The 72,089-nt window shown below is 42.1% G+C and overlaps 2 long non-coding RNA genes across 2 annotated transcripts; both read right to left on the reverse strand.

Annotated features, from left to right (window-relative positions):
* Positions 1-4,432: 4,432 nt before the first annotated feature.
* On the reverse strand, positions 4,433-45,747 carry LOC112547256 (uncharacterized). The gene is made up of 3 exons (XR_003090993.3): positions 45,406-45,747; positions 23,194-23,313; positions 4,433-5,137 (listed from the first exon to the last, which is right to left on the reverse strand). It is a non-coding gene; the product is annotated as an uncharacterized LOC112547256 (long non-coding RNA).
* A 607-nt stretch (positions 45,748-46,354) lies between these two features.
* LOC142827625 (uncharacterized) lies at positions 46,355-56,225 on the reverse strand. The gene is made up of 3 exons (XR_012902321.2): positions 55,789-56,225; positions 55,047-55,110; positions 46,355-47,409 (listed from the first exon to the last, which is right to left on the reverse strand). It is a non-coding gene; the product is annotated as an uncharacterized LOC142827625 (long non-coding RNA).
* Between the last annotated feature and the right edge of the window lie 15,864 nt (positions 56,226-72,089).

Below are 72,089 nucleotides of genomic sequence, written 5' to 3' on the forward strand. Positions count from 1 at the left end.
TATTTAGCCACAGCCCAGAATAGGGATTGGTACAGAACTTTCTCATCCCAAAGGAGTTGTGCATTTGAGGCATGAATGACTCAAATGTTCCCTAGTGAGCAGATGAACTCGTAGAATGATCTGGAAGCTTACACTGCTGGTCTCCAGTGCTCATCATGCTTTTGCAGGAAAGTTGCCCCATGCCTTCTTTAAGACATCTGTGGATACCTCAGTCTGTCTCTTGCAAACATAAAATCTAAGAAGAGGAGTCCTCAGATTAATGGTTTCTAATGTTCAAATTCCTTGTCTTGATTGGCATCCAGTGTCCATTAATTATTTATGTGCAAGAGTGTGCTGAGGTGCTAGGTTTAGAAGCCAAATGAGCTACAGTGGAAATCTATCAACTTCCAGCTACCCCCTGAAACTTCTTCACAAAGTTGACCATTCTTAAGAATCTTTGTCATCTGGTATAGCATGCATGTGATTGCCATAACTCAATTAGGATATATTTGGATTCCATGTTCTTTCTATCTTTCTCCCAACTATGATACCTCAGACATGAAAGTTACATTTCTGCTTATTTAATTTTAATCCAACTTCTCTAGCCCTTTCCTGTGTTCTCTGTAACCTATAGTCATGTTCTTCTTTTGTTTTTCCCTAAATCAGAATGCCACCAATTTATACGTTAGCAATTTCCATACCTTTAACATTAAGTAAGATTTGCGTCAGAAGCAGTTAAATTCTTTATAGTCTAAGCATAATCCCAGGCAGGGGTGGGGAACCTTTTTTGGGTTGGGGCTGCTGACCCACAGAAAAATCAGTTGGGCCCAGGCTAGTAGATTTTGTGTTCTCCAGCCCTATGGGGGGGAACAGCGAGGGGACTGGAGTGCCAACACAGGCTTCCCAATGTTGAGGGAGCGCCCCGAGTCTCAGGAGCCAAATGCAAGCACACTTTAGGTTCCCCACCCCAATCTAAGGTGTTTCCATCTTTCTTGTCTACAATTACTAATGAATGAAATTCATTCTATAGGCTCTTCTACTTTCTTGGTTATCTCTAGTGCCAATAATCTGTCTAGTTCCTCTTTGATTTTTTTTTCCTCCAGGGCAGGAGGAATATTCTTAGGGGAATATATGATAGGAAAATAAGGCTCTGTTAATTCAATCTGAAAACCTATTGGCAATTTTCCTTAGCTCTTAAAGACATCTTGAAACTGATCCTCAATACCTGAATCCCTTTATTCCTCTAATGAGTATAGTCTCTGTCCTAACACTAGAGCTTGACATGTTTTCAAGCCCAGGATAGGCACTTTTTTTTTTTTGCACATACGTTTTATTATTTCCATCTTATTTTTTTAACCTCATCTCTATGTCATATTTGCCCAGAGTAGGAAGGTCTCCAATGTAAGCCCTTAACTGTACTCATCTATTGTCAATATCCCCCATTTTTTCTCTATGTCCTTTGCTTAAGCATTTGCTTAAGCAAATGTCTAGTTTAAAATTCACAGAAGTTCCATTCATTCCCAAGGTAATAGTCCAAACGCTTGGTGAAGTTACTTCATTCAAAGCTCCCCAAAAAAACTCTTGCATTGCTAGCACTGTTCTCCTCTTGGTACACAGGATGCTTACATTGTTTCTTTCTTTTTCTCCTTTTGTTCCTGCTTGTACTCTATTGCAAAATGATTGACTTCGTTGCACTGGTTGCAAAATATTGTCCAAAGGCAGGAAATTGCTCATGTCTCTATTTGCACCACACTTTGGGCATTTCTTTATGTTGTCCTCAACACATCCATTTCTTGCAAACTCACTTTTTGCAAGCTTGTTGTACTGCCTTTCTCCTTTCTCTTTTCATTGAGGGTTTGTGATTCTGTCCATCAAAGCCATATCTTGTTTTCCCTCCGAAACTGATAAATTGTTCTTGTTCACCTTGGCATATTCTGACATCTTTGCCCAGGTTCAAATCTGGATCTTCCAACTGTCTTTTTCCAATCTTTAAATCTCAAGTACCCATTGCTATTTGACCTCTGATTATTGAACCTGCAAGCTGTCCCTAACTATGTTTGGCTCAATAGTTTGAAATGTAATTATAATCTTTTCAGACGGTTCTCCTCACTGAGTTTTCGTGTGAAATGTATATCTTTCAAAAATGTAATTTGTCTTGGTGGCACAGTAGTCTTCCAACTTCTGCATAACTGTCTTACAGCAGGTTTGCTCTGCCTGACTTAATTATAACAAAATACAGAACTATGTAGCACTTTAAAGACTAACAAGATGGTTTATTAGGTGATGAGCTTTCATGGGCCAGACCCACTTCCTCAGATCAATATATGGAGGAAAATTGGCACAACCATATATACCAAAGTGATACAATCAAAAAAAGAACGCGTGTGAAATTGACAAATCAAATTTGAGAACAGAGTGGGGGTGAGGGCAGAAGGTTAGTGTCTGTGAGGTAATGACATTAGGGGTGATAATTGGGGAAGCTATCTTTGTAATGGGTAAGATAATTAGCATCTTTGTTAAGGCCCATTCGTAAAGTGTCAAATGCTTAAATTTGGGTGCACATTGGAAAAGAAACAAATCATGAATGTTTATCCTATGAGTGAAGATGAGGGTGCGAGGGTATAGCTTGAAGGCAAAGAAGACACCTGGCAAGAAAGTAAGCAGACAGCATTCATGAAAATGAGATCTCAACCAACCTTGATTGAAAATACAAAAGAGAACTTTGGGTGAGATAAACATTTTTAGACAAGAGTTAATTTGCTTGAGTTTTGTCTCCATGAAGCATATTATGTGTTTGTTTTATATGCAGTTATTGTTTCCAATATCCTCACTATCTCTTAAATGTCAAGACTTTAATAGTAAACGTACTCTTGTTTTCACTATAAACAGATCTCAGAGCTATGGTATTATGCAAAGAGAGCTGATTCTTACAAGCTCTTGTGCAGAGTTCATACAGGAACTGCAGGCCTGGCATTTCTGTAACTGTTGAATGGATAGGAGGCCAGACACCATAGGGAATGCTTGGAGAAGATTTGTGGTATGTTAGGTGCCATTCTGTAATCTGTACAGAGGAACAAAGGCTGCAGAGGCCTGGAAGGCAATGCTTGGTTTGCCAGAGGCTGGTGGTTTCAGGGAGCTGAGCTACAGAGAAGAGACAAGATTGCTACACAGGAAGGTCAAGGCCTCACAGCTCTGGGTACCCCTGGGGAGCATCACAGGAATTACTGAAAAGATATCCCATCTGTAAGTCATGGGAACAAGCCATGGGGACTAATACTTTGGTACAGACAAAAAATACCTCATGATGTTGTCAGTAGTGACAAAGCAAAAGAAAAACAGAGAGAAGGAAGAAAACGAAATTCCTTGCCATTTTGGTAAAGTTAAGAAAGTTTCACTACATGTCTTAGCTATTTCTAATTCCTGGGGATGTAATTTTCTGTTGAATGGGGGGGGGGGGCAATCTCCCCCCCCCCCCCACACACACACACACTCACACATTTTAGTTTGTCTCCAAAACTTTTCATATGTGCTCTCTAGCCAGTGCTGCGGTGTCTCCCCCAGGGCCACTGTGGAACTGGACAAGTCAGGTCTCACCTGCCAGACAAAAAGCAGCAGCAGCAGCCTGAGCCAGGGCTGCCCCAGGTTGGCCACTGGTGAGACTCAGCCCTCGCACAGCTCCTGGGCACCTGAATGACTGCAGAAGTGGGTTGGTCACATCAGGTTGCAACACCCCTCAGTGAAATTTGGTCTGGCCATCCCATTATAATGATCATGGGGGGTGGCTGGACCAAATTTGAGTGATGCCAGAACCCTGCAGATCTGGTTGCCGTGTCTCACAAATATATTTGGCACACCACATAACACCACTCAAATTTTGCCCAGACACCCATCTGTCAGGCAGATAAAGAGCTCTACTAGGGGGCCTATTCAGAAAATGGAAGTTATGGCTGTTCCCCTCCCCCCATCACCACTCCAGGCTTGTATCCACAATCTCCTCCCCCCTCCCCTCTGCCTCTCTCCATCTAAGATAGGACAGACATCCCACCTGTCTATCCCCCTCCAGGATGGAACCAATCCCCTGCCTCCCCCTCCTCCAAGAACAGCTATGGCCTCAGTGGAGAGGCAGAAGTGGAGACACTGACAGAACCTTGCTGCCTGTTCTCCTACTTTATTTCTGAAATGATGCCACTTTCTATCAATACTGGATGAAATGTTAATAATTGCACAAAGTTACTCTATATTTGGTCTATGCTAGTAAGCTCTGTAAGTCTGTACTTAGTCTGTGCTTTGTGTAGTGCTTTGAGATGTACGGAGGAGTATACTGGCAGAGTATACTAGCAGAAATAGGGAGAAATCAAAGAGGATGTGATCAAAAATCACGGACAGATGAGATTTATTTCAAGGTACTCGCAAGTCTATGAATTTTACATTTGACTCCTTTTTTACAGGACCAACTCTCAGTTCCAGTGAAAAAATTAGTTGAAGTCAGACTTCAGTATTTCTGAAGTCAGCAACACCCTTACTTACAATGTGGCAAACAGTAAGCCCAACCGGCCAATAAATTTGTTAAAGAAATTATTTAATCTCCATTTACAGGTCACTCAGTCGTCTGTGAAAGTGCATGACATAGACCAAAGGCAAAGGAATGAAAAACAGCAGGATTAAAGTGTCACTTTCCCATGCTACTGTGCCCAGGTGATTTTTTTACACCCAGGAAAAGAGGCAGTCCAAGGTCACTTGGTATTAAACCTGCACACTAATGACCTTATTGATTGCTCCAAGGAGCCCAATGATTGGGCAAAAGGCCAGGGCACTTCAGCGAGCAAAGCATCTCAATTAGGTACAAGCTCTTTGCCAAGTTCTTCAGGCTGCTACACATGATGTGACTCCTTCTTACTTTTGATCTCATTCCCTCAAATCCTCTCGAAATCTTAACAAATGGGACCAGGCACAGAGTGGGTTAGAGCAGAAACTGAAGGAAACAGATTACATCATACAGCAGTTCTTCTCTAACAAAGCACCAGTCATTCTGTTGGAGTTGGAGCTTTTTCTTCTCCAGTCAACTTGCAGGAGAGAGAAATTTTCACAGAAGTTTAATTAATGGCATCAGGTGATAGACCTCCAAGGACAGCATGTGTTTATGAAATCAGGTACTGTACTGTTAAAAAAAAGCACAAGAAATGAGTAAAGAATTACAATGTATCAGATGTATGAACATTTGGGAAAGCGAATGTCACTTAGAGTAAAAGGTAGCACTTTTAATAACAAAATGTTAACAACTAAAACTAAATTATACAGTCTCTGTCTTTTATGTCCAGCTTTTGGGTGGGTAGGTGTTCAGGTCTTGCCTTTTCTCCAATAGCTCCATATCTGCTCAAAAGCCCCACAATGAGCTACACAAACTTTATCACCAAGGAGGAATAAATTATTTTTTAACTTTTGAACAGCATAAGACATTTGCACAGCTCTTTATAACACCCTCCCCCCCTCAAAATCAAACACATGGGTCCCTGGCCCAAGGAGCTTACAGTCTAATCATGCAGCTCACCCATTGACCCACAATAATACTCCCATCTTGATTAGATAGTGTCACTATAGAGTCATGCTTTGCTACCACAGATCTCCTTATCCAGAAAACAAAGAACTAAGGTTAAAATTCAGCCCACATGAAGACAGCCAGATTAAGCATTCCTTCCCACTTAAGCCCCCTGTGAAGGGTCAGAACTACTAGTTGAGCAGACACGAGAGATGACTAATCCCCATATGTGCTGGTTTCTATGCAGGCCTATGTGGGACTGGTACAAAAGGGTGCTCTGCAATCTAGTGTTACCTGCTTTATATATACTGGGCTTGATTCCAATTTTCTGTAGTAATGCCACTGAAGTTAGTGGAGTTATAATGGTATAAGAAAGGGGAGACTGCTGGTGACATTTTTCAGTCATATAAAAAGCACATGGGGCCTACCATCTATGATTCCTTGAGCTGTAAAAATGCAGCAGAAGCTGCTTATTATGAACTCAGATACATCAGCTTCTTTACCTAGTAAAGCTGGGCCAAAACCAGACTTTGTATCAAAATCTAGATTCTGCTTTTTCCCTCCATTTTGCTACCTAAAGTTTGGGGGGTATTCAAGATTATGGTGCGGCCCCATTGCAATTTACAATGAAGTAAAGTTAAAGATCCAAATAGTTACTAGATTTGCAAAATTGAAATGCACTGTGAAAGCAAGTTTCTGCTCACAATAAATATCTTGCATGGAAAAAAGTTATTTCACTTTAAGTAGGTTCCTCTGTACACTAAAACTGTAAACACTGTTGCTTGTTACTAAGTAGAATTAAGAGAATATATACATGAAGCAACTAGTGTTCACAAAATAGTCCATACTAGGTAAATCTATTAGAGATGAGTAGTGTCTTGACTTGTTTTGACATGAGATTGATTTTTGTTCACTGTTTTAAGTGGGCTCCCATAAGTCAACATAATGTACTAGTTTATCCAATTCCAAAGGACATCAAGAGATGAAAAAAGACAGGCTGCTTAGTAATACAAAATACATGTTACCATTTCTAGCCAGCATACAATTAGAAGACCTTTTCAAATATTTTGCAGTTGGTTTATGTCTTTACATGCCCAAATTTGGCCATCAGTTAAGTGTGTGTACGTAACAGAAATTGTGTTAATGCTGAAATATTAAGGACAAAATTTTCAGCCAGATGTCTTTTGGCCATCAATTGTGTTTGTGCACAAACATTTTCTCTTACATACCTGAACTTAGACAGAGGCAAAGTTTAAAGTTCTAACACCTGCAAATGTGTATGTCCTGTGTATCAGTATACATAAAATCCTTGTACTACATTTTATAATGAAAATTCTAGCACAGATACTAAACAGCAGTTTGAGTGTGCATGCAAATGTTTATACCTCCAGAGAGTAATCACATATATGTGACTGTACAATTCTGCATATGCACATGTGAAGAGTAAGAGCCGGAAAATTATGTCCCATATATTTGAGTGACACGAACAGTTAATAATGTTAATTAAACAATCAAGAGACTGGTTGGAGGGAAAGAAGTTTCAGCTCTTTTATTTAGCACACTGACTAACCTGACTGTGCTCAGGCTTCTGGAAACATCCAGCTTACATTGGACATGCTCAGACCATAGCTATTAGCGTAGTCACATGCGTACCACTAATGCATAATCTCATCTCTATAATTTGCCCTATACTAAATCATACATATTTTACAAGAGTCAGCAACTCACACAAATTGCATCAGTGGAGGTTGAGGTCTCTTGTTGGAGAGCAGGAGGCCTAGGGAATTCAACCAATAAAGACAACAACATGAAAAAAGAGAGGCTTCAACAAATATAAAAAAGAGAGGGGTCTCTGGGAAAGAGAGGTGGAAAAATGGGGAAGGAGATGTCCTGAAGGCTAAATTGAACTAGTTCAACAGCTGAGATGGGGGCAAGTCTACACCACAGTGCTCTCTCTACATTGGTGCTGCTACATTGTAGCTCAGCTGGGGAAGATGCCTTGTGTCAACAGGACAGAGCTTTCCCATTGACATAATTACTCCAGCTCTGCGAGAGGCTGGAGTTATGTCAGCAAGAGAGCATGCCCCACTGAAATAGTGCCAGAGTGAACAGCCCTCAGGTCGATGTAACTTATGTTGCTCAGGGGAGTGTAGGCCAGCCTGGAGAAAGCTTAGGAGCTGGAATCAAAAAAATGGAAAATTGGAAAATGAGAGAGAAAGGCCCTGTCACCTGGAAGAAATAGTGAGACAGCAGAGAGGGAGAGACATGACTTTGACAATGGAAATTTGTTTCATGTACCATATGTTGGATAAGAGCATGAAAGAACTCCATGCCTGCAAGCAGAGCCGGTCTTAGGAGTAGGCTGAGACTGCATTTCAGTCCAAACTCCCTACTCCTCCCCCCAGGTTTCCCCAACCCTTTTTTTTTTGGTCCGGTATTTTTTTAAACCATCTGGCAACCCTACGGGCAAGCCGAGTGGTCACCCAGGGCTGCCAATTGGTTAGGACTGGCACTGCTTGCAAAACTAAACTAGCTCTTTATGAAGACAATTGTTTGCAGAAGTGTTGGAACTACAAATAGCCATGTGTATTATAGAATTAGATTCCAGCCATCTCCTTTCATCTGCCTGCTGATTCTGTATGGTTTTATGAGAACAATTCCATTCCAGGTACAATCAAATCCTTACCTTGCTTTAAGTTATGATAAGAGGAAGCTGCACATCAAATTTGGTGGTCCTAGCTAGCTCTTACCATTTAGGAGGAGTTCTTGAACAAACAGACACACAGAGAGATGCACAAACACTCTCAAATATATACAGGCAGTACCCGGGTTACGTACAAGATAGGGACTGTAGGTTTGTTCTTAAGTTGAATCTGTATGTAAGTCGGAACTGGCATCCAGATTCAGCCGCTGAATCTGGACACCAGTTCTGACTTACATACAGATTCAACTTAAGAACCCCAGGCGTCCCCAAGTCAGCTGCTGCTGAAACTGATCAGCAGCTGATTCCAGGAAGCCCGGGGCAGAGCAACTCTGCCTCGGGCTTCCTGTAGTCAGCCGCTGGTCAGTTTCAGCAGCGGCTAACTTGGGGACGCCTGGGGCAGAGCAGCTCGGGTGCTGCTGGGTTGCTCCAGTAGCGCGGCTGCTCCTTGGCGCTACTGGACCAACCCAGCAGCACCCCAGCTGCTCTGCCCCAGGGGTCCTGATTGAGCCACTGCTGAAACTGATCAGCAGCGGCTGAATCAGGACTCCTGGGGAAGAGTAGCTGGGGTGCTGCCGGGTTGGTCCAGTAGCGCCAAGGAGCGGTGCTGCGGGACCAACCGGCAGCGCCCTACCTGCTCTACCACAGGCCCTGGGCTTTGCTCCACATCTCTCTGGTCTGCTGAGGGGGGCACTAGCTGCGTCCCCCCCAGCAGACCAGAGAGACGCGGAGCAAAGCAGCGGAGGACCTAGGCCGGACCCGCGGCGCTTCCAGATCAGCTGGAAGCGCCAGGTCCACCGGGTCCTCCGCGGCTTTGCTCAGCGTCTCCCTGCTCTGCAGACCAGGGAGACGCTGAGCAAAGCCGTGGAGGACCCAGGGCCGGACCCACGGCCGCTTCCAGATCAGCTGGAAGTGCCGCGGGTCCGGCCGGGTCCTGCGCGGCTTTTCTCAGCATCTCCCTGGTCTGCAGACCAGAGAGACGTGGAGCAAAGCGGCGCAGGACCCAGGGCCGGACCCGCGGCGCTTCCAGCTGATCTGGAAGCGGCCGGAGGTCCGGCCCCGGGTCCTGCGCGGCTTTGCTCCCCGTCTCCCTGGTCTGCTGGCTCCCGGAGCAGACCAGGGAGACGGGGACCAGCTTTTCTTGCCCCGGAGGAGGCGGGCGGCGGGACCAGGCGTTCGTATCTGCGGATTCGACATAAGTCGGATCCACGTAACTCAGGGACTGCCTGTAGCAGATAATCTGTATCATATCCAACATTAAAAGTCTGTTAATTAACTGAAGGTCATCCATATAATATTTTATAGTTAACATTTAGCCAATAAGAGAAATAATAAATATAAAAATGTATAAAAACTCAGAGATATGCTGATTATATTATTTTACTTAAGAATGAGAATAAAATGAAGGCAGGGTAAGGAAATCCCTTTTTTAATTTGGTTAGGAACAGACATGTACAATTTGAGCAGAAAGATCTCTCACCATAAGGCTTCCCTAAACCAGGGTATGTCTACACTACCCTCCTAGTTCGAACTAGGAGGGTAATGTATGCATACCGCACTTGCTAATGAAGCCCGGGATTTGAATTTCCCGGGCTTCATTAGCATAAGCGGGGAGCCGCCATTTTTAAATCCCCGCTGCTTCGAACCCCGTGTAGCGCGGCTACACGGGGCTCGAACTAGGTAGTTCGGACTAGGGTGCCTATTCCGAACTACCGGTACACCTCGTTTCACGAGGAGTACCGGTAGTTCGGAATAGGACCCTAGTCCGAACTACCTAGTTCGAGCCCCGTGTAGCCGCGCTACACGGGGTTCGAAGCAGCGGGGATTTAAAAATGGCGGCTCCCCGCTTATGCTAATGAAGCCCGGGAAATTCAAATCAGATATGCATACATTACCCCGCTAGTTCGAACTAGCGGGGTAGTGTAGACATACCCCCAGGTATTTAAGTGAATTTTCAGATAATGTATTTTAATCTGAAAATGTTTCAAGCAATTCATCACTTACACATGAAAAGACCCTTGATTTTGTATGGCAGATTTTATTCAAGACCCTAAACTGAATTAGCTGTAAATCTGGTAGTTATCTGACAAGAATGGCTTTCTGCCGAAGATTATGCAAGTTGGTGACATCAACAGAGGTTCAGACTCCTCTAACTATACAATCTCTGTCTCTCTTAAATCCTTGCAGAAGTCACAACAACCATTGGCAGCACTCATTTAGCTTGATCCTTAAAATTTGAACAACAGTAAAAACCACAATAGAAAAAAAAAATGTGCATTTCATTCAGATTTATAATGTTAAGCCTCAATTTATTGTATTTTTGCTTCCAAACTTTCTACAAATGAAGCAAATATTTGTGGAACTATAATTCTTTCTAGAACAAATTTAATTATTTGCCTGTAAAGAGTTATGATCTGCTTTAATTTTTTTATTAGCTTTTTTTAAATAAAGAATTGCAAAAGGAATGTATATTGCATTTCAGATTAGATGGATTCTGTGGTGCATTTAGATTTTGTGGATTATCCCTTCTGATTAATTTTACCAAGACAAAATTCTGCTCTTAATACCATCCTGCAATTCACTCCCTAGAACGTACTTCCTACAAGCACTGAATCCACTAATCTATAACAACCCTGCACGTTGCAAGCAAAATGTTGCATTCTTATGAACAGTGTAATACTTCACTGCAGTATGCTACTACATATCTATATAGCCTGTAGATCTATGATATTCATGAGAGAATCAACACATAAGAGAGAGTGCATTATAGGATGATTCTGAGAGCAGAATTTTGTCTTGGTTAATTTAATCAGAAGGGAGAACTTGATCTTTTTTTTCAAAATATACAGAAAGGAAGGCTGCTTGCCTGAGTTTTGTTAGCAAACTCCTTTGTATAAAATAAAATTTTAATCAAAGAAAATGTGATCTCTAGACTCTCTTCTAAAAATGTTTTCCATTCCCATTTTCCTCCAAATTATTTCCATTAGCTTTAGTCATTTATAAAATCAGATGTTCAATTCAGTCTGTTTTCCTGAACTCTGTGTTTCATTTTCAACTAATAGTTAAAAAAAAAAGATCAGAACAATGTAATGTGGTATGAGGAGGAAAATCTCAACATTCAGATTTTGGATTCAGTTTGACTAAAAACTCTGAAAGTAATTACCTAGGTCTTCAGCTGGTGTAAACTGGAATAGCTCCATGGAATTCAGTGGAGGATATACCAGTGGAGTATCTGTTCCATAATATTAATGTGAGCCTTCAAAGCTTTCAAATCCAGTAAAAAATTATTTTTTTGGACCTACTGATTCTAATTCATCTACAACAAGTCTCCCTCAATTTATATTAATTTAAGACGATTTTTGATGCACCTTCTTCTTAGGGCCTTCAGTGATATCAGTGGAAAGATTCCCCTTAAATTCACTGGAATTTGGATTAGGGCCATAATGAAGTGTTGGGATTTTTGGTTGGTTTGGTTTGGTTTTGGTTTTTTGAATGGGTGAGGTTGTCATATGTTTCAAAGAAATGTAAGCATACTCATACAATTTTTATAACTTCCTCATTCGCAGCTTGAGAGCATTAGCTTTCATGGTATTTCTGGCTACTCTACATCTGGTTAGAAGCAGTTGGAATGAAAAACATTTACCAAACTTCTTTGGCTACAACATACAGTTGTATGAAAACTGAAGTATTCAACACTGCTTTCACGTTGGTCGTTTGGAAAAAATGGAAATTTAAATTAAATTAATGGAGATTGCCTATCTCCTAGAATTGGAAGGGACCTTGAAAGGTCATCAAGTCCAGTCCCCTGCCTTCACAGCAGGACCAAGTACCATCCCTGACAAATTTTTGCCCCAAATAACCTCTGCAAGGATTGAATTTACAACCCTGGGTTTAGCAGGTTAATGCTCAAACCACTGAGCTATCCCTCCCCAACTCATAATGATTTTACGAAGTCTAGAAATGGAACAAAACTTGGACCGTTTATCCAAATCCACTGAACACAGATGGAATGAATACAATGCAGCCCAGATTTGAACCATGCCTTGTTTTGTAAGATGAAAACGGAACGTTGTGTATCCATAGTTCTTCATTTATTTGTTTTAGGTCACTGATCCACAATAATTGCAGAACATGTGATCACTGGACACAGTGCTGATGCTTTCCTTAGAAATATGATTATGAAATAATAGTACTAATACCAATGCCACCAAAGTGATAATGAAAGCTATATTTTGAGGCCTAAACCTGCCAGATGATGTGTGCGAGTGAAAGTCCTTGAACACAAACTGTTTGCAATATGAGGTTGTTATTGAAGTATCCGATGGCCTGATGTACTTCCACAAGGGGGGGAAAACTTTGTTATTACTAGTATAAGTAAATATGAAAGCAAAATAAGAAAAAAATCATTTTCATAGGCAATTAATGTCCAGAATTTGTGTGTGTGTGTGGGGGGAGGGGGGGTTCATTTCAAAAGACACTTATTTAAAATGAAAAGTAAAGGTAAATTGAAAAGAATCCTAATCAGTGGTTTATTTTAATCTCTAAACAAGTATAGAAGTCTTATAGAAGAAGGAAACAAGATATGGGAAGCCATCTACCAATGAGAAATAATGTTAATTATAAGCAGTCATATAGACAGTGGACAATATTTTATATATCCTGAAGATGGACTGATAAGGAGTTGACTCATTTTGTTTTATGGTCAGATCATAAGGGTTACTTATTTTTTAAAGATGTGCCTGTGCATCTATGTCCAAGAGAAATCTCAATGCAAGATAAGGTGGCTATGATAATAAAAATAATCAAGAAAAGAGATGACTACAACAGCAAATGTAATTAGAGAAAGAAGAAAATGAAATAATGGATCAAAAGAAAACTTCTATTCTGTGCTCTATGGTCTAATCAACGAAGTCTGTGGCTTCCATGTTTTAGTGATACTTTAATACTTTATCCCTCAATTTAAAAAAGAAAGTTTAAAGGGAATATTTAAATAAATAGTATTTTAAATGTGAGGTCTAATTTACATGCTGGATTCAGGTCTGCCTATGGGGGGCGGGCAGGCACAGGGGCAGTTGCCCTGGGGTCTGGAGATTCAAAGAGGCCTGAGGCTCCAGATGCCATTGCTGCTGCAGTAGCAGTACCAGTGGATGGAGGACTTGGCCCTTTTAAATCACTGCCAGAGTGCCGTACTGGAGTGCCAGGCTGCTCGCTCTGGGCTGCATTAAGAGCTGAGGTCGCTACCCTCAGGTAACACTGAGCTGGCTGCCCTCCACCCAGTCCTTTCCACCATTGGCCCCACTCTTTCTGGGAGCACAGAGCCTTCCCCCTCCTCACATTGCTCAGTGGCTCTCAGAAGTTGTCAGCCCTGCTGGCTGGATTCTGGAAAGTAGTATCTAGTCCCAGAAAATGTACACTCCAGTTAATTATTGAGTTCTCTCTAATATGTTTGTATTGATTTTTACAACAGTATCATATTTTTAAAGGTGTTTTAGTACCTCAAAATGCAGATTGGCACCTATATCTACACAGAAAAGAAAACCCTGTGACTGGCCTGTGTCAGCTAACTTCGGTTTGCAGGGTCTTAGTGCCTGGACTATAGCTCAAGCCCGAAAGTTTACACAGCAACAAAACAGCCCCACAATCTGAGCCCTCTGAGCACAAGTCAGCTGACATAGGCCCGCTTTGCTATGTTGATTTACCTTTTGCGGGATTTTCAGAAGCACTAGGGTCTGAACTTCCAGTGAATGATGAAAAATAAGTTCTTAGACACTTTTGAGAACCCCACTGGGCCCCATTCTGCATCTTTAAACACCTACGTATTTTTTTAAAGATCGAGGCAGAGACCTTATTTTACTGCACACGGTATCTACAGCAAAACAGTGTCCAGTCCTTATATACCCTTCTATCATCCTAATACAGATAATAACTAACCAAATATAATCCATTCCAGGAAAATACATGAAACTCTGTGCACAATTGTGCTTAATAAAGATGTATTTAAAACAGAAAAATAAAATCGTGTTACATAGTGAATACTAGCTTAGGGTATGTCTACACTACCCCCCTAGTTCGAACTAGGGGGGTAATGTATGCATACCGAACTTGCTAATGAAGCCCGTGGAACGAGGCGTACAGATAGTTCGGATTAGGAAGCCTAATCCGAACTATCTAGTCCGTGCCGTGTGTAGCCGCGCGGCACGGGGTTCGCACTAGCCAGCTTTTAAAAATGGCGGCGCTGGCTTTATGCTAATGAAGCCCGGGAAATTCAAATCCCGGGCTTCATTAGCAAGTTCGGTATGCATACATTACCCCCTAGTTCGAACTAGGGGGTAGTGTAGACATACCCTTATTGTCTCTGTTTTATGTTCTGATTTTATGGAAGTCACCATGATGTAGTACAGCATAGCCTACACTCAGGGTATGTCTACACTACAGAGGTTTTTTTTGGAAAAACAGCCGTTTTTCCAAAAAAAAACTTCAATTGCATCCATACTGCAGTCACGTTCTTTAAAAAAAAAAAAAGAAAGAATTGAGGGGTTTTTCCGACACTGGTAAACCTATTTCTGCGAGGAAGAAGCCTTTTTCTGAAAGAGCTCTTTTGGAAAAAGGCGTGTGTGGACAGGGAAGAGGGAGTTCTTTTGCAAGAGGAGGAAAGAGGGAAAAGCACAGGTGCCCTGGTGGCCATTCTGCCTATAGAAATCACAGCTTACATGCGAGTTAGCATCCATTTAGTGTGGACGCTATCTTTCGAAATAGCAAATCGCTTTTTCGATGAGCTTTTGTGTGTGGACACTCTCTTTCAGAAGAAGATTTTTCAGAAGATCTCTTCCAGAAAAGCTTCTTCTGAAAGAAGCCTGCAGTTTAGACATAGCCTCAGAGGAAATGGAATGCGGTATCTAACAAACACAATGTTCCTTACCTGAACTTTTACACCTCGCTATCTGCAGAGATGGGGAGAGATGTTTCTTAATGACATATTTCATAGTGACATTCTATTAGCCTTCTCTGCTGTCATTTAAATAAAAATAGGGCTCTCTCTCAGTCTCTCTTTTATTTATTTATTTATTTATTTATTTATTTATTTTGTTTGTTTGTTTGTTTAGGAAAGGGAAAGAGTTCTTTCCTGTCCTCTGTTTTATCAGATTTTGTCTGATATTAAATGGCAGTGCTTCATACACTTTAAGATGGATGTAAATATTTCTCTTCAAATGCTCCACCAGTTACTGACATTTCATGACATTTCATGGAATGTGAAATGTCAACTGGAAGATCACTTGTGACCTCAGAAATGAGAGAGAAGTTGACGCCAGGAACCAGAGTCCGAGATTTAATGAGGGAAATCTTTTTGTGAGATGACTAAGCTGTGCTGAACCAAGTATTGCTGATATTATAGTGTGGTTGTATACAAACCCCACACTGAGCAACAAGGGGTTAAGGAGGTGCCTTCAGCTTAGCCAGCCCCACAGGACCCTGTCATGCACCTACTAAAGAAGGAGGAGAAGGGAGGACAGCAGATATGCTACCAGCAGCTTCAGGGAGATGAGCTGAGGAAACACAGACTCTCTCTCGAAACAACTGCCCAAAGCCCTCTTCCTCCGGGAGGCCTGGGCCTGCTCCAGAGGCAATCTTAAGAAGGAAGCATTGCCTTCTGGATTGTACTGATCTCATTGATTTTTGTTCAGACTACCCCATGGGGTTGCCATCCCTCCAGGACTGGCCTGGAGTCTCCTGGAATCAGCATCAATCTCCTGGTCACTACAGTACTGACAGCAATCCTGGAGATTTTAACAGGCTATTATAACAAAATGACATTATGTCATGCTAAGGAAAAAATCTCCTTGAATAGTTTTAGTCAGAGCTGGCAACCCTACTACTCCAACAGGGGAAAGCATTGGACTGAGCTGGCCCAGAAGGAGGAAAATGCCCTCGTGCTTCCTTACACTTTACAGCCTTGTACAATTTCAGGGAGGTAGTAGGGGCCATAAATTCCCCAGGTGTCAGATTACAGACAGCCCTCAAAAGACTCTGGGTCAGAGCCTGGAGGAATGGGAGAGCCCCAGCTTTCCTGCTAATAAGCCCCTGCATGTCAACAGACAAACTTCTAACCACTAGGCTGCACTCCAGTACCAAGCAACCCTGAATATGGCCATCACATAGAGATATAATTTTAGGACAATATCCAAACCTGTGTAAGCTTGTGCCAACCTTTGAAGCTGTAGTGGTTCAGTCATCCAAAGAGACATCAAAATACTACCCATTTTAAAAAGACAACACAAATAAGAAATCATCTATTTCCAAATTTCAATTTCATCTACTTCCAATTTACAATTCTCAGTAAATTGCATACTGACATTTTGAATGTTCCTGGTTTATTTCTGATGCATTATACTGACAGGTCCCATTTCCTGACATGCACTGGACTAGAAAATTGTAACACTCCGTGGTTTCCTAAAACCCACATCTAAGCATTGGGGAAAAGGGGATTACTAAAAGTATGTCTTTGTAGTTTGTTTTAAAAAAAATCTGTTATTGTTCCTATTCACTCATTGACATTGCTTAATCAGGAATTTTGATGACCTGTAATTGGGATGTACCATATCTCCTGCTAGCTAGATGATGACATTTCAGAGAAACAGAAGAACACTATATGTCCTGATGCAGGGGAATACGACTGCATTTTCTTTATCAGAGTGTAACATAATGGAGATGACCTCTATTGTTCATTTTATTTGTCAAGAGCACACACATTGGGCCCCTAATGGGATAAGACAACAGTGAATAACTCAGGGAATTAGACAACATTAGCTATACCTCTACATATCTAGATCACCCATTTGAATCCAGTTCAAAATAGTTACATCGAATGACTATTTAGTGGCTTATATTAAACTGGACATGTCCACATCACCAAAGCCACTGTAACACAGAGATCACTTATTGGTATTCTTGTGGAAATTCATAAATGAAATGCCATTATTGATGGGTAGAACCCGAACAAGAGAGACAGAGAAAGAGGGATTTTGTAACATACCAAACGTATTTACAATGCCGATCAAAAGATAACAGTGAACTTCTTTGCATAGGGCGAAGTTTAAAAAAGTAGAGGAGCCATGACAATGGGTATTATTGAACAGTGATAATGGGTGCTACAGACCACCATGATTAGGAGAATGGGGGGGAGGGGGAATCCTTAAAAACACCCACTGTGTTTGAAACTACAAGACATTTTAACTTTCAGAAATCTGCTGAGTAACAACGGAAGCCAAATGAACATAATTAAACAGATTCCTAAATTATATACAACATAACTTTATAAATTCAGAATATACAAATCTAACCAGCAGAAATGTATTTCTTCTGAGATGTGTTTCTCACCAGCAGGAATGTAGTACTTTTGTATATGACAAAAACATATTAAGAAACTTGATGCAAGAGACCATGAGATACTTTAATTCTGCCTCCTGTGAAGATCCCCATTTTTAATCAGTTTTTACTGTAATTAAAAAACAGTTGGTATCAATTGCTGAGGACTTATGAGAGCTTCACAGTGAGTTAAGGGAAGTTTGATCTCTTCAGTAGATAATTCCACTGGTCATCCAGCAGGCCTTTTGAAGTATGGGCTTGGGGTAAAACTGCTCCTAGTATAGCATGGCCAGATAGCAAGTGTGAAAAATGGGGACAGGGTCAGGGGTAATAGGCATCCCAATAAAACAAAAGCCCTAACTATGGGCACTGTTCTTATAAAATCAGGACATCTGGTCACTCCTTCCTGAAACAGCATAATTATCTGTATCATGAATCTCATGCTATTTCATGTGTTTCTTAAAGGCCCAGCTCCTACAACCAGAGACGTCCCATCCATATAATGGCTCAAGGTTACAGCCCTGGACCCCATGCTTTGGGGACACCTGCTAGTTCCCTGGCTGTGTCACTCATGGAAGGAAGCTTCGGGGAAGGGTGGAGTATGGGTGGGGTGGGGCACAGCAGGAGCAGGAAGAGAAGGTGTAGGAGCAGGACCTGGGATGAAGGAGAGGTGTCCCGGGTACTGCAATCCTTTAGGGATGGGCCTCCCTGAAGCCATGTGATTATGGGAGGATCTCAGCTAGCTCTCCTACTTGTAGAGAAAGTTTGAACATGACCCAAATGCGCCCAAAGGCTCAAATATCAGAAGGAAAAGAAAAAAAACACAATGTATTCTCTTAAAAAATCTCATGATTTTAAAATCATGATTTTCTAGTTCGGGGGATTGGCAATACTATGGACTGCACTTCTATTTCAGTTACCATGCACAAAGAATCTCCTCTGTCTCTCTCAGTATTTCAATATTTGTTCATTTCCCTCCTGGCCTCATAGTTTAAGAAAAGCTTATAATTCCAGCACAGCACTAGGCCTCAACTCAGTGAAATTCCATAGATGAGACATTATATTTTCCATACAATAAAAATGTTGGCTAAGATACAATTCTCAAATGCAAAACAGTTTACAAAAACATATTACTGTGTGGTTTGCACATATGATGGAAGTCCTTGAGGACTTTCAAAATATGTAGGTTGGGTTCAATTAAGTATGTTTTGATTCAGTATTAACCTTCACATTCAAGATTAAATGATTCCCTACATAGTTCATTGTTTCCTGTTAATGTCCTTCACTGTCTTATTGTGTAATTGTAGTTAGCTCGTCGTATTGACATTTCACATTAGACAGATGACTAAATTACAACTAGAGAATTATTACGTTTTCAAATAATAATGTCCTGCCTAAAACTATTATAAAAACTCCACTCTCTCTTGTTAGACAACTTCTGAAAAAGAGTGGTATTGGTCGCTATTTCAACCATGATGGAAGGATTTCATTTGAATATGCCTATTTGACTTCGGCATTTATAAAAGTACATAACTTAACATTTGAAAATTTCTGTTTCAGTTCTTGCTAATGATTAATTTATTGTGATATGACAGTTGTACCATCAACAACACATATTGGATCTGGGGTAACTAAAAGTCCTCTATGGTCTCCAATGGAGACTTTACATTAAGAAGTGTACCCGCAAGATACTTTTTAAAAATTAAGGAGAAGAAAAATCTATTATATCATATGGACTGTTTCTATTTTCTCCCAACTGGCATATTGGGGGGGAAATTAGAATTGCATAATCACTGTATAAGCCAAACTCTATTCTTTGAGGCCCACTGACAGGGGAGGGCAAAGAGAGCAATTGCGATTCAAAAGGGCCCACTGCTCCTAGCAGCTACCGCTGCTACTGTGGCAGCAGCAGTGGCTGTCGCTTTGGGCCCTTTAAATCACTGCTGTAGCAGCAACTATACAGAGCTTAGTTTTTGTAGAGTACACAAAATAAATTAACCACATTTATTAAAAGGTGAAACAGGAATCTGGAGGGAAGGGGGGTGGGAGAGGAAGAGAATGTTCCATTCATGTGAACTGCATAAAAGCACTCAGAGCTAATGTTCCAAAGCACACTATGTACTCAGAATATAGTTGTGGGTTAAACCAAAAGTGATCATTCACACTTGCCATTCTATTAGATTTATAATTCACAACTGCATTTTGTTCCTTAACAATTATAGTAAATATAAAGAGGAGGTGGGAAAAGGGGGCAAATAGTTAAATCTTCTGCATCTTTTCCTCTTTTTTTTTTTTTTTTTGTAGGCTTGCCACACTGAATATCATGTGGAAAATTGGTACTTTTAATGAATAAAAATTAACAGGCAAACTAAAAAAAGGGGAAAGGGAAGGCATGCTGCTGAATACTATTAAGCTTGTGTTCTCTTGTTGGAGAAGGACATGCGTGAATCAACTGATATAAGATGAACTACACTTAAATATCTTAGGGTATGTCTACACTACAGCGTTAATTTGAGTTAACTTAATTCGAAATAGTTAATTTGAATTAAGCTAATTCAAATTAACGCATCTACACACAAACCCTATTTCAAAATAGCATTTTACTATTTTGAAGTAGTGTGTCCACACTGAGTGGATCCTGAAACTAAGTTAAGACTGGCCAGAACCAGTGCTGGCAGGGCATCAGGTTAGGACTTAGTGTGTGGGGCTGCTGCCTAAGGCTAACTGAGCTCCGTGTTTAAAGGGACCCTACCCCCACCCCAGACAGACAGTTTTTAGGGTTCTTCTTAGGGGAAGAGTGAGGGTGAGAGAGGGGAAGAGGAAACCTGGGAGAAGGGAGCTGGAAGGGGGAAGCAAGGAGAAGAAGGGGGAGGAGAAGCTCAGGGCACAGGGTTGGGGGTCTCGCCAGACCAAGTTGACTGCTCCTGGGGAGTGGTGGAGGGCTGGCTGCCTGGCTTGCTGGCTCATGTTTTGGGGCCACTGGGTCAGGGGCCCCGGTGGCCACTGCTGGCTCTGGGCTGGTCGGCTTGGAGCTGGCACAGGCACTGTGGCCAGGGTCTACCCCTTTAATGGCTCCGGGGCAGAGGGAGAGGAGAGTAAGTTTTCCTGGTTGTGCCCAGAGTGGCCACCAAGGCTCTACACAGCCCTTAATTCTAAATAGCTATTTCAAATTTGGTATAACTCCTTGTAGAATGAGGTTTACCAAATTCGAATTAAGTGCTCCGCTATTTCGAAGTAATTTAGAAATAGTGGTTTGAATGTATAGACGCTATTAAAGTTAATTTCAAATAACTGTTATTTCGAATTAATTTTGCAGTATAGACATACCCTTAGAGGGGTAACTGTGTTAGGCTATGTCTAGACTACACTGATCTGGCGGAAAAAGGTACACAAATTGCACTCTGCAATTCACGTATCCTTTTCCTATAGTTTTTTCGCAGAGCCTTTTCAAAACTTTGGCCCATCTACACTGGGCCAAATTTGAAAAAAGCGTCATCTTTCGGAAGACAGGGCTTCCAAAAGAGCGCATTTGCTCTTCCGCAAAAAAAAGGTGGAAGAGCAGACGCGTTCCCCGGACGTGGCAAAGTTTTTCCGGGCTACCTCCAGTATACCGGAAAATTCCTGCAGTATAGACATAGCCTTAGTCTAACTGAAAAAACCCTAAAAAATAATGAATAACCAGCAGCACCTGTTATACCCATGAAAGCTCATTTATCTATATTTTTTGTTAGTCTGTAAGGGTAGGTCTACACTGCCACCCTAGTTCGAACTAGAGTTGCCAATGTGGGCATTCGAACTTGCAAATGAATACCGGGATTTAAATATTCCGGGCTTTATATGCATGTTCCCGGGCGGGCACCATTTTTAAATTCCCGTAGTTCAAACTACCTGCCCGCGGCTACACGCGGCGCGGACTAGGTAGTTCGAATTAAAGCTCCTAATTCAAACTACCGTTATTCCTCCTTCAAGGAGGTTTAATGGTAGTTCAAATTAGGAGCTTTAATTCGAACTACCTAGTCCGTGCCGCGTGTAGCCGCGGGCAGGTAGTTCGAACTATGGGCATTTAAAAATGGTGCCCACCCAGGAACATGCATATGAAGCCTGGGATATTTAAATCCCAGGCTTCATTTGCAAGTTCGAATGCCTACGTTAGCCACCCTAGTTCGAACTAGAGGACTAGTGTAGACATACCCTAAGGTGTTGCAGAATTATTTGTTGTTTAAGTTTTTCCACTTAAATGGTTAGCTTCTGTTCAGATAACCTAGAATACTGATGCCAAGTTAGTTACAATGTTTGAAAATTATTTTGTGATTTCAGGTTTCAAGAAAATGCTGTAAATGTTCCACATAATGCATTTATAACATGCCCCCTTACCATGCAACAGAGGGGAAACTTGCTTCCACTTGTTTTCATTTTGGGAAGCACTTATGGGAGAAAAGAAAATGCAAGTAGCCAGTGAAGCAACAAAAGCATCGCCAGTGTTCTGGCTTTTTGAGAAGCTGCTAATCTGAGTTTATCAAAGAAAACATTCCTTATTAAAAACAAAACAAAAACAATCTTCCCATATTTAATATTCATTCTATTAAATCAGTTATGTGCTACCTTCTTAAATGTGATTGAAGTATTTTCCAAATCAGTTAAATAGTAAACACACTTTCACTTCACACACACAAAAAATCTGTATCCTTAATATATGCTCTAAATCTAAGGCCAATAAAGCCAGCTGATTGCTTTGGAATTTTTTAGGAGGTTTAACAGCTGTACTACAATACTTACTGATAAAGAAAATGTATACTTGCTTCTTGAGAATTTCGATCTGTTCATAGTGAAACAAAGTAGAATTGTCCTAAATTGTGTCATTATTTCCAATGAAAATTATGGTATGGCATGCTTAAATAATGAGAACAAAAGAATGACCATACTGGGTCAGATCAATGGTCCTTTTAGCCCAGTATACTGTCTTGCAACAGTGGTAGGTACCAGATGCTTCAGATGGAGTGAAAGAATGGGGCAATTTATGAAGTGATCAAACAGATATATGAACAGAATTATGAGACACATAGATGAACATGATTTGTTGGGGAAGAATCAACGTGTTTTTTTCTAAAAGGAAATCATGCCTCACCAATCTACCATAATTCTTGAGAGGGTTAACAAACATGTTAACAAGAAAGATCTAGTGGATATAATATACTTAGATTATCAGAAAGTCTTTGACAAGGTCCATCACCAAGCAAAGTAAGCTGTCATGGGGTAAGAAGGAAGGTCCTCTCCTGGACCAGTAACTAGTTGAAAGATAGGCAACAAGGGGTAGGAATAAATTGGTCAGTTTTCAGAATGGTGACAGGTAAAAAACAGTGTCTCCCAGGGGTCTATACTGGGACCAGTACTGTTCAACATATTCATAAATTATCTGGAAAAGGTAAACTGGGACATGGCAAAATTTCCAGATGATACAAAACTACTTAAGATAGTTAACTCAAAAGCAAACTGTGATACACTACAAAGGGATCTCACAAAACTTGATGACTGGACAACAAAATGGCAGATGAAATTCAATGTTGATCAATGCAAAGTAATGAACATTTGAAAATATAATCCCAGTTATACATACAAAATGATGGTGTCTCAATTTGCTGTTATTGCTGAGCAAAAAGATGCTGGAGTCATTGTAGATAGTTCTTTGAAAACGTCCACTCAATGTGCAGTAGCAGTCAAAAAAGCTAACAGAATTCTGGGAATCATTAAGAAAGAGAAAATAGAAAAGTATCAGTCAGATTGCATATAAAACCATAATGCCCCCACATCTTGAATACTGCATGCAGATGTGGTTGCCCCATCTCAAAAAAAAGATAAATTGGAATTCAAAAAGATAGAAAAGGGCAACAAAATTGAAGGCATAGACGAGCTTCCATATGGTTCCTCACCATTGACTCTTAAGCAAGAGAGATTAATAAGACCTGGACTTTTCAGCCTGAAAAAAAAGAGATGACTAAGAGGAACAGGACAGTTGTCCATAAAATCATAACTGGTGTGGAGGAAGTAGAATTTTTTCTGTAAGCAGGGGCAGAGCTACTACTTGCTAGCAGCCAGCTAAAAGGAGAGAGCTGCCCCTGGGGTGGGTATCCTCACTCAAATTGTTTAACTCTGCGAGATAATTAAATGTTAACTGCTGATATGTAAATACAGCTCATGTCAGGATGGGGAAGGAATCCGAGGTGTGGTTACATAAATCCAATTCAGACAGGACTGATGGAGGATTGGTTGTTAGAATGGAATGTGATGTATTGTATCTAATTTGGACTGTTGCGGGGGTCACAAGTCATGCTACCCCTAAATGTGAGAACTGTAAAATATGACACCAGTGCTTGCAGGAGACACACCATCATTGTAAGAGGTCTCAGATGAACAAGCTTCCCCCTTCCAGAATTGAGTGAAATGTGTTGGGGGTGGCAGGGGAAGGGCTTGAGCCAGCCTGCTTCATGCCTGCCATGTGTGAGCTGTAAGACTGGTTCAATTTGCCTCTTTCCCCCTTGTTTTAAGGATAGACCTGAAACAGACTCCATCAGGTGTCTTTTTGCTAGTCCAGTGGAAGCTGGAATCTTTTGGCAGCCTAGGTGGTGGCTCAAGAGTGAAATCATTAAGAGCTGAAGTCACTGGTTTGTCCTGGAACCAGACCCATTGCAGCCAGCAAGATTGGATAGCCAATAGGAGCAGTGGCAGGTGTCCAGCAGAGCAGCTGGCGGGAATGACCAGCGGGCAGCAGGTAGCAGCAGCAGACCACAGGAGCAGCACAAAGGTGGCATGGCCTTAGGCTCAATGAGTGGAGTCATCAGGGTGATGTGTCAGGGTCCGCACTGACTGGACAGAGCTGTAAGTGGGGCATTTGAAGTGGGGTACTGTCAGCCGAAATGGTCAGGGCAGTGTGTGCGTATGTGTTACACCCAAGTCTTCAACTGCTGAGACGCAAAGTCTCGTTGCAGTGGGCAGCCTAGGAGGCTGGAGGGCACCCCGAAAAATAGTTTAATGTCTGTGACTTTACTGCTAGGACCGGGGTCTCGTCGCAGAGGGCAGCCAACAGGCTCTCAGACGCCCCGGTGTGTGTGTGCGTGTTATACACCCGAGACTTCAACTGCTGAGACCGGGGTCCCTTGCAACGGGCAACCTGGAGGAGGTTGACGGGTGCCCCAATAAGTTTACAGGGAGAGCTTTTAACACCTCAGATTTTAACTGCTAGAATCCAAGATTCCTTCGCAGCGGGCAGGCTTAGGGAAAGACTGAGAGGTGCCTCAATGGATCTGCCACCGGGGAGTGACACAATCCAAAACGCCCAAGCTCTCCCTATACTTGTCCCTTATGATCGGCTGAAGTTCTTTTGTTTGTGTTCGGTTCGGGTACAGCAGCACGGGTTCAAGTCAGAAGCTTGACACGCACTGGCTTATTTATAGGAGAAAGAAAGAGAAAAGAAATAAAGAAACTTGGTTCAGTATATATATATCTATAAGTGAATGAGGGCACCCCACTTATTCCCAAAGTTTATAGCTAAATCACCTTACCAAAGGCAGTTTACAATAGAAATGAAGCAGTTTGACTTAAGAAAACTATAATAAAGTAACTAAACTTACAACAGAGTGACAATTAAAGTGTACACATAAAGAAAACACATTGCAGGTACAATTCTCACCCCTGAGTTCCAGACTTGGCGTGGCCAGCGTCTTTCTCTCAATCCCTCAGGAAGAAGTAGGGCGAGGTTGGGCATCCCACGGACCTCGGGAGACAATCAATACCTGCCAGCAGGTGTAGGTGATTGGAGCTCAAATGGGGTGGGAAACTCAACCCCTCTTTATACCCCTTGGGTCACATGGGCTTCTTCCTGGTCTCAAGTGGCCAATTAGGAAAAATGGCTTTGAACGCCAAGTTTCCCACGAAGGGTGCAAAGCATAATTCACACCTGGGAAGATGCAGACAATGGGCACCTCTGATATGTGATGGGCGAAGATTCCTCTCCTGAGACAGTGCAGGCGTGTCAATTACTGACACTAGCCATCACGGCGACGGGAGGCCTCCCAGTCGTCAGCTAGCCCATTTACTGTCTGGTTTCTGTTTATGGTAGAGTCAGGGACAGGCACCACACCTGCGTTCCCAGGGCATCAAAGGCTGACTGCCTTTCTCTTGCTCTCTGGGGGGGGGGGGAGGGAAACAAGATGGGGTTTGTGTCTGGCTACAGGTATGGAGAAAGTTTGGGTAAATGAATGGAACCTTTTCAATGTTGGACTAGTAAGCCTGAGGGGCAAAGGACATTGCTCAATCCATTTGAGCTGGGATGGTTACTCGTGGGGGGTTAGGAACTAAGTTTGTGGTATTTTCCCAAGCTAATGCCATGTAACTTCTCTCCCTCTTTCATTAAAATTTATTTTCTACACTCAGATTTTGAGCTTGTGAGTGGGGAAGCATTGCTTTTCAGAGGCTCCCAAGGGTGTGTGAATTTCCCAGGCTACTGGGTAGGGGCTCAAGCCAGTTCTGTGTGAGATGGATGAAAAGGGACTCCTAGATATTGAATCCAGCCCTGGCTGCTGTTGTCACTACGTGGCAGAAGGGTTACATTTCCTTCTCATAACACAAGACTGAGGGGTCCCCAAATGAAATTAATAGGTAGCAGGTTGAAATAGCACACAACACAGTCAATTTATTGGAGCTACTTGAATGAGGATGTTGTGAAGGCCAAGAGTATTACAGGGTTCAAAAAAGAACTAGATGAGATCATGGAGGATAGGTTAATCAATGACTATTAGTCTGGATGGGCAAGGATAGTAACCCTATCCATTGTCTGCCAGAATCTGGGAATGGGTAACAGGGGATGGAGACAGGATACTAGGCTAGATAGACCTTTGCCTGACCCAGTATGGACATTCTTATGTATGACTTGTGATAGGGGGGGAGGCAGACACAGCATCACCCCAGAAAAAATGCTACTAGAATTATCAGCATGAATTGTTCTTACTTTGCCAGATTTGAATGTCAGAATATTTGAATGAGCATCTGCAAAAATTCTTTGAGATGTAAAGGGCCTAGAAGTTTTATTTGTGGGTAAGGGAACATACAAGAATATAATAAACACACCAGTTTTCTGCAACTGCCGCAAGAAACAGAAAAATGTCTGTCAATCACCATTATTTTGCCTTGTTTCCTTGATATTATTGAAAATAGTTCAAAAGAAACTTTTCATGCTGTTAGTGTGTGAAAGAAAATCATCTCCATGCTCTGGTGTGGCACGGGAGAATATGAGGCTCTGTTACAAACAACTGTTAAATCAGCTAGTTCAATTCTTCAGCTCTGTTTATTAACACAGCAAACTTACCACAAAATTTGGATTTCATAATACTTCTAGCAAATAAAATAAAGCTTTAAATATCCTTTCCAAGACTTGATGACAGCCTGAAAGTGACTTGACTTCTCAATATACCAATAACATCTCTGAAGTTCCAGGAAAACATCACTACTATATTAACTCTTTTAGGCTGTGTCTACATTGGCACCCCTTTCCGGAAAAGGGATGCTAATGAGACCAGTCGGAATTGCAAATTCTGCAGGGGATTTAACTATCCCCCGCGGCATTTGCATTTACATGGCTGCCGCTTTTTTCCGGCTCGGGGTTTTGCCGGAGAAAAGCGCCAGTCTAGACGCGATTTTCCAGAAAATAAGCCCTTTTCCAGAAGATCCCTTATTCCTACTTGAAAGTAAGAATACGGGATCTTCCGGAAAAGGGCTTATTTTCCAGAAAATCGCGTCTAGACTGGCGCTTTTCTCCGGCAAAACCCCGAGCCAGAAAAAAGCGGCAGCCATGTAAATGCAAATGCCGCGGGAGATATTTAAATCCCCTGCGGAATTTGCAATTCCGACTGGTCTCATTAGCATCCCTTTTCCGGAAAAGGGTGCCAATGTAGACACAGCCCTAATGTTTCGGGAAATACATACAGAATGTCCAGATCTCTCACACTTAAGTTCTGCCACCAGTGTCTCTCCATGGACAATATGTTTTAGACTCTTTCATGTTCAAAATTTCTTTAAAAAAAATAAAAGTCTCTCTTTACAAAAAGAATATTCCAGGAAGTGTTAAATGAAAAAAAGGGAAAAAAAGAAAGAAAATCTGCCTCAGTTTAGTCAATTGAGGAAGCCTGACAAGTCATTAATGAATAATGAATATACATCTTAGCACTTCTTGACCTCCTCTCAAAAATTTTCTCATCCTGGTTACTCGAAGAGACAATTCAACTAAATTAAAATGACATCACATGAGGTAGGAATATCAGATATTCAACACTAAGATACTGTTCAATCAATCATTACTCTAGAGCCAGCAGCAGCAACATTAGTAAGAGTGGAATAGCATGTTGGAACCTCTGTAGAGGGATTGTCAGCTTCAAGAACTGGAACAAGACTATGATTAATCTAACAAAGTTACCTTCATGCAATGCCAACTTCCATTTGTAGGTAAATACAATGGGCCAGATCATCCAGGGGACATAAGCACTATAGAAATCATGTTATATATAACATCAACCTTTGCAGTTGATAGGAGTAGCTCAAGAAATATTCCTAGCTGTATTATTATTATTGCTATTACTTTTTTAAAATTGATGTAATTATATATTATATATTATATTATTTCTATTAACTGTTAAAATCAATGGCTTGTTGAACTTGCAAAACTTTAGATATGCAACTATTGTAATCTATTTAGTCTGACAATAAATCTATTACTTTGATATGAAACATATGCTGCAATCTGTCACCTAATGCATTTGATTAATACATTTTGCACATATTCCTCTTTTGTCCCTCATGGACTTCCAGAGATTGAAAAGCATTTTTTATTGCTTACCCACTCTTGACATTTTTAGTTTTGTGTCTCCATTGGGGATCTACATTGCAAATCACTCTGTTTTATTCTACATTTACTCAGAACAAAGAAAACATGACCAAATCTCTTTTGAGAACAAAATGTGTGTGTGTCTTAAAGATATAATGCATCAATCAAGTTCTCTTTGATATGTAATTAATAGGCTTGACTGAATACGAATTGAGGGCATCTCCATTGTTGGTACCCTGGTGAGATCACTTAAAAAGCAAAATTGTTAGTAAGGTTCAGCAAGATGCTAAAACACCCAAAGGAAATAGGATAGTTAAGATTTGCCTGTAAACCATTTTATTGGCTTTCTCTTTCTAGTGCATGCCATTCATAATTAACAGCAGTAGATGATGGCACAGCAAGAGAAAAAAAATTATCTGAAAGCCTCTATTCTTTCTACAGCGTGCATGAGAGTCCATTTTGTACTTAAAATAGGCCAGCATTTCCTTGTTTTTTTTTTCAGAATAATAAGATTATCTCAAATAGTAGAGTTTCTTTGGAAGCTCAAAGATTAAACTTTAGCATAATAAACTTGTGGTGATCTTTGCTGAAATGGCTTCCAAACTACTAAGGGGCCCTATCCATCCTGCTCAGAGGACAGAAGTATGATGTGATCCAAACATTAATTATTAGATAGTCCAACAGCTTGCTTCCAAGGTGAAACTGTACAATTGAGAACCTTGAATTTTTCAGGGACAAAATAGTCATTAAGGGGCACTATCTACACTGTGCCAGCTCTAAAAGAAAGTAATTCCTTTATCAATTGGAGGCAATTTGGAGCATTTTGTTGTTTCTTGTTACTCCATATTATGTTATTGGAATCAGAGAACCTCTGGTCTTGTGCAGATTCTGTGTGTGGGAGAGAGTTTTCAGTATGGTAGATATTGTCAAAAATGTGTGTAGCATAGAAAAAGATAACACACCTCATAACAAATGAGAAACTTTGAATAGCTTCCACACTTACTTATAAAGAGCAGAAATGAATACAGAAGCACCAAGCATGCACAGCATTACTTAGCAGTATAAATGCTTCAACAAAAGCCATGCTAAATACTAAATGATCGTTTTACCACACAAACCATAGATTCACTGCTAGTTTTATTTACACATATTATTATTAGCAGACTGTGAGAACAGCACAGTTCTGAAGACTGGTAAGGAAATATTTGACTCTTGATGGTGTCAGGTCTAGCCTGGACCAGTGCAAATGACAAATTGTGGGCAGATGGAACCGGTCCATGTGAAAGCAATGAGTGAAATGTTTATTTAAAAATAAAGGAATGCATACAAGCTAACCATCATAAGTAAGAAAATAGTGAATAGAAAACTGGGAGGCTACATGTACTCTTTCTTTAAATTTGTAAGAAGAAGTAATGCCATGGATTCTCATGGATCAGTAACTAGTTAAAAGCAACAAAGCATAGGAATAAATTGGTCAGTTTTCAGTGGAAGAAGCCTAGTAACATTTTGGCTACGTCTATACTGCACTGAATAGTTATTCCAAAATACAGTAGATTATTTTGAAATAGTACATCTACACTGCAGGGAAGCCTCAAAATGAGCCTGAGGCAGGCTTTCCTAATGTAGACGTACCATCTCAATTTGGAGCTCCAGGAGGAATAAGTTAGAATGGCCCTGGTGAGGGGCTATTTCTAAATAGTAGCAGTGGAGTGTCTACACACACCTTATTTCAAAATAGCTATTTTGGAATAGGCGTTATTCTTCGTAGACTAAGGTTTACAGAAGCTGGAATAAGCCATCCGTTATTTTGAAATAATTTTGAAATAACAGAATTGCTGTGTAGATGCTCGTATGGTTATTTTGGAATAACGGCTGTTATTCCAAAATAACTTTGCTGTGTAGACACACCCTTTTAGACAAAGACTTAATGTGAAGCAGAGAGAAACAGGATAGTTCTAAAGAAAGTTATTGTTTTCTTTATTCTAACAGATTTCCTTGTTCAGTGGTAGAAGAATTTAATTTTTTTCTGTGATTCTTTTCCAATGGCACATGCTGTGGATGTCTTTCAAGAGGAATCCTTGTTGTTTCAGTTACCAGGATTTTGTTTTTCATATGAAGGATTTCAATTTTTTACCGAGAATTCAATGTTTTACTTAAATATTGGACAGTCCTCTGTTTTGTTATACTTGTGATCAAATACAATAGTTTTCAGTAAAGTGAGTCAAATTATGGCTATCTTTACACTAGTATGATTATTTAGAAATAACAGAGTGCACGTCTACACAGCAAGCCCATTATTTTGAAATAATTTCAGGAGTAAGGAAAGTTGAAGGAAGAATGTTCTTCCTTGGACTTCCTGCTGTGTACAGCACCGAAAGCTAAATTAAGCTATTTTGACTTCAGCTATACAATTTACATAGCTGAAGTTGCATAGCTTAACTCAATTTTAGCCCACAGTGTAGACGTACCAGATGGCATAGTAAATAGTAAACACTGTGTAAAAATTCACCCCTGGTCAACGGGCCAGCACTCTGCTTATGCAATGATTACATCCTACTTAAACCTCAAAGTAAGATGGAAGTGTGATTTAAATAGTACAAAGGCCTTGTGTTGACCCCTGTATGAGAGATAAATTTCACTTTTGGCAAATATACACAAAATATATATTTGTGACTAGGCAGCATTTTTAACTGTATTTTTTCCAAGTAATCTGAACACTTGGTTTTTAATTTCAAATAAACACTAATTTTATTTTTTTAAATTGGATTTAGCAGAACATAACTTTAGTAGGCACAGATGTAGAATTTATTTTGATTTCAATTGTGTCGGTATTTATATCCACCTGAACTGTTATAGTCCATCTCATTAGTGCCTTGATCATCGACAAGACAGACTGTAGAGGTCCTGCCATATCAATATATTACCTCAGTGAGAAGTTGCATGTTTATAAAAAGTAATGAATTACTTGAGTGTGCATAAGTTCTGCATCCTAAAAATCCCTAGGAAAAATCATTGTGAATGCAGCTGCTGTTGAAAACCAGAATTTCAGAATCCCTTCCCACCGCCCATGGCACACTTATAAAAATGACAACCATTTATATTGTATGAAAGCTATTTTGGAACTAAAGAAACCCAAATATTTGTAAATCTACAAACCAGTTCCCTGTTTGGATACCTAAAAAGCCACCGTGTCATGGTTATTCAAACTGAGTTTCAAATGATCATTTCTGCACCAAAGTTTTTTCTACTAAATTTTAGCGATTCTGGTTGGTTATTTTGGCCAAATTATACAACAATAAAAGAGGATTTATGGAGTAATATGCTTATAGACAATTGTTAACTATCACAGCCATAGTGAGTACTACTAAATTACTATGAATTCCACACACTGGAAAGTTTATCATCTCCAAGCTTTTGTCTTGATTCTTTCCTCGCTGAATCATTCAGTGATTTTACAACATGTCATTAAAGGTAAAAAGAAGTTTTTTTTGTATGCTCAACATGTACCAAATGTTTTTTGCTTGGCTTACATTCCCACTTAAAAGACATGTGGATTCGGACTGTCCATTTAGCAAAGAACACCACCACTTACTGAAAAAGTGAGCCATAGCAAAAAATTAGTGAAAATTTCAGTATTGGGTTCTGTGGTACAGAGTGCAGTAGCTACACTTAGCAAAAACAGAATTTTCACCATCTGAATAAATTTTAAAAACTACATCATTTTCTTAAAACATACGATGAAAAAGATTCTCCATAGCACAATTTAACATTTCAAAGACATATCTACCCCTCATGTTTTCTTCATTTTTCCTATCACATATAGTGCCAAGTAAAGTGAAGAGATCTGCTGAAGTTAAGGGCAGCAGATCAGTCAGGGCCCTATGATAGGTTAATGACCTCTTAGAATTGAGTAGATGGTTTCAATCAAGTTCTTAGCCGATACATATCCAGTCTACTCTGCCAAAACTAAGGTTATATGGAGATAATCTCTCCATTGAAAGAGCAATGTAAGACCCGGCAGAAATGGTTGATCAAATACTAATGAAAGGGCATATTCTATTCTCTTCTGCATATATTTTAGGGTGTGTCTAGACTACAGAGTTTTGTCGACAAAAGTAGACTTTTGTCGACAAAACTATACTGCATCTACACTACCGCTGAGTTCTGTCGACATAACGTCGACAGAACTCAGCAGTTTTGTCGACGCTGGTAAACCTCATTTTACGAGGCATAATGTCTTTGTCGACAGAGTTCTGTCGACAGAAAGGGCAGTCTGGACGTGGGGGTTTCTTTTGTCGACAGAAAAAGTCCTCCAGGCAAGCCCCCTGCTGGACAGTCCTTCTTCAGGAAAAACCTCTTCTTGGTCCTGTCTGTAGCCATGTTTTAAAGGCACAGACATCCATGGCAGGCATTGTGACAGGAAGCTGGCCACAGACAGAGCCTGTCAGCCCAGAGCTCTCCCAGCGTCACCTGCACGTGGCCATGTGTGCAGCTCCAGCGCCACGAGGCCCCCAAGAACCTTTGAGGGAGCCAGCCCTGGTGCCCACAGGTGACAAAAAGAGAGCCCCATCCTGGTCAGGGACAGAGGTCCTGACCCTGCTTGAACTGTGGGGGAAGGAAGAAGCAGTCCAGGCCCTGCACACCCGGCGCAGGAATGCCAGCATCTATGGCCGCATGGCTCAGGGGCTGGCCGATAAAGGGCACCACCCCAGGACACTCCAACAGGTCCAGGCCAAAGTGAAGGAACTTCGCCAGGGATACATGAAGGCCTGAGAGCAGAGCTCGGCTTCAGGTGCAGCCCCAGTGCACTGCACCTACTATCAGGAACTGAACCGCATCCTGGGAGGCCAGGAACCTATGTCTGCACCAGTGCTCGTGCAGACAGGGTTGCACACACCAGTGCAGCAGAGCCGGCAGGAGGTCCCCAGGGAAGATGTGGAGGAGGAGGAGGAGCAGACAGAGGACACCCTGACCCTGACTCTACAGCCTGTCCCAGAGACGCAGGAAGCCTCGCAGGCACCTTCCGACGCAGGAGAAGGAACATCAGGTGAGTGCAGGCAGGGTCACAGACACAGCACAGGGGAGGTGGGAGAAGAGAGGATGCAGAGCAGTGTTCACATCTTGGTCCTCCCTCCTGGACAGCTTGCATCTCTCTGTGCATGTACAAGCAGGCGGGCAGATGGTGGGTATGTGGGTGGGGGGCATGGGAGACCCAAGATGCAGCAGGCCCCTGTCCTACTGTGGCTGCACACTGATCTGGCCTGGGCGGCCACAGTAGAGGGCAAGAGGATCTAGGGGGTGAAGGTGGACATTGTCCTAGCCGCAACGGGTCCCCTGTGCAGCCGAGGTGGCTGGTAAGGCCAGACGTGGCCTACCAGTAACAACATTCCCATCCCTTGTTGTATGGACTTGTGTGTGAATTGCTAACACTGATCGGTTCTCCCTCTTCTTCTCCACAGCTGGACCTGCTGCTGCTGTCTGCCGAGCAACTTCTGTGCCACCACCCACCCGGTCCCACAGCACCCGCAGGCATTGGAGGACCTACAATGACCTCCTGAGGAGGCATGTGGAGGCCATGGAAAAAATGGAGGGGACCATGGCCAAAATGCAAGAGACCATGGCTGAAAGAGCGAGGGAGGAGGCTCAGTGGCATACTCGCCTGCTGCAGGACTTCCTCCCAGAGTGGAGCACAATGTGTACCACCGTCCGGGAGTTCCTGGCTGTGCCAGGCCCTCTCCCCCTGGGGACTCCTCCTGCCCATCCAGCTCCAGCCCCTTCTGACCCCCCGTCCTCCCCCTCAACCCCCTCTGACCCCCCTTCTTCTCCCTCAGCCCTTGCCACCCCTCCAGCCCTGCCCCTCCACCCCCCCCCTGCCCCCCCCCCCCCCCCCCCCCGCTAGAGCAGAGTCATTGTCAGCCCCCATTCGAACCCAAGGATGGCTGGGTCCATGGACCAGGGGTGGCAAAGCCTTGCGGCCCAGGTGAGGCCGCCATTACCCTTAAGTTGTCTGCCCTCCCTCCCTCCCTCACTCCATGTTGGAAATCCCTTCTCCCTCCCTCCCTCCCCTCTCTCCCTCCTTCCAGGTTGAAATCCCCCATCCTACCACAATTATAAACACAGGTTATTAGTTTAAAAAAGAACTTTATTTTTCACAGTTGTTGAACAATTATATTTTGTATAACAGATCTAATTTCTTACGTTACTCCTTGATAAACATATTTTTACTGTTTAACATGGTGTGTGCGCCTTAACTGTTCAGAGGCTGATGCAGTGATGGATTGTGGGAGGGAAGGTTTTGGGATGGGAGGGGAAGGCCCACAGACCCCATTGGGGATACCTTGGGGAGTCATAGGCCTCCAGCTGAGAAGCGCTCATGCAGAGCCTCCGGATGCGAACCCCCGCCTGATGGGCTTGGCGCATGGCAGCTGTCCGGGGCTGCGCAAACTGCCTGCCCTCCACTTCAGCCATTGGCCCCCAACCTTGGAGGAAGGCCTCCCCTTTGCTCTCCACCAGGTTGTGGAGGATGGAACGAGGTGTACCGGTAGTTTGGAATAGAAAGCCTAGTGCGAACTACCTAGTTCAAGCCCTGTGTAGCCGCGCTGCACGGGGTTCGAACCAGCGGGGTTTTAAAAATGGCGGCTCCCCGCTTATGCAAATGAAGCCCGGGAAATTCAAATCCCGGACTTCATTTGCAAGTGCGGTATGCCTACATTACCCTCCTAGTTCGAACTAGGAGGGTAGTGTAGACATACCCTCAGTTTTCTGCCATTTTTGCTTGATTCTACAAAGTTGGCCAATAGGTTGTGTGTAAGGTTAAACCCTCTGAGATGCAAAATTCACCTTTTTTATTCATGTTTTAGATTTCCCAATGATTCCATCAAAACTCATCATCTGTTTTCAGTTAAACATTTTACGTTGCCTATCATTACTCATTGTTTTCTCTGGTATAGAGTATGGACCTGTCATAAAACATACCAGGTCTGGAGACCACTGGCTTACATTCCAAGCATCTATAACCCTGAGGCACTGTCACCATTCAGGCTATGTCTACACTACAGAGACCTCCGATATCCCAGAAAAATTCTGCCGCATCCAGGGAACGCGTCCGCTTTTTCAGAACAGTTTCTGAAAAAGCAGGCGCATTCTTTTGGAAACCCTGTTTTCCTCATTTTATGAGGAATAAGGGATCTTCCAAAAGAGGAGGTTTTTCCCACATTTGACCCCGTGTAGATGGAACAAATGTCAGAAAAGACTCTTCAAAAAAAAAAAAAAAAGAACACAGTGTAGACATTGCTTCAGAAAGTGAGAGGGAAGGCTTCTATACTGCCTTAGCTTAGAGCCAGTTGTCTTTTAGTTAGTGTGGTAGAGAGTTTAGCCCTCAGGTGCTAATCTTACCTGCTGACAATCCTGATCTGTTGGCTTTTATACACCAAATAAATGGGCTTCATTTTTTAATGTACTGTCAGTGGGACTAGATGTATCTATATATATAGAAAACTTGTTCATCTTGGCCTCTGAGGATAGAACAAAAAGCAATGGGCTTAAACTGCAGCAAGGGAGGTTTAGGTTGGACATTAGGGAAAAGTTCCTAACTGTCAGGGAAGTCAAACACTGGAATAAATTGCACAGGGAGGTTGTGGAATCTCCATCTCCGGAGATATTTAAAAGTAGGTTAGATAAATGTCTATCAGGGATGGTCTAGACAGTATTTGGTCCTGCCATGAGGGCAGGGGACTGGACTCGATGACCTCTCGAGGTCCCTTCCAGTCCTAGTATGCTATGATTCTATATTTGTCCTAAATAAATGTAAATTCAAACAGGGTTGTAGAAGACTGTGTCTGAATCATTCTTTCCCGTGAAATCCTGCACGTCTATATTATTTTTTGAAGGACACGGTTCCATTTACAGAAATACACTGTATCAGCTCTTGATAGCATTTTACTGTTAGGAAAGATACCAGGGCATAGAAAACACTTCTTCAAGAACATACTGCACATTCTGAAAGGGATTAGTAATAAATCAGTGTGGAGTATTAATGTGGATTTTCCCCTCCCTTACTACTCTGAGGAACCAAATGGGGGGCAGGGAGCTGATGGTAAACTAGATTAAAAACTGTGAAATCACACTGTCACTTTTTATATGCTGTCATTGCATTGGTCAATGGATAGCCATAAAGATAAGTACCTCTGTACTGAGTATCTCTGCTCTCCCACATGCTACCACCCACATTCAAATTCTGACTCACGTGGAGCTTGATTCCCCTGCCTGCTCAGGAAATTGCTGCCCAGAGTTTTCCACACAATATTCACAATCAGTTCCACTGAAGGAACAGAAAGCTTTATGGGAGTTGGAACTGCTCTTTTGTTCAGTCTCTGAAGGATGCTTCAGTGATGTCCAAAAGGTTTTGGCATGCTATGATTACAGTAAATACACTGCTTGTGCACAGCTAACACATGCCTTTAAGGGACTAAAGCGAGAGACCATCTTCAGGAAAGTGAACTTATTAACATATGATGGATCTTGTGGCAAGTGATCTTGTGCTTTGCTAGGAATGGACAATGACCTCAGAATGTTTTCATTTAACATTGTATTCATCACTCCTACTGCTGCAGTGAAACTCTACCAGAAAACCATAAGAAATCTAGTATCTGAAGAGAATGCCCCAAATTGTTTCCAATTACATTTCGGGTGATACTGTTCCATCGCCCTATTAGAAGATCATCTTTCATAGGCAACAGAATGTTGTCAGAACTTGAGTGATCCCAACAAGTATTGTACAGACAAATAGAGACAAAGTACTAGCATAGAGGGCTCAATTAAGACAAAAACCAAAAGTGGCAAACACTGAAAAGTAGAAGAGGAAAGGGGTAAAACCACAAGATAATGGAGAAATTGAGAGGAAATGATACTTTTGGGATAATATTTTTCTTTTTCTATTTCTTATGTTAATTTAGAAGTGAAGGCTCAAGTATATTGGCCTGAAACAGATCATGACGCAAATGTTCGTTGTGTGACAGCTGCAAAGGAAGCACTATTTAATGTCTGGGGGGCTCTTTGTTGGTGGATCTAGGGATAATTAAACAACAGCCTTGAGCTAGACAAGCATGGGTCCCCTCTTGGCACCCACCCAGCAGGCCCTTGTGTCCTAGTTTCTACCATAAACTAAGAAACTGTTCAACTCTTCAAAGAGCCAGACATTTGGTATAATCTGGACCTAAGTAACAATCTGGAATTGTATAGTAGTGAAAGGAAAATTGACACTAGTAAATGTCTGACACGGAGGGAGGGGGAGAGGAGGCACTATGATGATAACCAACCAGGGGGAATACTCCTGAGACTGCAATTGATCAGTTGTTGTTCAGATGATGATCCCTAACTGTAGATAGATATTTCAGTGACTGAGCTAATTTTCCATACCAGATGAGACCAATAGGATAGCCCATTTTGTCCAGTATCATATAACAGTGGCTAGTATCAGATGCTCACAAACAGGTGTAAAACCTGCGTAATTCATGCTTATGGAATAATAATAATATGCCTCTGGGGGAAGTTGCCCTCTGATGTTCTTTACCTTGTGGAAGCATCCAGTGACTCCCATTTTCCTCATTTTATATCATTGTGATCTTGTGTATAACGCATGCCTTGTAAAGTCCCAGAGAAAAGGTTATCATAGAATCATAGAAGGAACCTAAAGAAGTCATCAAGCCCAGTCCCCTGCACTCATGGCAGGACCAAGTGTTGATCAGCTGAAAGTCGGTTCTCTATTCGTATATGTATATGATCAATGAATCTGAAGTGATAATATTGCACTCTCTGGCTAGCATTAAAACATGCTGTAAGTTTGGGAATCAGCCAAGTTTGGGAATCACAGGAGACGAGAGCAAGGAGAGAAGCCAACACCCGGGCAGGGTGTCAAACAGCTATTAACAGCCATTGTCCAGCAAGGGGGCTACAATGCAATGATTTACCTGTATGAGGCCTAACCAGAGGAATTACTCAACGTTGCCTGAAAATTAAGCAATGTTCCCAGACATGCCTGGACTTGTGTTTCCTAAGCACATGGGACTGTGGGTATAAAAACAAAACACAGGGGCCCATACCGGGCTTTTCTCCTGCCCCATTGTGCTGCAAGCAGCAAAGACACTCCGAAGACTCCAACAGAGGGTCTGGCCCAGATTTCAAGGGTGAAGTCTGTGTACTATAGACTGCAATATCCAGTGGGGTGAGAAAAACTGCCTGTTCTAGTTGTTGCCCAGTCTAATAGGATTGTTAGTTTAAACTGCATGTTTATATTTTATTTTATTTTGGTAACCACTCTGACTTTTTGACTAACACTTACAACCACTTAAATTCCATCTTTGTAGTCCATAAAACTTCTTTTATTGTTTATCTTTCCCAGTGAGTTTGTACAAAGTGTGTGACAAATCTGCTCAGGTTTTACAAAAACTGGTGTATGTCCACTTTCCATTGATTACGTGGTGAACCAGTTAATAAATTAGATGGTACAGTCCTGAAGTGCAGTACTAGGAGCTGGTGGGGGGGAGGAGGGATTGATTGATGCCTTACTCTGAGAGATTCATGAATGGCTCTGGGAGCAGTCATGCAATCTGTCTGGGTATTGGGCTCCATATGCGGCTGTGTTGAATATAACAGTGCCTGGAGGGGTTGATGCTGGCCATTAGCAAAGTATTGTGAGAGAGAGTTAAGGGGGCAGAGCAGTCCCAGGCTGCAACCTTGGGGGGATTCCATCACATTCCCCCTAGCCCCAATTTTAGAGCTGCAAGGAGGGCTGCTATCACTTATACAGCTCTGTCTTACACAGTGGCGGAAGAGGAATCCTGGGGAACCAGGTGCTGGAGCAGTGCTGACTTTACGAGGGCTGATGTAGTAGAAATGTCCAACATCTGTGGGTTGCTGGAGAACTCTGGGGAAGCTAGTGCCTTCCAGGGTCCATCCCCAAAAGTCATTGACTGGTGGTGTCCAGAGGGTGGCAATCCTGCCAAGGACTGATATCCCTGGAATGAGGCTCTTTGGCTCCAATGACAGAGCTGTGGGAGGGCAAACCTGGCAGCCCTGGCTGTCACTAGCAGCCTCTGAGAATGCTGGGTGATGAACCTGAGGGTTTGCTTTTGTAGGCTCTCACCGTGACCCAGTGTCCCTGGGTCAATGTCCCCTCAGATCTGGCAATAGACACAGGGAGAGTTGGCAGTTGGTGCCTGCTAGTGGAGAAGATCTCTGGAGAAGCGGAGGAACTTCAAGCTTCAGCTCCAGAAAGCCTTGAGGAAAGGAAGGGTGGAGAGAAGGGGGGCTCTTGTCAGGATTCAATCTATCTGCACGGGTTGACTTTGATACCAGTCGGGAGTCAAGAGAGCAGTATAGATTTATAATGACAATGCTATTTGAAAATAATTTATTTGAATAGCTTGATCTAATTATAAACCCACTTCTCATGGCTGTGATATCATGGAATGTCAGATCTTCATTTTCTTTTTATCATGATGCTACCCAGATGCCCTTGTTAAGCGCATATGTGAGCGCACAATTACCTATTAACATAAGAATAACCATAATGAGTTACCAGTGGTCCCCAACATGGCGCCATTTCTGTGCACCCGCTGAGTGATTGGCACTGGCCCTGCCCCCGGGCGCATGGTGCATGGGCGGTGCCGGCCTCTGGGCGTGCAGCGTATGGGCGGCCCCGCCCCCGGGTGCATGGCACAAGGGCTGTGCCAGCCCCGGGCACGCGGCGCATGGGCACTGCTGGCTCCTGGGCACATGGCACAGGAGCGGCGCCGGCCCCGGGCATGCAGTGCGTGGGCTGTTCCTGCCCCAGGTGCATGGCGTATGGGCGTCCCCAACCCGGGCACGTAGCACAGGAGTGGCAGGCGTGTGGCGTATGGGCAGCCCCACCCCTGAGGGTGTGGCACAGGAGCAGCGTTGGCCCCAGGAGTGCGGCACATGGGTGGCGCCAGAACCGGGCATCGGCGTATGGTTGGCCCCGCCTCTTGGTGCCCGGCACATGAGTGGCCCCGCCCCCTGGCACCCGGCAGTCCCAAAAGGTTGGGGACCACTGAGTTAGACCAAAGATTAGCCTAGGCCAGAATGCTTTCTTTCAACATGGCTCCTGCCTGGTGCCCCAAAGGGAATGAACAGAACAGGTAATCATCAAGCAATCCCTTCCCTGTTGCCCATTCCCAGCTTCTGACAAACAGAAGCTAAGGACACCATCCCTAGCTACTCTGGCTAATAGCTAATGATGGACCTATCCTCCATAAATTTATCTTTTTCTTTTTTGAAACCCATTATAGTCTTAGCTTAACAATATTCACTGGCAAGAAGTTCCACAGGTTGTGAGTTGGGTGAAGAAATATTTCTTTTTGTTTGTTTTAAGCCTTCTGCCTGGGGAAAGCATCTCTTCTGTTTCTTTATGGTGTATATACAGAAACTGTTCAAACTTCTCTGCCATAATTCATATATTTTCATTTTTTAAAGCCTTATAAAAACAATGCAGTTCTCTGTAATACAGATGGATGTATACTATTTAGTCTGCTGACATGTATATGTATACATGCAAGCCACAATTAGCCTCCCAACTGTTTAGCTGCTGTTCACTGAAACTTTTGCATCTTTCTTAACAAGCAGGAAAATATGATTGCAATTTGTGAATGTATCTACCTACAATAACCAAAAGATGGCAGCATTCCATTCAACCCATATTTAACTTGTCATACAATCTATACAGCTATGGAACTGCAAAATTATATAGTGCTTTGGAAACAGACCGATCACTTTTATAATCAGCCAGCACATCTATCACACATCACTTTCCCTCCTCCCCCCATCCAATTTAAAGAGAAGGGTAAGGAAACACAGCACTATAACACTGCTAACCCCAGGGTTGTGAGTTCAATCCTTGAGGAGGCCATTTAGGGATCTAGGACAAAAAATCTGTTAGGGATGGTATTTGGTCCTGCTGTGAAGACAAGGGACTAGACTCAATGACCTTTCAAGGACCCTTCCAGTTCTAGGAGACAGGCATTTCATTTTACTTCACTACTACTTTCTCACTATGACATTCTAGACCAACAGCTGTACCAGACCCCAGCTCTAATCCCTGAACTCCCTTTGTGGGGCTAGTCACAGAAAAGTACTGGTCAACATGGGAAAACCAAGACTTCATTCCAAAATGTAATTTTCAGACAAATTAACACACCAGTATACACTTTTTACATTATCCCTGTAATTTTAGCTGGTATGTAATGCCTCACTTTCTACCCTAAGGTGTAGAGCAGATTCTTCATAAACTTTGCACCTTGTAAAATCATTTACCCCAGTGCAAAGTGGATATGCCACTCTGATCTGGTACCATTTTACATGTGCTTTGGTCCTGCTATGCACAGGGTAAACGATTATCCAAAGTGAACAACAGACCTGGTGCGTGCGATGCTTTGGGATTGCTGGGGTTGAAAGCAGTTATGAGAAATGAATGGTTCAAATACAATGTGAAATCAGCCTCAGTTTGGCTGTCACCTGCCATGGCATACTTTAGTGTACACATTTTGTTTTTACTTCAGTGTGACTATCCATTAAAACTTTGTGGAGTTCTGCGGCACCTTAAAAGACTAAGGGTATATCTATACTACCACCCTAGTTCGAACTAGGGTGGTTAATGTAGGCAACCGGAGTTGCAAATGAAGCCCGGGATTTGAATTTCCCGGGCTTCATTTGCATGTTGCTGGGTGCCGCCATTTTTAAATGTCCGTTAGTGCGGACTCCGTGCCCCGCAGCTACACGCGGCATGAACTAGGTAGTTCGGACTAGGCTTCCTATTCCGAACTACCATTACTCCTCGTCATCAGATGCATAGGGTTTTGTGACTTTAACCCACAAAAGCTTATGCCAAATAAATATGTTAGTCTTTAAGGCAGGGTGAGGAACCTTTTTTGGGTCGGGGCAAAAAAATCCACATACAAGCAAGAAGCAAAAACAAACAAAGAATCCTCACTGATATAGCATCCAAATGAGACGGAGAAAGACACTCCCTACATTCCCTTTACAAACCAGAGCCTAGGCAGGCCCAGGCTAATAGATTTTCTGTGCTCTAGTCCCATGAGTGAACAGTCTGGGGGGGGGGGGGCCTGGAGCGCCAGCATAGGCTACCCTGCTGAGGGGGATCCCAGAGCCTCAGGGGCCAGATCCAGGCAAGCCCAGGGTTACATTTGGCCCCACCCCTGCCTTAAAGTGTCACATGACTTCTCATTGTATAATGTTCCCCCATGTGATCAGGAAGTTATTTTCACTTTAAAAAGTTCAAGGACAGGCTGGTGACATGTCTTCATGAGGGCTCACAATCTCCCTAACATTTGTGGAACTAAAATAGTTTGAGCCATAAATGTAGATAGAGCTAGAGAGTAACCACTACTACCACTCACCACATATTAAAAGAAACTTCAGTCTTTAAGACAAAGGTCTGGCAATGCATGTTTAAGAGCCCATCTAAATTTCTATTTAGTGTCATTGCTATAGCTAGTAGTTCAGCCTCCTCATATTTCAGCTATAGCTCTCGTCTCTCTTCTCTGTAGTCCAGTCATTTGTACATAAAAATGCCCTTTCTCACCCATTCCTGGCAAAGCCTTGATGGCAGTGAGGTCTCTGATTACTAAGAATTCATCTTACTGTGTATGTTAGAAAAGTCTGTCTGTCTGTCTGTCCATCTATCTGTGAGTCCATTTATTCAAGAGCTCCTCCTAAGCGGTAAGAGCTAGGATCGCCAAATTTGGCATGCAGCTTCCGCTTATCATAACTTAAAGCAAGGTCAGGGTTTGGTTGTGCCAAGACAATAGAATGTGCCTAGAACTCGATTGTTTCTCATAAAATGGAAAGGGAGGGGTTTGGCAGGAGGAAGTTATACTTCAGAGTGACCACAGCAAGGCAGCCAGGGGTTAGAGATGGGGACCAGGACACTATAACCCCATTTGGCTAGCAGGGGACAGGGTGGACACAGAGAGTTTTTCTGTGTGTCTGTTTTTCTGTGTATCGGTCCCACAGTTGGGGTCATGCACTCCTCCCCCACATGTGGCACTGCAGCTGCAAATGGCCATGGAGAGGCACTTCTCACCTGTCCCTGAGCTGTCTTGGTGAGAGAAGGGTGGGGCTGTTCTCTCTCCTGGGACAGCCTGAATTCTGAATCCTTCATTCTCAGCTCTAACCCCATAGCAATGATTTAAATGAAAAAAACAAAACTTGCTTCAGTTAAAGACCTGAGCAACACTGGGTAAATCTTCTAACGATACATAATACAGTACAGTGTCTCAGATGTACAGCATGAGGAACAAGCAAAATTACCACAAGGGTTAGAGGCCTCTTTTACACCTCACCTGAAACATAGCTTTATAACAGCACTGCTCACTCAGCATCACATAGGGGTATTGGGTCAGTATTGAGTGCCTGCCAGATTTGCCCAGGTCCTAAAATGGGTGTGTAAGGTTTGTGGAGGATTCAAGTAGACCCCCACACACTTGCCCTTCTGCACTTCCTTCTACACTCAACACAAGCCAGCCACAAGTGCCATTTCTGTGGTCAGAAAAGCACATAAAGTGGTCCCAGCAAGTGCTCAAAGGGGGGTGGGGAGGAAAGCACCTCAGAGGTGATGGGGAGATGAAGGAGAAGGAGAGACGATGACCCTACTTCCTCTCTGCCCAAGCCTTCAGAGCTGGGAGGTGATGGATAGAGTCAATGGAAGCCATCCTTTGACATAGTTCAGTGCACAAAACAACTCATGCACACAGCAAACTGGTAGGAACTGAGCCTCCCGATGCCTAGTTCTTCCCTATGCCCTCTGCCTCTGCCCAAGGGCTATCATCAGGGCCGGTTTGAGCCATTCCTGCGCCCCGGGCAGCAAGCGTGCGACGCATACGCGGCTCTGCCCCTGGGCGCATACCGCATGCGCAGCCCCGCCCTCCAGCGCGCTGCGCACCTTACAGCTGCAATCAGGCACACAGCACCTGATTGCAGCTCTAAGGGGCGCCACGTGGCCCGCAGCACCCCTTATAGCTTCCATCAGGCGCCTGCCATAGGTTGGCGCCCCAGGTAGCTGCTCAGCTAGCCCCACCCTTAATCCGGCCCTAGCTATCATTGAATCCCAGCATCCAGCTTTATCTTACAGGGCGCAGGCTTTTGGGCTGAAATATTTCTGTGGCTTTCAGAGCTAGGGCTCCAGACCAAATATGTTCACAACAATTTTTTCAGCGCTGGAGAGCTGAGCCCAGACAGCCTGAGTCAGTGCAGCCAGACCAGCCATTGGTTTTTTAATCCCCATGTAGACATATCCTAAGAGGAAATTGGAGAAATGAAGGTGTTAATGGAGGGTGGAAGTATAGGGAATTGATATTTTGTGGGCGGCAGGGGGAGGATGGAGTGGAAGGGAGGGAATATTTTAGAGAGACATGTCACTGACATTACAGAAAGGAGAAATCAGCAACATCTCACTATTTCCAGCATGGCTTCTTGACCAAAGAAGTTCAGATCAGTTCTAGATACCAAACTGTATATTTGAGCCATCAATTGCAAATATTTTAAAGTATATACAGCAGGGGGAAAGGGGAGGGGGGCAGGGATAAATATTCTAAACCCAGAAGAGGAGATTGCAGACTAATCCAAATCCAAACAGAAGTAAGTTATCCAAAGTTAAATTCTTTCTATAATCCCTTTATATCATTACAAGTTTGCCTTCCTTTAAAGTTATAAAATACAAGTATCTGAGCCAGTCCTGCCAACCCTTTCTCATATGAACAGTCCTTATGTGCACAAGACGACCCATTAGTTTAATCACACTGATTTGCAGGGCTGGAGTGAGATCCTGGCCCCACTGAAGTCAGTGAAAGTTTCCCAATGATTTCAATGAGGCCAGGATTTTAATTCATGTCCTTAAACACAGCAGTATAGCTACATACTCACAATTCCACGCTGAATGGCTTGATGTCTAGTTATTGGTTCTTCCATTGTTCAAGAAGTCACATTCCTTTGCTTTTAAATTCAAAAGTGAGGAGACTGGAAAACACACCTATTTCCTCTTTGTAAGAGCTGAGTCTTTTCATAAAGTATGGGAAATATTTAATTGCACGCACAACACCTTCCCCCCCTCCCCTCCTCAAATCCAGCCTCTTCCCTCAACCACCGATGATTTGGAAACACAGCTGCAAACCGCTGCTGCCTCAGCTCTGAAAAGGCACATAGCAATGGTCTGGCTGGAGGTTCAGAAGTGAGGCATGTAGACCACAAGCTGTTCATGTGGCTCCTGCAAAGTGGATGACCAGCCACTCTTAGAACACTGTCTGTCTGACATGCCTTTGGGACTGACACACTAACTGAAAACAGCAGGGCAGGCTCTTCATTTTACTACTTGGAGTGTGTCATATCCTAATCAATAATGCTTCACTGATATGTATCAAAGAACCTCCAATCATGTAACTATACTGAGGGATTTATCAGCCTTTCTACAAAGTCTGATTTTGAAGATTTTACAACTTGGCTTATTTTTATTACCTTGAGGTGAAACCTGACCTTTACAATTTCAGGCCAGCAGCTACTTATTTCTTGCCAATATAAAATCATTGAAAACAAATTTTGACTTTTGATTTAGGCACTCGCAGAAAAAAATCAATTAAATTCATTATTTTGTTGTTTTAGGTGCATTGCTCAGAACTTCCACATGAAAATTAAAAAGATGAATTGCAAGAATTTGTCTTCAAAACTTCTGTGCCAATTTTTTTCCTAAGTAATGAATCATGAATATTCTCAGGAGACACACACGCATACACACACACACACAAACACACACACACCGCACAATAAAATCACATTGGAAATATATGATTTTACTTTCATTACAAAAAAATAGGCACAGTTCTGACCCTCAGCTGTAACCACTAGAAAATACTCCCTCTTTAGTTCTTTAAAATAAATTCCATGTGGAAAAGATATAGATACTTTTTATGAAATAATTTCCCCCCTTATTTTATCTAGGGCAGAATAATAATTTTTCTATTCATAGACTATTCCTGAGGGCCTTCTTCTAAGTAAGTCTTTTGGAAAGCAAGCTACCTACTTAAAATCACGTATATTGCCTTGCAAATGTCTTAGTCAGCCCTGAAGCTGGAGACAAAATGACACTATTTGCAAGCAATAATTTAAGAGGGAGAGAGAGTTAAGCTTTTATTTGCTTCATTCCAAGAAAAAAAAAACAAAAACCATGATATACAGTTTTCAAATTTCTTCAGCATGATGGAACTCTTTCCAACTGTCAACCTTTCCTTTATTAACTGACAACTTTATATTGACTTATATTTCATTTTGGCATTTCCACAAACCATTTCCACTCTGTGATACACAGTAGGTAGCAGCTTAAGCTTCTTGGTATTTTTCCAGCTGTTACAGGAAAAGGTTTGATGCACAAAGGTTCTTAGTCTTTTTCAGTGAAGAAGCTACAAAGTACATTGATTCAGCCTTTTCGCACTGAACGTGTCTTCACATGTGGTTGTTGAAGGCAGGTCACATAACTTGTCAAATTGCCAAAGAATGGAGCATAAGAAAACAGCAGCCAGCTTCAAAGAGGTATACTGGCCAAGAGAGACAAGCAAAAGTTCTGCACTCATCTAGCACTGTCCAAGCAAATAACATTCTAGATTTTATGTACCTAGACCCTTCCCCTTTTTTTCAGACTGTTAAGAATAGCATAAACAATGCTAATAACAATGAATAAATCTGTTTTGTGTCAATTCCAGCCCCCTCAAATGAAGCTTCTTAGATTAATCTCTGACTGGCATGGATAATGTCATTTGTTTTCTCTGCTGTTAAATATCCAAAGCAGTAGTCTTGTCCCTGTGTTATTGATGGAAATACCTCTGTAAGCACTCTCCTCTTGGAATTTCCACTGAAAATACCACAGGATTACTGTCCAGCCTGAAAAATAGAAGTGGGTAGGAGGAATGAGATTGGTGTGTGGGGGTTATCTTCTTGCCATCATTACACAGATTTTAAGTTTTAATAGCACGCATGCTGACCACAGGGAAACCACTCATTCTGTAGCATTCCTGCCACTAATGAAACAATGGCAAAGCATATTTGGAGCTCATGACCTAGCTTCAAATCCTCAGCGTTAAATAACTGCACCTTGTTAGGACTCCACTCACAAAAAAGGTTTACAAGCTTTTTTTCTGTATGGCAGCAAGCCTGGACATTTTTGTTTCTCATCCACCATAAACATTTGGCTCCCCAGTCACCACATCCGTGATTCATTTTCTTACAATGCCAGTGGGCACATTTTGGCAGGGAGTCTCCCATGTGCCAATAATGTGAAAATGGGGGCACAGAGGAAGTTTCCTTTTTTGACTACACAAGATGAAACCTTCTCAAACCAGAACGTGGAACAAGCAGATTGTCCCTAGCTCATATAAGAGGTGAAGAGAACAAGGAGTCTTCCTTCCTCCTGCTGGCATGCCATCCTGACACTGGGAAGAGGACAAGCATTAAGGCCATGCATATGCATAGTGCTGCAGTAGCACAGCAGTATCATCAGCATAAAAACCCACCTCTGTGAGTGTCACAAGCTATGTTGCAAGGAGATGCTCTCCCACCAATATAGAGCATAAGAGTGCTTATGTTGGTATAATTTATGTCACTTAGAATATTCACACTTCATAGTGACTAGTTTTGCTGACCAAGGGTATGGTGTAGACATAACCTAAGGGTGGACTCTGTATAAACCTGAGAGCTTGTCTCTGACCAACAGATGTTGGTTGATTCAATAAGAGATATTATCTCCTCAAGCTTCACCCAACAATATGCTGGGACTGCATACAATAACATGAAAGAAGGCATATGAGAAAGTTTGGAAAGAGAAATAAAAGGTATTTGTCCATGTAGATGGCAGAGTTAAGAAAGGAGAAGACAGATCAGTGGCAGTGGGAGTTATATGTTGGATTCAATATCTCGTGCGTGCACTACTGCAAATTCCAGAAGCAGATGAAGACAGCAATGCTTTGCACCAGTGGAATATACTAGTGCTTAGAACCAGTTCAATTTGCTACAGTTGGGATTTACACCTGTGCAGCTACACCAACTGATGAACTGAGGCTAATTCCAAGTAAAGACAAGGCCTTAGTGTGGCCCAAGACTTTCTACAGAAGACACAGCAGCAAAGGAGCAGGAGTGGAGGAAATGGATGTAAAGGAAGAATGAGGCTGTGAATTGCTGGAACAAACCTAACTGCTCACCTAACTAAGGCCAAGTCTACACTGGCTCTTTACAGCGCTGTAGCTTTCTGGCTCAGGCGTGTGAACTCCCCCTTCCCTACCACCACCATCAAGCACAGCAAGTGAAGCACCAGTATAAACAGGCTCTCAGCACTGTTAGCCACGCACCTGCCTCACAGAGGTAGTTTACAGAGAGAGCTGCCCCAGCACTCGGGTCATGGCCACACGCTGGCTACGTCTAGATTGGCATGATTTTCCGCAAATGCTTTTAACGGAAAAGTTTTTCCGTTAAAAGCATTTGCGGAAAAGAGCGTCTAGATTGGCATAGATGCTTTTCTGCAATAGCACTTTTTGCGGAAAAGTGTCCGTGCCAATCTAGACGTGGTTTTGCGCAAGAAAGCCCCGATTGCCATTTTCACCATCGGGGCTTTTTTGTGCAAAACAGTTTTCAGCTGTCTACACTGGTCCTTTTGCACAAAAGCATTTCCAGAAAAGGGCTTTTGCCTGAACGGGAATGTCAAAGCATTTGAACAAGAAGCACTGATTTCGGACAGTAGAACGTCAGTGCTTTTGCGCAAAATCAAGCGGCCAGTGTAGACAGCTGGCAAGTCCTTCCGCAAAAGCAATTGCTTTTGCAGAAAAACTTGCCAGTCTAGATGCAGCCTTTCAGTTTAAAGCGCTGCCATGTCTGCACTTTAAGTGGCTAAGTGTAGACAAAGCCTAATACTTGTGGATGCTGGGGGAGAGGGGAAGGAGAGCAAGGAGAAGCTTTCTTTTGCCCCTTTCAATCAAAGTTTGGGGTTGTCCCAATTGGGAATAGAAATTTCTTTGATGAAGTTTTGTTTATTCGCAAACTCCTGTGTCTCCGGCTCCAGAGTAAATCAACTGGCAGGAAACAACTTCTTTAGCTCATTTCACCAGGGGTGCTCTTTTAGTCTACACTCTAGCCCATAATATTTCCTCTCAAATTCCATCTAGGCAGGGCCAGGGCATCCAACATGCTAGGTACTAGCCACATGTGGCTATTTGGCTGGTTGAGTGTGGCTAATTGGCTTGAGTGTTGTGGCTATTTGGCTGTTGGAGTGTGGCTAGTTCACTATAAGAACTACTGCTTAAGAACTGGTTGGACACCTTAGATAGGGTCAGCCACTTTGCTTTCAGTTGCTTCCTCAGGCTGTCTCTCTCTTGTGGTCTGTTCTTATCTGAGTTCTGTCTCACACACACACTTCCAGCCAAAAGCGGCAGGGGAGGGGGAGGGAGGAGGGGAAGGCTTCATACATAGCTTTTGTCATAGGTCTCACTTATGGGGTTCTGTTAATTGTAGGGTCTGTTCATACCTACTAATCTCAACCCATAACAAAGTTTCACCCAGCTCACAACAGCTACCTTGGGTAGCTATGAGGCACCTATCTCCTCAGATAAAAGGATGAAGCAGCCTAAAAGTCCAGATCAAATGGTATTTTTCTCTCTTGATGAAGCACTGCTAACTAGCCCCATGCTCTGTCTTTCTACAGGCATTTCACAGGCCAGCTGTGAAATATCACAAACACTTGTCAAATGTTTAACAAGCCAGCCCTGGTGTGTTTATCCCTTTCAAACAGTACTCTGCTAGGGGCCAGCCTCCTGGGCAAATGTGTGGAGGGGATGTTGATGGGAGGAAAACCAGAGTGTTATAAAAATATAGACATGCTAGGCTGTGCACAAAGCCACAAGCAGGTCTCTTTAGTTCCCTGTGAGCCCTCTGATATGCAGCTGCAATTCCCAGATGGCAGAATTAGCACGTTTGGCTTTATACATTGCCTTGACTCACAAGTTCATTCTATCATCCAAGTGCAAATGCTGAATCAAACTATTTAGGAAATTAATTAATTAGAAAGTTGTAGGACTGTAAATGGTTGCCCAGGGTCATGTAAATTGCTACACTGAGAGCTAATGAAAAGGATTTATGCTGGATAGTCCTGCTGTGGCCTTGTTTCAGACCAGCAATTATTATAGCACAGACACAATGGAAAGCTTGTTTCACTAGATGGCCAACATACAAACACATAAATATTTGGCCTTAGCTGTGTGATAACCAAAGACATCAGATTTTATTTTTCAGACAATAAATTATAAACTGCCTGCCATCTCAATAATTCCTATCTTTAACCCTGAAATCTTCATTTTCCAAGCTACTTTAAAGCTGCCTACAGAAACTTCATGTTACCTTTATTGTCAGTGATTTTAGACAGAAGTTAAGGGCAGCAGATCAGCCAGGGCCCTGTGATAGGTTATTGGCCTCTTAGAATTGAGTAGATGGTTTCAATCAAGTTCTTAGCTGATACATATCCAGGCTACTCTGCCAAAACTAAGGTTATATGGAGATAATCCCTCCATTGAAAGAGCAATGTAAGACACGGCAGAATGGTTGATCAAATAATAATGAAAGGGCATATTCTATTCCATTTTGCATATATCATAGAATCATAGAATACTATGACTGGAAGGGACCTCGAGAGGTCATCTAGTCCAGTCTCCTACCCCCATGGCAGGACCAAATACTGTCTAGACCATCCCTGATAGATATTTATCGAACCTACTCTTAAATATCTCCAGAGATGGGGATTCCACAACCTCCCTGGGCAATTTATTCCAGTGTTTGACTACCCTGACAGTTAGGAACTTTTTCCTAAAGTCCAATCTAAACCTCCCTGGCTGCAGTTAAAGCCCATTGCTTCTTGTTTTATCCTCAGAGGCCAAGATGAACAAGTTTTTTCCCTCCTCCTTATGACACCCTTTTAGATACCTGAAAACGGCTCTCATGTCCCCCTTCAATCTTCTCTTTTCTAAACTAAACAAACACAATTCCTTCAGCCTTCCTTCATAGTCATATTCTCTAGACCTTTAATCATTCTTATTGCTCTTCTCTGGACCTTCTCCAATTTCTCCACATCTTTCCTGCTACCCTTCTTCCCCAAGAGAAGTGGCTGAGGGCATTAGTGACCTTGTGGGGGGGACTCTGCTTTCCACCACCAGTAAGTGCAGGTCCAGTCCCTCCTCTTTCCCCAAGTTCCCTCCTGCGAGTGATGTGTCTGGGAGCTGAGGGAGTGGAGCAGGCTGGGGCAGGGTCACTCTGCTTCCCCCTTCTGCCAGTGAGTGTGGGGGCAGACCCAAACCCTGCTGCTGGTGCAAGGTCCCCCATTAGTCTCCTGGGCTGCCCTGGGTCCTGTGGGGCCCCCCAATGCATGGGGTCTGAGGCTGTTGCCCCAGACTGTCCAATGGATGGGACAGTTCTGCCTTTGCTCAAGGAAGCTCTGGTAGTTTCCATCTATCTATCAATATTAGGTTTACAGTATCTTATACACAAGATACTTCTGCTGATTCAACTAAATTTATTAATATACTAATTTAGATAAATATATTTTGACATAGACCTACATGACATTTTGGTAAGTAAGCTGGAGAAATGTGTCCTCAACAGAACTACTACTAAGTGGCTACATAATTGGTTATACAACAACAAATGGGTAACTATTAGTGGAATGATGTCAGATTGGAGGGAAGGCTTGAATGGAGTTCCACAGGGACCTGTTTTGGGTCTGGTGTTATTCAACATCATTATTTAATGACCTGGATGTAGGCATGGAGAGCATACTGATCAGATTTGCAGATGGCACAAAGTGAGGGGGGTTTGGAGGATAAAACTAAAATTCAAAGGGTATTGATAACTTGGAGAACTGATCTCTAGACAATTCAGTGATATTCAGCAAGGACAAAGACAAAACAAATGCACAAATATAAAATGGGGGATAATTGACTTGGCAGCAGAACTATTCAGAAGAATTTGGGAACCCTGATGGATCACAACCTTACCTTGGTCAGTCTTACCTCGGTTCCTGGAAAAATCATGGAAGGGATCCTTAAGGAATCCATTTTCAGGCACTTAGAGGAGAGGAAAGTGATTAGGAAAAGTCAGCATGGATTCACAAAGGGCAAGTCGTGCCTGACCAATCTGATTAGCTTCTATGATGAGGTAAATGGCTCTGTGGATGTGGGAAAGTCAGTGGATGTGATACACCTTGACTTTAGCAAGGCTTTCAATACGGTCTCCCACAATATTCTTGCCAGCAAATTAAGGGAATGTGGATTGGATAAATGGACGATAAGATGGATAGAAAGAGGCTAGAAGGCCGGGCCCAGCGGGTAGTGATCAACAGCTCAATGTCAGGATGGCGGTCGGTTTCTAGCCGAGTGCCCCAAGGTTCGGTTCTAGGACCGGTTTTGTTCAATATCTTTATTAATGACCTGGATGAGGGGATGGATTGCACTCTTAGCAAGTTTGTGGATAACACTAAGCTAGGGGGAGAGGTAGATACGCTGGAGGGAAGAGAGAGGGTCCAGAGGGACTTAGCAAATTGGAGGATTGGGCCACAAGAAATCTGATGAGGTTCAACAAGGACAAGTGCAGAGTCCTGCACTTGAGACGGAAGAATCCCAAGCATTGTTACAAGCTGGGGACCAACCAGTTAAGTAGTAGTTCTGCAGAAAAGGACCTGGGGGTTACAGTGGATGAGAAGCTGGATATGAGTCAACAGTGTGCCCTTGTAGCCAATGGCATATTAGGTTGCATTAAGAGGAGCATTGCCAGCAGATCCAGAGATGTAATTATTCCCCTTTATTCGGCTCTGGTGAGGCCACATCGGAATATTGTGTCCAGTTCTGGGCCCCCCACTACAAAAAGGATGTGGACGCATTGGAGAGGGTCCAGCAGAGGACAACCAAAATGATTAGGGGGCTGGAGCATATGACTTATGAGGAGAGGCCGAGGAAGTTGGGTCTGTTTAGTCTGCAGAAGCAAAGAATGAGGGGGGATTTGATAGCAGCCTTCAACTTCCTTAAGGGTGGTTCCAAAGAGGATGGAGAAATGCAGCTCTCAGTAGTGACAGATGGCAGAACAAGGAGCAATGATCTCAAGTTGTGGTGGGAGAGGTCCAGGTTGGATATTAGGAAAAACTATTTCACTAGGAGGGTGGTGAAGCACTGGAATGGGTTACTTAGGAAAGTAGTGGAGTCTCCATCCCTAGAGGTGTTGAAGTCTCAGCTTGACAAAGCCCTGGCTGGATTGATTTAGTGGGATTGGTTCTGCCTAGAACAGGGGGCTGGACTTGATGACCTTCTGAGGTATCTTCTAGCTCTATGGTTCTATGATTCTTTGAACCTCAGTATGAGTCAACAGTGCGATGCTTTTGCAAAACAACCCCCTCCCCCCAAAAAAACCACCCCCACACCATTAGATAGCATTAACAGAGGCCTTGCATGAAAATCAAAGGACAAGATAGTGCCATTCTATTCAATGCAGGTAAGGTCTTAGCTGGAGTACTTTGTCCAGTGTTTGTCACCAATATGTAGAAAGGATGTAGAGAATCTGGAAAGGATACATAGGTAAGTGACAAATATGATCAAAGGGATGGGGAATGCAGGCCATATGAGCAAAGGATGAAGTGGAGATAAAAGCAGGGGACATTGTCAGAAGACGGGATATTTTTCTGACCCAGTGTGGTCATTCTTATATATGACATGATGGCAGTTTTCAAATACTTAAAAGGCTGCCATGAAAAAGATGGAGAAAAGTTTTTCTCTCTTGCCTCTAAGGGTAATGCACAGTGGTTCAAACTACAGTTTGATAGATTACTGAGGAGACTCACGCCTGCACAGGAGGGGGAACAGAGTGAGGGCACCCATCTTCAACAATTAATATCTAGGGGGCACATGACAATCTAAGGGGTTGTGTCGCCCCCCTACGAGTCACCTTAGAAGAGTTATATTAAATCTCAGGATAACAGGAGAACAGCAAGACAATGGAACAGATTGCCCTGGAAAGTCATGGAAGTTCCTTCACTGAAGACTTTCAAAAGGAGTCTGATTTGTCATCTGTCTTGGATGGTTGACACAGAATAAATCCTGCATCTTGACAGGGGATTAGACTAGGACCACCCTTGCAGTCTCTTCTAAACCTATAATTCTACAAAATCAAAGTAGTCTCCTAGTGTGGTTTTCATTTTGGTTTAGGAATGTTTTATATCAATTTAGCTTCATCCGGTAATGCTAAATTAAGGTCTACTAATCATCTGATATCCACTATTTTTAAACCAGGATAAGATAATTAGCTTGAAAGTGCTGCATGGTGTGGACTATCTTCTACTCTGTATTTATTCAATGCCCAGCCCACTACATTTGAGGCATCAAGATGTTATGCAAAGGCTAATAATAAAATAAAACCAACTTATTTCAGTGGAGTCACTTCTGATTTATACTGAGGTCACAGAATCATATTAGACCCTTAACTTCTGTCTTACCTGGACTTACCCTCAATTAGCTAACCGTCATCCAAAACTCTCTCTCAGGCAGACATAAGGTAAGTTGGTTCCAACTGAATCAGATAAGGGAAAGAGAAAAAAAAGAACTAAATGTTAGGAAGACACTGAAAACACCAAAGACCACATCTCATTATCCCTCAAAATGACCTCACATATGCAGTGCTCAGAAGCAGCCATTATATTGAATTTTGGTACCCAGCCACCGCAAGTTTTGAGGCAGACTATCAACTGTCTGACACTACCCCTACAACTTTAATAAATAAAGCACCAAAGACACACAGTTCTTATCCATCTCTAGTTTAAGCAACTGAGACAATATTGCTATGTAAATATGCAAATATTTCAATATCAAACCCTGATATTTCCATGCGGAAGTTTTTTTAAAGTTTCTCTGCAACTCAAAAAAGGACAATTCAGAAGCTGAATAAGGGGTGTGAAACAGTAACTTTACTTATTTTGCATTACAAAATTCAACTTTAACAAAGTTCCCTAAAAGAACTTCAGAAGAGTCCTTTTAAAATGTCACAGGATGCTCACATTTAGGCCAATTAAGATCAGCTCCATAAGGGTGAAAAAAAGCACAATGCATTCTGTAGAAACAGATGAAAGAGTAAGAGAATGTGTCAGCTTTTGATTTGACCTTTACCATATTGGATGTGTTATAACAGGAAGAAAACTAATTGCTACAAAACAGAAGCTGTAGTAATTGCTGGAATTCAAAAGTTACTAACCTTCAAGAAGGTAAACACAGACGAGGAATCATGTTGAAAGCAGCCTATTTTGCTTTGTTCTGCAACAAAACTCTGTTCGTAATGCTGAGGAATTTGTGACTTCACTGAAAGCTAGGTCTTGTAATTGGCACAGTATGTTGCCAGTTAATTTGGATGAGCCTCCTCATTTCTTTCTGTCTGATCCCCATTATTTGTGTTTTGAAAAGGAGCTCTTCCTTTTCTAGACAATGAGAGAAAAATGTATATAATATGGCAGAATATAGAAGGAAACTTTAAGATTGAAGGAACTTTGTGTAAACTGTATAAGCATTTGGACCCAGATCTTCAAAAACATTTATGCCCCTAATCTCTATGGATTTTAACAGGAGGTAGGTATCTAAATACCTTTGAGGATTTGACTCTTAGGACATAATCTTTAAGAGCCTGCTCAAACATCCACAAGGGTCAGTAAAAGTCTTTCCGTCAATTTCAGTGAGTGCTGGATCAGGCCCTAAGACGACAAACTTCTTTGTAAAATGTCCAGAGCTTCCTGTTTCAGATCAAGAAAAAAATGCTAGCTTTCTTGCAGTATTTCATTAGGCACATGTGGAAAAAATAATCATTTTTTTTCAATCTTCAAAAAGGTGCCTAGAAAACTAGAATCAGGCTCTTGTCTATGTGCATGTGCCAGCATTTCTGTGGAAACACTGGAATTTTATACAAAAACTATAGAGTACAGGAGATAAGATTTACAAGTGACTTTTTTTTTCTATTTAGGCTTGATCCTTCTCACACAGAAGACAATCACATGGCCTCCAGTGGAACTAATGGTGCAGGATTGGGCCCTACAATCAATAACAAACAAGAACAAAAATATTTACCCATTATGCCTTCAATGAGTCTGGGCCTATAGAATGACACTGTCTGGTTCTACAACCTACACATTTACTCATTTGCATAGTACACTCATGTCCAGTGTACCCAATGAACCATATATATTCAGAGGCTTTCTCTGTAATACTTACATATTCACAGAAATTACTTGGTACAGACTCATTTGAAAATCATTTACACAGTATTACCACTTCAGTTTAAGCCAAACTGAAGTATTTGAATGCTCTGGGCTTTGATGCTCTTTGTCAATTGATAACTGTATCATGTTTAAAAGTCTCAGAGGGTAGCTGTGTTAATGTGTAACCTTAAAAAACTTTAAAAATTAGTGGTCCTGTAGCACCTTAGAAACTAACCAAAATATTGTTTTTATAGACCGTGTCTTTGCATTTGTAATCAATCATGGGAAAAAATACTTATTTTCTGTAAGATGTCAAAAATATTCAAGCTGCTCTGCTCGTTACAATAAAGAATTTCAGAATGATCTTGAAAATCTCATTTATTCATATGTTCAAAATTTGGCAGACCCATGCAACCAATGCTTTACCCTTCCTTAGTTTGATGGAATGATGTACATCTTTAGAGTGATTTTTTTTTTAAGAATCCCTCAGTTTTCAACAAAGCGGAACAGTTTAGAGGCCCATTTTTCTTGAAATTAATACTGCCAGCTATGGTACTTGCTTTTTCATCCACTTTGTATTTTTCATCTTGTTTGAATTGTAGGGGGAAAATTGGACTGTAAACAGTTCTTATAGCTTTTACTAAAATGTTAGCAACTTAAAGGAGTATTGTCATCCTAGCCTCATACCATTTTAGGCCAGTTGTTGAGAGTTGCCTGTTTAACTTCCTGACATATTCTCTAGAATTGAGCTACCCTTGAGATGCAAAAACTGCAACTATTACACACTTTACTGTCAGGAGTTAGAGTCCTGCTGAGAATTTTTCATTCAAATCAATTTGCATTTAAATCAGTTCTCTCTGTGCTTCTCATATCCAGTTGTATTATATTCAGAGTTTTGCTGGGATTTCAGAATTTTGAGAATGGGACTCTAGAAACTGCAGCCTGATATTAGTACCATAGCCTAGTAGGCGTTATTAGAGCATTTAGCATGATTAACTTTTTTGCTGTTTACTGTGAACTTCAGGCAAAATTCATTCCTGTACAGAGTGTCAGGCAGGGCCAGTGCATCATTTGTATCCCAAATAAGCAAGCCATAACGTCTTGGTCCTGCAATAATGGAAATAAATGGGATTTCCACCATTCATTTAACTGGTGTCTGGGTCTTCCTTGGACCTTAAGATAGGGACGAGTTTCCATCTATGTGAATATTACAACAAAAGGCTGCCTTAAATGATTGTAAGATTACAAAATCAAGCACTCAAAAGTTAGAAAATACCAGAATGAAGGTTGCCCATATAATAATGTGATTCTGTGTGTAAGTGAAAAAATCAAAATGTGCTAGGACCTTATTAGTAATGTCCATTAAGTAATGCTCTCATATTAGAACATCTATGGTACTGTGATCTTTGCAGTACTTGAATACCAGAGGAAATTAGAGTGATGGGAAGATGTATTAATTTGAATGACTTCTTTCCTCCAGGAAATAAATATTTATCTTTTAAGAATATCTTATTTATCTTAGTGGTGTCACTTTTTATTCCATGTGGCTCTTGACATTCTCCCTGAACATGTTTATTTCAGCTCTGTAATGACATTCTATACACTGCCTCTCTGTACAGCCATGATTAGTAGCCCAGTGCCTTTATGTTGCCTAGGAAGCTATATGTTATTTATCATTCATGCTTCAGCTACTTTATGTGACCCTATAACAAATGATAAGATATGAAAAACTCCAAAGCGTGCGAGTGAAGAAAAAAACAAAAGGAGCATTTATAAGAAAAATAGGGAAGTTGTTCAATACCAGCCTTATTTCTGTTAATGTGCATGCCCATCTGAAGGGTTCCATGACTCTCTGTAAGTCCCTCCCAGAATTCAGCCTTTGTTTATTAAATCACAGAAATGTAGGCCTGAAAGGAACTTTGAGAAATCATGAAGTCCAGTCCTCTGTGCTATGGTGATAGTGGTGGCAGCCAGAGCTCCAAGCCCTTAAATAGCTGCTGAAGCTCCACTTCGTGCACCTCAAAGGGTGGGGGGAAGGGAGCCAGTGCCATGCTCTGTGCAGCTTTGCGGTCTGGCTGATCCCAGCCCTCCTTCTTCCCCCCTCCTTCCCCCCTCCCTCCCCACCTCCCAGGCCTGCTTCTTTCAGGAGCACAGAGCCTGGACTCCCCCTCCTTGCCCAAGAGCCCCAGGGAGGCTGTCAGCACTCCTGTGTTCTGTTATTAATACCTAGTACTAAATTCTAGTACTTGAGACACAGTTCCATAGTAGGAGTATTAGCAGAGATCTCTTTAGGCACAGAGGGACCTCTCCGAGATATTATTTTGGAGGAAGGCAAAATAATTGTGAATACAGCAAGAACAAGGGCTGCAGCATGCTTCTTCAACACCCTTTCACGGAGTGCACCATGGACTTCTTTTTTTTCCTTCCAACATACCAGGCCAGTCCTATTGATTGATGTAAGGAATTAACCCTGTCATAAGAAATACTGAGCGTCAGTGAAACAATGGAATATTTATTGCACTAGGACTAGGAAAGTATAGGACAGATTTTGAGTTGCTTACTCTTCAAGGGATGTAAATAGGGCTGAAGGCTTTTTCACCTTTCTTTCCCTGCATTGCTTAAGGCTAAGACCATTCAAGGCCACAGCAGCCAAGCATTCAAATGTGTTCATTCTTTACACACCCAGAACGTTTATTTATTTCTTTATTTATTTCCTGGTCTGAAGCTGTTCAAAGCATTTAAATTTTCCATCTTCTGTCTAGTATATTATAGATATTGCTGGTATCTTTTCCGGTTTTGAAGCACTCAGCAGTATTCTGATTACAGCACCAGCTCTATCACTTTCCAACATGTTACTGCAGGGAAAGTATTTTGTCTTTGCAGAAGCCAAACAATAAAGCCATGAGGTCTCTCACATGAGGGCGATATAAGTAAAAGTAGGCCAGTTGATCCTGATCAAGAGGTAGGTCCTTGGTCACTTCATGATGGTGGTTGACAGTCACCAAGGCCAACATTTTCAAACACGGACATGTAAAAGTAGGCACCAGACTCTAGATTTAGGAACCTGGACCAAGATATTCCAAGATGACTGGAGATTTTGGTTGCCTTGTATTTTTCTTGACACAGCAAAGGCTCCTGCTTAAGAGAGGGTGAGTGCTCTGTATTGGTCCCTTCCCCTGAAAGTGTCTCCAGTTGGACACTCAAATTCTGAAGCACCCCAAAAAATCACTGGATGCTATTTTTTTAATTGGGGGTTTAAACAGCCTGATTTTCAAAGATTCTAAGCATTCAGAGCTCCTCCCATACTTCATAATCTAAAAGTCAGACCAATGTAGGTCTAATTTCAAACATAGCATTAAGTGCCTAAATATACCTATTACCAACAAAAAAGATTAATTGGAAATAAGATTTTAACATACGTCCTCTTTTAGTTTGATCAATCAAAAGGCAATAAAAATGTTCCTACAGGAAAATTCTAATAAACATCAGTAGGAACTCTATCCATTTATCCTAGGCTAGGCTACGCCTAAAATATAGATTAACATAGAAATGTTGCTCAAGAGTATGAAAAACTCACACCCATGAAGCATTGTGGCTAAGCCAGCCTAAGCTTCGGTATAGACATCTCCCGTTAATTTCAAATAGAAATTTTATTGGATGAAAGAAAGAAGACTGAGACTTGAAAATATTATGTTAAACCCAAATAATGTAAAATTTTCCTAAACTGGCAATGTGTATTAAATATGGCTAATGCCCACGGAGCCTCCTGCCACCTTATTTTTATTAAACAACATGATATCACTGCCTCAAGATAGGACACACAGTGATAATTATTTAAGGGATATAGTTTGTTTTCAATACAGCACCATCTATTGTGATAAAATAATAGTGTTAAGCTTGACATTATACCAGTGGTCCCCAACCTTTAGAGGCCGCCGGGCGCCAGGGGGCATAGCCGTTCGCCTGCCAGGCGCCAGAGGGTGGGGACACATGCACACCCAGGGGCGGGCGGGTCCCCCCATAGCCACGTGCTCGGGGGCGCAAGCAGCCAATTCGCAGCGCTCCCGGGGCCGGCGCTTACCATGCGCCCGGGCTGGCTCCGACACCATGCATGCACCACGTGCCCGGGGCCAGGCCAGCCCCGAGCACTTGGCGGGCGCACACAAATGGCGCCCGCCGGCACCGTGTTGGGGACCACTGCGTTATACCAAAACAAAGGCTTATGAGTTTAGAGCAGTGACTCTCAACTCATTACCCATGTCATCTGGGTTGCATGGGCCAGGTGGCAGAGCAGCAGCAGCCCAAAGCGTGACCCTGACCACCTGCTGCACTGGGCTGTCTGGCTGCCCTCCCTAGACCCACTGCTGCAAGGCTGCCCTGGAACTCACCACATGAGCCAGCCAGCCACCCTAACCCAGACTGGGGATGCCCACCCACCCTGACCAAGCCCAACCCAGATGCTTGCCGCACAGCTATCCCAGAGCTTGCAAGGTTAGGCAGCTGCCACCAACTCCAGGCCCCTGACCCCATGGGACCAATAAGCACTGCCAACCCTAGATTCATGCCAAGCAGAGTGGGCCCACATCCCCAACCCCAGGGGCTGGGTGGCTGCCCCAGACCCTATGGGGCTAGCTGGACAGCTGGGAACCCAGAATGCCAGTGGGCCTTTACACCCAGTGTGAATAATTATTTCCTGGTGGGGCAAGCACTGGTGCATTTCTCTCTCTAATGAGAAAGAAGGTGGACAACATGAGCTTACTTTGTATAAAGCTTTATACAGAGTAAAACAGATTTATCTGCAGTTCAGGTCCCACTGAGGATATGTATCTGGATGCAAGTCCCTTTGGCTGAGCCTTCCCAGAGCTGAACTGATCTCAGTGGCTGTATAATACTGCAAAAGGCTGTGATACTCGCTCTATGCAGGGCTGGATTACCCAATAGGCAGACTAAGCACATGCTTAGGGCACCAGCAAAGCAGGGGCACCAAAAAAATGAGATTTTACGATATAGTATTGTTTTTATTTTGAATTAGATATGGGGGGTACCATAATCTTTTCAGTGCTTAGGGCAGTGGTCCCCAACCTTTTGGGGCTGTTGGGTGCCCGGTGGTGGGGCTGCACACGTGTCGCATGTCCGGGAGTGGAGCCGCGCCTGCGCCACGCGCCCGGAGCTGACACCGCACATGCGCTGCACACCCAGGGCCCAGGGCAGGGCTGTGCATGCGCCGTGCACCCGGGGTGCAAGAATGGCTTGGGCCAGCCATGGTCACTTGGTGGGCACACATAAATGCCCCGGTGGGCGCCATGGCACCCGTGGGCACCGCATTGGGGACCACTAGCTTAGGGCCTCTAAAGGTCTTAATCCGGACCTGGCTCTATGTTAGTGCTGGTGGAGGCCTGAGTGCCTGGCTCAGCAGGACAGAGCAGAGTGGTGCCCTCGTGGGCAGGAAAATGGGCTCAGTGGTATTTCAGCACATCAAGTGACAGTCTCAAGGGGGCTCAAAGACTGAACCCGTCACACCAGTGTCTGCTTATAACCTGAACAACTTGCACCCATATAAGCAATGATATCTCCCACAATATCTGCTAGGTTTTGCAGGCTCTGCCTAAACTGATCCTTCCGTGTCTCAAATTAACCCTTATTCTGTGGTTTATACTGATTATACAAAAGTAATCTTGCACACCTATTATTACCAGAAGAGTAGTGGAGCGTAGTTCCTAGACTATAATTCCATCCTGCACACAGAGTTTATCTATGTTTCTTCAGACCACTCTCTTGGCCAACTCCATGCCATTTCCTATTAAGGACAACATACTGTGAGTAGCAACTCAGAGATCTGTTAGGTATTTGTTTCATGAGTCTTAATTTTCTGGTAATTCATCTGTTAGGTTATTCTTCTCAGCTCTGGGGAGATGGCCCAGTGCTAGCCACTGGGAATCCTATTGTCTCAGAGCTGCCAGACTTTAGGATAGTTAACTCCCAGCTTAGGATCAACATCCCTCCTGTCATTGCAAGAGCTGCTGGAAGGGCAATATATAGGCAGGACTAACCACTCATCAAAATTAGTAACTATTCCCAGTCCTTGGGTGCAAACTGAAAAAGAACAAAAGTTCAGGGTGTCACCTGCATAATCTGGGTTTCTGTCTGAGGTGGCCTGACAAAACTGGTGACAGTTTTAAATATCGTTTTAAAAACTTCTCCATAACCATCCACCTGAAATTCTCCCTTCCATTTTCATCTTGCAAGCTACAATGAGCTTACAAAAGGCCACCAAAAACACTTTCAGAGCAACTATTCTTCATGCATTCTACAAACATGCTTGAGAAGCAAAACTTGCACACTTAAGTGGTAATGAAAAAGAAAACAGGTGAGAGTATAAAGAGAAGCATAGTAAATTGACAGTTTTCTTTCTTTCACAGGACTTTCATTTTGTTATGCAGTTATAGCTTAATGTCTTTCCTACCTCAATAGTTTTTACATTACATCAGAGTATAAATGGTTAAACCTCTAAACCACGCTTTTTTTTCTTTGATTGCTCATATACTTTTTCTAAAGGTATTTGAAATAAATATCCCCCACTAAATCTTTAACTTGAATAGGCACATGATCTTGGCAATTGATATAGTATCCAGAAGGAAATAGTCTGTCAAGTTAAATTTTTGTGGTTAATGATTTCAGCAGACTATCTAGATACAGTTCAATATTCAGTAGGAATCCATGGAATATATAGTAGTATGCATATGGATTTAGGATAGCTAAATATCTTCATATTCCATAATCTTAACCCTGTATTTTGATCTGTTGAAGTTACAAACAAAAAACAAAAAAAACCAAAAGAAGCCTTTTCTACAAGCTCCTTCAAACCATTGTTCCTATGTTTTACTGATATCATTGGTAGAATTAGGGCTCCGTTTCTAATTACTGATGGGACTGTTGAATGAGGGAAACATCTGCACATTTACAGCTTTGACATATGAGGATTTTGTCTCTGGTAGCCTCCAGCTTTGAACAGCCTACTCTCTTTTTTGATTTATTAGTGCATTAACATAGGGCTGGGGTTTTTGGGGGGGGGGGGAGGTTGCTAAGCTTAGAAATGCTTTTAGGAACTTTTCTGCTTCCCTTCCAATTTAAAATCTTCCTTCTGAACTACAAAATTAGAGCCAACATTTTCAACCCTAGGTACCTGAAGTTAAACTGCTAACTCCAGATATAGGTACCTAAATAAAAGTTGCTTGATTTTCAAAGGTGCTGAGCACCTGCAGCTCCCATTGATTACAGTAGGATTCGTAAGTGCTTCGAACTTCTGAAATTCAGGTAATTTAAATTCAGATGCCTAAAGATAGCATTAGGAACCTAACTTTTGGCAATTAGGAAATTTTAAAAAATTGGTATAGACCCTTTCTTTGAGAGGTCCAGTTAATCCTTGATTTTGCTTCAAAGTCCGTTTTGTTGTAAAAAAAGATTTAGGGAAACTGGTGATTATCCCACTGCACAAACTTCTACTCAGTGAGGCCATGCTGGGTTTTTTGTTTTTTTTTTAATTGTATCATAGCACAGAGAATTTTTCCTATGAGAATTTCAAGTAATTTTAAGATACTATTGAAGTAACAAGATTTGTATCTTTTTTTCCTGATTTTGCCCTCTACTTTTGGCATGGCTTTGTTGAAGTTATATTAATTTGTGTATTTATTGTAATTACATTACATGGATGTATTTAAGCATTAGTTATTGTCATGTGCTGTCATAGATAATAAAGTTATTACATGTGCTTCTTTTTCATGTCAAGTATTCAACATTCACCTCAGTTTTTCTGAATCATTGGGTGATCTGGCTTGACTGTTCTGCACTATTGTAACTCAGCACAAGAATTGTAAGATGCCATTATTATGGGACAGAACTGCATCCACACTTACTCCTACTGGAATGAGATTCACAAGGCAGAGACAAAGCTAGACAGTTGCTGACAAAGAAACTGACCCAACTGACCCCTGTTTTGGGTGGGGGGAAGGGAGTCCTGAAACATAGAATAAGAAGAGACTGGAGCAGCAGGTCCTGACCACTGACCAAACAGACAACTCTTCTATACCTAAATATATATGTGTTGCTTATTTAAAAGTTGATATAAAATAGGTATTAAAGAGGCATAGTTAATAATAACACACTTAACTTCATGCTATGTACCTTCCTTCAAATTTGATAATACTGATGATAAATGAGCTGTGCTGTCTGTTGACAAACTATCAGCTGAAATTGGCTATATGCTGTTAACTATGCATTTGCCAGATCTCGGATCTTTGCCCAATTTCTTTTTGCTGTGACATTGGTATAAAAAAGGGTGCAACTTTAACTGTGGTTACAGTGGTTACTTAGGCACCTGAAAACCAAAGGTCTGGTTTTGTTGACGTTGTTGATGTTTGCAGATAAGTTAGAAATTAGCTGATAGGAACACTTTATCTAATTCCTATACAAAGAAAGAAAAACATATACGAACACCAATTAAAGCCCTATTTTAAGTTTACATAAACATTTAGAACAACTGGTAGATGATACAACAAAATATTCTCTATCCAAACCTTGAGGTTCTGGAGCTTTAATACAGATAGAAAAAACACACATTTGATACTTCGTATGCTAGCCGTAGTAGAAATTAATACTTTCTCCAACACAAAGAAAGACTATGTTAATGCCATTAGCTACATTGATTTTTTTCACTCCACTAAAAATGTATCTCCTTAATGTTAACACATACACTTAATGTTTTTTCTCTTTTATCAATAATGTGAACTTTTTAAAATTAATTTGGCATTTATATTTACTGATCAGAATCATATGTGACTAACATTTGACTCCATCATTGCTAATAGTATCATATTTGGAACTGCATTAATTTTCACATGAATTTTAATTTATTTTACAGGTGTAACTAAATACAATTTGAAAATAAGTGACTTCTACCTGTAGTGTCGAAAGTTATGTGTTTAAGTATTTTTAAAAAAACTGGCTTTGCTAAGCTAAGCTAAATTTACATTCTAGAAGGACAGTTTTATTTGATTGTACCATTTTAGATAATGATTTGCAAAGTACAATATAGTAATAAAAATGATAATGATAATTACTTCAACCAGGACAGATTAGGCATTTTAGAACTCACTACTCAAAGAATTAAATGTAAGCATAAGAGGAATAATAGAATGAAATGTATAGAACAATCAAAAAAACTAAAATAGCACTGGAATCCTTAATTACCTTTAAAAGAATAAATTTACAGAGAATATATGCAAAAACAACAAAGAGTCCTGTGACACCTTAAAGATTAATAGACTTCTTTGGGCATAATCTTTTGTGGATAAAAATTGGATGCATCTGACAAAGTGGCATTGACCCATGAAAGCTTATTCCCAACTATATCTGTTAGTCTTTAATATGCCACAGGTTTTTTCATTGTTTTTGCAGATACAGATTACCACAGCTACCCCTCAGGGAACATATGTACATTGCATGTTTTGAGAGAAAGTGCCAACAAATTATTTAATATTTATTATTAACAATAATAAATGTCTGGGGAATACAAGTGAGACAGTGTGTGAGTACCACTATGTGCTGTGTGAAGAAGAACTTCCTTTTATTTGTTTTAAACCTGCTGCCCATTAGTTTCATTTAGTGGCCCCTAGTTCTTATTCTTTTTAATGTTAAGTGCCAGCAGTCTGAATCCACTTTGGTTTAGGTGGAGCCCATCCTTCCTGTATAGGCTTTTCCTATCCCAAAAGTTTCCCCAGTTCCTTATAAATCTAAACCCCTCCTCCCTACACCATCATCTCATCCACACATTGAGAATTTGAAGCTTTTCCTGCCTCCTGGGCCCTGCACGTGGAACTGGAAGCATTTCTGAGACATCCACCATAGAGGTCCTAGATTTCAGTCTCTTTCCTAGCAGCCTAAATTTGGCCTCCAGGACATCTCTGCTACACTTCCCTATGTCATTAGTACCTACATGTACCACGACCACTGGCTCCTCCCCAGCACTACACATAAGTTTATATAGATGCCTTGAGAGACCCACAACCTTCGCACCAAAGAACTATGATTTGATTGGAATAACGGAGACTTGGTGGGATGACTCGCATGACTGGAGCACTGTCAGGGTATAAACTGTTCAGGAAGAACAAGCAGGGGAGAAAACAAGGAGGAGTTGTGTCGTATGTAAGAGAGCAGTATGATTGCTCGGAGATCCAGTATATAGAGGGAGAAAAAACTGTTGAGAATCTATGGGTTAAGTTTAGAGGTGGAAGCAACAGGGGTGATGTTGTGGTTGGTGTCTACTATAGACCACTGGATCAGGTGGATGAGGTAGATGAGGCTTTCTTCGGACAACTAAGAGAAGCTTCCAGATCATAGGCCCTGGTTCTCATGGGGGACTTTAATCACCCTGGCATCCCTTGGGAGACCAATACAGCAGTATACACAGAATCCAGGAAGTTTTTGGAGAACGTTGGGAATAACTTCTTGGTACAAGTTCTGAAGGAACCGACCAGAGGCCGTGCACAGCTTGACTTGCTGCTCACAAACAGGGAGGAACTAGTAGGGGAAGCAGAGGTGGGTGACAACCTGGGATGCAGTGATCATGAGATGGTAGATTTCAGGATCCTGACCAAAGGAAGAAAGGAGAGTACAGACTTTGACTCCCTCAGAGAACTGATGGGCAGGATTCCCTGGAATGCTTACATGCAGGGGAAAGGAGTCCAGGAGAGCTGGTAGTATTTTAAAGAAGCCTTATTAAAGGCACAGGAAGAAACCATCCCGATGTGCAGCAAGAAAAGCAAATCTGGTAGGCAACCAGATTGGCTTACCGGGGAAATCCTTAGTGCACTTAAACACAAAAAGGAAGCTTACAAGTAGTGTAAACTTGGACAGATGACTAGGGAGGAGTATAAATATATTGCTCGAGAATGCAGGGGAGTTATCAGGAAGGCGAAAGCACAATTGGAATTGCAGTTAGCAAGGGACGTGAAGGATAACAAGAGTGCTTTCTACAGGCATGTTAGCAACAAGGGTGTGATTAGAGAGGGTGTGGGCCATTCCTGGATGAGGGAGGTAACCTAGTGATAGATGATGTGGGAAAAGCTGAAGTACTCAATGCTTTCTTTGCCTCTATCTTCACGGACAAAGTCAGCACCCAGACAAATGCACTAGACAATGCAGTATGGAAAGGAAGTGGACAGCCCTTGGTGGAGAAAGAATAAGTTAGGAACTATTTAGAAAAGCTAGACATGCACAAATCCATGGGCCCAGATTTAATGCATCCGAGGATACTGAGGGAGTTGGCAAATGTTATTCCGGAGCCTTTGGCCATTATCTTTGAAAACATGTGGAGATCGGGAGAGATCCTGGATGACAGGAAAAAGGCAAATGTAGTGCCCATCTTTTAAAAAAAAGAGAAGTAGGACAATCCATAGAACTACAGACCTGTCCGCCTTACCTCAGTCCCCAGAAAAATCATGGAGGGGATCTTCAAGGAATCCATTTTGAAGCACTTGGAAGAGGGGAAACTGATCAGGAATAGTCAACATGGATTCACGAAGGGCAAGTTGTGCCTGACCAATCTGATTAGCTTCTATGATGAGGTAACTGGCTCTGTGGATATGGGAAAAGTCAGTGGATGTGATATATCTTGATTTTAGCAAGGCTTTTGATATGGTCTCCCACAATATTCTTGCCAGCAAGTTAAGGAAGTATGGATTGGATAAATGGACTGTAAGATGGATAGAAAGCTAGCTAGACTGTTGGGCCCAACAGGTAGTGATCAACAGCTCAATGTTGATGCTGTTGGTGGTCGGTTTCTAGTGGAGTGCCCCAAGGATCTATTCTAGAACTGGTTTTGTTCAAAATATTTATTAATGACTTGGATAAGGTGATGCATTACACCCTCAGCGAGTCTGCAGATGACACTAAACTAGGGGGAGAGGTAGATATGCTGGAGGGCAGGGATAGTGTCCAGAATGACCTCAACATATTAGAGGATTGGGCCAAAAGAAATTTGATGAGATTCAACAAGGACAAGTGTAGAGTCCTGCACTTGGGATGGAAGAATCCCAAGCATTGTTACAGGCTGGGGACTGAATGGTTAAGTAGCAGTTTGGCAGAAAAGTACCTGGGGATTATAGTGGATGAGATGCTGGATATGAATCAACAGTGTGCCCTTGTAGCCAAGAGGGCTAATGGCATATTAGGGTGCATTAGGAGGAACATTGCCAGCAGATCCAGATATGTCATTATTCCCCTTTATTCAACTCTGGTGAAGCCACATGTGGAGTATTGTCCAGTTCTGGGCCCTCCACTATAGAAAGGATATGGACGCATTGGAGAGGGTCCAGAAGAGGGCGACCAAAATGATTAGGGGGCTGAAGAGCATGACCTATGAGGAAAGACTGAGGTATTTGGGTTTGTTTAGTCTGCAGAAGAGAAGAGTGAGGGGGGATTTAATAGCAGCCTTCAACTTCCTGAAGGGAGGTTCCAAAGAGGCTGGAGAAAAGCTGTTCTCAGTAGTGATGGATGGCAGAACAAGGAACAATGGTCTCAAGTTACAGTGGGAGAGGTCTAGGTTGGATATTAGGAAAAATTATTTCACTAGGAGGGTGGTGAAGCACTGGAATGGGTTACCTAGGGAGATGGTGGAATCTTCATCCCTAGAGGTTTTTTAGTCTCAGCTTGATTTAGTTGAAATTGGTCCTGCCTGGGGAAGGGGGCTGGACTTGACCTCCTGAGGACTCTTCCAGCTCTATGATTCTATCCCAACACAGCAGAGAACAGGTACACGGTGGGGGTGTGGTGACAGCCCAACATCAGCTCCCTCTCCACAGTGCACAGCAGAAATGTGAGTAGTGGTCCCAAGCAACTTGGCCCGGGGCATCTCCAAAATGAGGGGGTGGGAGGCAGGAGGAGAAAGGGCTGCAGATAGCAACAGAGCAGAGCAGCCAGGTGAGGAGGGGCACCCCTGTTCCAGAGGTGCCTGTAAGGCAGGCCCTGCTCAGAGATCCATAGACAATGCACTAATTAATACTAGCAATAATACTTGGCAATTTTGTCTGCTGTGCAAGTTCATTCATTGATCAGATTCTGGCCTAGTGACTTGTGTTGGCACATACTGTGCTCATGCCTCTTTGTAAGATGACTGGACCATCTCTGGATCATATTATGCTCTTATTTACACTATGGTCTGAATCTGAATTAACTCTTAAATTTGACCCTCTCACGCTTTTAACTTTACTAGAATCTCACATTAGCCAAATTAGGATCTGGTCCAAATCCCATTAAAGTCAATGGGTCCAGACCCTTAAAATAGCATGGTCCAGAGGTTAAAATAAAGTAGGAAAAGTAGGAAATTCTCAACTTTATTCTGACACCGACTGCCTCTGTAGCCCAGAGCAAGCTACTTGTCCTCCATTTTCATTTCCCATCTGTAAACTGAACTGATATAGTCTCCTACTTGCCTCACAGAGCTGCTGTAATATGTAACTAGTAATTTGTAAACAACATTTACCATTGCTACTCCTCCTTCCATATGGCAATAATTATATTGCTGTCATAATCATACTGTTATAATCCTTAGGGCAAGAATTTCTGATTCAGAGGAGAAACAAATAACCAATGCCCTAGATAATCTAGAGTGGCAAAGCCCTCAATAGTAAGTGTAGAAATTTTTGTTCTTCTTTAAGCTATGCTTTGACAGTCTTGCCATGGTACTGTCTTGGATCTTTATAACTATACCCGTTATGCAGAAAAAGAAGGGTTTTTCTATAACAACTCAATGTTACTCACTACACTTCACGCAGCAGGTCAGGAAATTCTCCACAGGCAGATGGAATTTGAAGTCTCCAGGATTATACAGAAAAACCTTTCAAGTACTGTCTGTATCCATCAGTGCTGATCATCATAGCTCGAAGAGATCCAGGGTATTTTTCCTCACTACAGGATCATAAATTACGAGATGTATATTAACCAAACTCTAATCTTCGTACACCTCCTTACAGGAGGTCTATGTTTGTGGACACAAAAACCATCTGTTTAGAGTTTACAAATTAAACACTCATTTATCTTTTAAAATCTTTTTATAACCCATATTACTTCCAAGAAGCCTGTGAGTTCCAAAGAAAAAGGTATTTAGGCAGCTGCTTGACTCTGCAAGAAATGCAAAATGCTGCATAATTAAAGAAAATGACTGCAAATTCAGATTGATATTTAAGTTAACCATGTCTGGGAGAATGTCATTAGGCACCTGCACCTTGAGATCCTGATGGTTTTTTGGGGTTTTTTGTAATTCTTATATAATTTTGATGCATTCCATATTTGGAAAAATTGAAAAATAATTGAAATTACTGTAAACATAAAATTACTATGCTACAAAGGAATAGATTCATGATGTGCTGTGGGAAGTGGGATACATTAAAATTGGGATATCTGCTTTTTCATTAACAGAATGAACTATAGGCGTTATCTATTAAAGCAAAACCTCTCCCTTGTTAAAGTTGCAACTATAATTTCTGCTTGAAAAAATAGTTTATCATGAGACTTGCCAGATGTACTCTGAAGGCAAAGGAGAAGAGAATGAAGAAAAGTGAGCAGTCTAGTAGTTTTTAAGCCGCAGACCATTAAAAATTTTGCCTGATTTGAAATGTTAACTATCATTCATTTTTTGACTCCCTCTAATTTAAAAATGCCTTTGCTTTCCCATTTCAAACTTTTTGCACAGGAAATATATTGTGCCAGCAACATCTGAAAGAAAATAGGTTTTAATTGAACAAAGCTGTTAATGATTTGTGTTGTGAATTGTTTGGGGCCCCATATTGATTTCATTGATGTCAATAGGGAAGGTGTTTGTTTAATCCTGAATCGGCAGCATTGGTCACTATGGAACAGATTTTCAAAAGTTTATCTCTTGCTCAGGCACCTCAAAAGTTGGCCATATTTTCAAGAGATTTCATTGCTCTGAGTTATGAGCTCCTCTCAAAAATTGGATCATGTGTGTGAGTATGTTGCTAACTATTGGCAAAATGCAAACAAACAAAAAAATAACCCTTCTACAGCAAACAGCTAACACAGCTATTCCTCAGATTCAAGAAGTAAGCTTGTAATTTTTGGAGCTAAATATAATTGAAATCAATGGAAATTAGGCTCTACACAATATCTTAATCATAGTTAAGGCTGATTTTTTATCTTTGTTTATTTCTTCCAGGAAGTGAATGAGAATTGAACCTAGATCTTCTACATCCCAACTGAGTGCCCTAATCACTGGACAAATAATTTTAATATTACA

The sequence above is a fragment of the Pelodiscus sinensis genome, chromosome 3 (genome assembly GCF_052426305.1).
Source record: "Pelodiscus sinensis isolate ZL-2025 chromosome 3, ASM5242630v1, whole genome shotgun sequence".
Taxonomy (NCBI): Eukaryota; Metazoa; Chordata; order Testudines; family Trionychidae; genus Pelodiscus; species Pelodiscus sinensis.